Source organism: Neofelis nebulosa, chromosome 18 (assembly GCF_028018385.1).
Source record: "Neofelis nebulosa isolate mNeoNeb1 chromosome 18, mNeoNeb1.pri, whole genome shotgun sequence".
In the NCBI taxonomy this organism is placed as follows: Eukaryota; Metazoa; Chordata; class Mammalia; order Carnivora; family Felidae; genus Neofelis; species Neofelis nebulosa.
In genome coordinates, this window is record NC_080799.1 from 17,480,828 (window position 1) to 17,552,172 (window position 71,345).

General features: G+C 46.6%; 3 protein-coding genes across 3 annotated transcripts; 2 read left to right on the forward strand and 1 right to left on the reverse strand.

Annotated features, from left to right (window-relative positions):
* Positions 1 to 10,731: 10,731 nt before the first annotated feature.
* Positions 10,732 to 13,144, forward strand: LOC131501596 (cardiotrophin-2; the record flags this gene model as incomplete). The annotated part of the gene is made up of 2 exons (XM_058711909.1): positions 10,732 to 10,893; positions 12,588 to 13,144. Coding segments are annotated over 2 exons (621 nt in total), but the record flags the coding sequence as incomplete, so codon positions are not given.
* A 592-nt stretch (positions 13,145 to 13,736) lies between these two features.
* On the reverse strand, positions 13,737 to 17,997 carry LOC131500987 (cardiotrophin-1-like). Its single transcript, XM_058710630.1, is given in 4 exon segments — positions 13,737 to 14,835; positions 14,838 to 14,868; positions 16,380 to 16,498; positions 17,897 to 17,997. Coding segments are annotated over 4 exon segments (612 nt in total). The 5' UTR covers positions 17,922 to 17,997; the 3' UTR covers positions 13,737 to 14,398.
* Positions 17,998 to 20,298: 2,301 nt separating this feature from the next.
* On the forward strand, positions 20,299 to 24,462 carry BCL7C (BAF chromatin remodeling complex subunit BCL7C). Its single transcript, XM_058710629.1, has 6 exons — positions 20,299 to 20,633; positions 21,146 to 21,224; positions 21,550 to 21,658; positions 21,759 to 21,920; positions 23,625 to 23,710; positions 24,267 to 24,462. Exons 1-6 carry the CDS (start codon positions 20,542 to 20,544, stop codon positions 24,390 to 24,392), a joined length of 654 nt encoding a protein of 217 aa, XP_058566612.1. The 5' UTR covers positions 20,299 to 20,541; the 3' UTR covers positions 24,393 to 24,462.
* Positions 24,463 to 71,345: the final 46,883 nt, after the last annotated feature.

The following is a 71,345-nucleotide window of genomic DNA, read 5'->3' on the forward strand; positions in this document are numbered from 1 at the left end:
TTCATGGTTTTGCCCTATTTCACGAGAAAGGGATTAGGTTGTAGGTAGAATGGGGGAAATGGGCCTTGGGATATTTTCACACACTCAGTGTTACTGATAAGCACATACACACTCAAATCCTTGCACAGGAGAACCAACTTGGTTTTTCAGTTTGCCATACAAAAGTCCCTTCTGCATGCTAAGGCAACTTGAACTATTTGCAGGAAAGAGGCACCTGGGTGGCTCAGTCAGCTGAGTGTTCGACTCGATTTTGGCTCAGGTCATGATCTCAGGGTCATGGGATTGAGCCCCACATCAGGCTCCACACTGAGCCTGGAGCCTGCTTAGGATTCTCTCTCTCTCTCTCTCTCTCTCTCTCTCTCTCTCTCTCTCTCTCTCTCAAATAAAAAATTGGAAAAAAAAAACTATTTATGGGAAAACCAGCTCAATTGCATATGAAATGTTGAAGATTTAAGAAATTAACAGTCTTACAGTCTGATAGTGTGGAGCCTGCTTAGAACTCTCTCTCCCTCTCTGTGTGTCCCTACTCCATTTGTGCTCTCTTTCTCTCTCAAAATAAATAAATAAACCTAAAAAATACTTTTAAAAAGAAAGCTTTCTCTTAGCCCAAGGTTTTCTTTTATTTTTCCCTTCCAGTTTTAATATGTAATTGACATAGAACACTGTACAAGTTTAAAGTGTATAGCATAATGACTTGACATATATATGTCATATATCTACATATTTTTAAATGATTACCACAATAAGTTTAGTTAACATCCATCACCTCATGCAGTAACACAAAAATGTTCCCCCCGCCACCGTGATGAGAACTTTTAGAATTTACTTTCTTAGCAACTTTCAGATATATCACACAGCACTGTGAACTATAGTCATCATGTTGTACATTACATCTTCAGTACTTATTTATTTTATAACTGGAAGTTTATACCTTTTGACCATCTTCACGTAATTCTCCACCCTCAACCCCCACCTCACAACACAAATCTGATCTCTTTTTCTATGAGTTTGGTTTTTTGAGATTTCACAAATAAATTCGATCATACAGTGTTTATCTTTCTTGGTCTGACTTATTTCACTTAGCATAATGCCCTTAAAGTCCATCCTGAAATATCAGGATTTCCTTCCTGTTTATGGCTAAATAGTATTCCGTTGTACACACACACCACACTTTCTTTTTTTAAGTTTATATATTTATTTTGAGAGAGGAGAGTGGGGGGGAGGGGCAGAGAGAGAGAATCCCAAGCAGGCTCCGCACTGTCAGACTGTCAGCACAGAGCCCGACATAGGGGAACCATGAGATCAGGACCTGAGCTGAAATCAAGAGTTGGAGGCTCAACCAACTGAGCCACCCAGCTCCCCTCAAACCATATTTTCTTTCTCCATTCATCTGTCGTGGATACTTAGGTTGTTGCCTTGTCTTGGCTCTTGCAAATAATGCTCAAACCGAAGACTTAAAAGTATTCTTCTATATTTTTGCTTCATAATTTCAGAGATCTCTTTCACATGTAAGTCTTTATCATTTATTTATTCTTAATGGTGTTAGAAGGGGAAATGCTGTAGGGTCCCCAGAAACAGCCTGAGATGGGGATTCTTGACCAAGTGACATAGGCAACGTTCTCAGAAGAAAAATTAGGTCATAAGGATTAGGGCAGTGAGGAAAACTGAGCAAGAATGTGGTCTTGGCTGCTGACTGACTAGCTTTGGTTTGATGCTAGAGAAAGCTCTGGAGCCCACATTGTACTAACAGGTTAGTGCCACCTGGAGGTAAGGCCTTTCACACATCTGTGCCAGTCGGCCATTGGCTAAGGAGGAGGAGTGCTGGGCAGTTCTCCAGAGATGGGGGCAGCTGGGCGATGGGTGTACTATTGATAAAGGGATCTGGTGGGGCAGCAGCAGCACGCACGACACTTCACCTTTGCACTGCTCAGATCTACTTGCTTTTCCCCTGAAGTTCACTCCATCCAGGTACAGCTTCTCTAGCATTCTGATTGGTCACAATTTCTGGGTAAACTTAGAAGAGGAGAATTAGTTCCTCCCCTGATAGTCATCATCTCCTTCCTCTGCCACGCACTTATTCTAGCTCTCCCCTTCCCTTGTACCCTGGGCTTCAACTAGTCTTTCTGCTAGTCTCAATAGCTTGCTGGTAAGTTGACCTTGGCCATCATCCCAGAAGGGTTGAGTCCCTAGTTATCATGCCCTGTCAGGCCATGGCTATTGTACTTGCCCATTTACAAATAAAACTCAGGACAGGTATCTGGAGATGTCCCAATGGATGGATTGCCTGCGTGCTAAACATGGTCCTCCTGCCCCTATTCCATAGCAGCTGTCCTACCTTCTGGTGATGACCTTTGGCAAGTCCTTTCTTTGCCTCTTGGTCTATTGGCACAAGGAGACAGAAGTGACCAGGCGGCAGGTGTCGCTCAAAATTCACCGGGACTCTTGCCATGTCCCCTTGCAGAAATGTCCCTCTGCACTCTGGGAATTGGGATCTCTAGACCCATAGGACCTAAAGTTAGGGGGCTGGAAGCACAAATTCCCCAAGGAGGTTACTGGGACTAATGGTAAACAGGACCACTCCTGCTTCTAATCCTAGGTTTCCAGACTCATATACCTATGTTCTTGGGCACAGCACCATGAAACAGCCATTGGTTTAAGGCATATGTTGCATTCTAAAAGATAATACTATATGGTCTCCACGCCAGCATCTCAGCTGCACCTTCCAGAGACCGTTCCGTTACCTTAACAGGCCAACAGCTTCTTGATGGTACGGCAAATGGCAGTGTGTCCACCACAGCACTTCCTTTGCTGTAAATGGGTCCCTGGATCAGGGGGAGAAGGAAGCAGCTGTGAGTCACTAGTAGCAGGAGCCACATCAGCCATGAGATAGGTGCACTGCTAGTAAAAGGGATGCACCAGCTGCATGCATTATAGGATCTCATCCAAACGTTCACGTATAATTTTCCACCTGTCCTTTTTTTTTTAATATATGAAATTTATTGTCAAATTGGTTTCCATACAACACCCAGTGCTCATCCTAAAAGATGCTCTCTTCAATGCCCATCACCTACCCTCCCCTCTCTCCCACCCCCCCTCAACCCTCAGTTTGTTCTCAGTTTTCAAGAGTCTCTTATGCTTTGGCTCTCTCCCACTCTAACCTCTTTTTTTTTTTTTTTCTTTCCCCTCTCCCATGGGTTTCTGTTAAGTTTCTCAGGATCCACACAAGAGTGAAAACATATGGTATCTGTCTTTCTCTGTATGGATTATTTCACTTAGCATCACACTTTCCAGTTCCATCCACGTTGCTACAAAGGGCCATATTTCATTCTTTCTCATTGCCACGTAGTACTCCATTGTGTAGATAAACCACAATTTCTTTATCCATTCATCAGTTGATGGACATTTAGGCTCTTTCCACAATTTGGCTATTGTTGAGAGTGCTGCTATAAACATTGGGGTACAAGTGCCCCTATGCATCAGTACTCCTGTATCCCTTGGGTCAATTCCTAGCAGTGCTACTGCTGGGTCATAGGGTAGGTCTATTTTTAATTTTTTGAGGAACCTCCACACTGTTTTCCAGAGTGGCTGTACCCATTTGCATTCCTCCAGCTGTCCTAATGCCTTTTAATAGTTTATTCTTATCCTCCCTCAATTAGCTAATTAATTAGTTTATTTACTTGTTTGTTTGTTTGTTTTTAATGTGTTATTTATTTGAGAGAGAGAGCGCATGCAAATGGGGGCCGAGCAGAGAGAGAAGAGGGCAGAGGATCCGAAGAGGGCTCTGTGCTGACAGCAGTGAGCTTGACGCCGAGCTCGAACTCATGCATCGTGAGATCATGACCTGAGCTGAAGTTGGACCCTCAACCAACTGAGTCACCCAGATGCCCCCTCCCCTATTTTAAATGCCCCTTTTATCATAGCCTAGGTATACATGGGTCTATTCCTGGTCTTTCTATTCTGTTCCATTGACCTACTTGTCCAGTTCCACATCTCTGTCACATAGTGTTTAATATAATAGAGTTTGGGGAAGTTTTTCTTATTTGGGAGAGTCTGCTCCTTTGACCAGACCCTGTTTATGTGTCACTTTGGGAAATTCAGTTCACACAGAGAGGATTCAATATGCAACTGCTGAACAGAGGACAGCCCTTTTGGCTCTCCACTTTCTCCCAGTTTTTAAATCAACACCCTAATCCTAATCCCCAGTCAGACTCTACTAAGACACCACATGTTACACCTCTTCCTCTGGCCCTCCTCCTCAAGCATAGGGCTGTCCAGGAAGCAAAGGCAAAGTTTGGCTGGATTGCAGATGTTGCCAACGACTGGGGTGGGACTGGGTTAGGACATAGAGTTAGGTCACTGATGGATCTGTGTCTCTCACTTGGCCATCATGGTGTCCCACCAGCCTGGGGATGGTTGGTGGTGCAGATATGGTGCAGACAGCAAAGGAGATTCATCTGGGGATGGCAGGGAGTAGCCCAGACACTGGAGCCAGTCCTTGACCTGAGTTCAGGGTCAGACCTTGACCTGAGTTCAAGGTCTCTACAGTTCATTCTCTGTCTGATCCTGGCAAGTCACTGAACCTCTCTAAACCTCATTAGTAACCATAAAACCTATTTCCCAGGGTTGTTACAGGATTAAGTGAGATAATGTCTAGGTATAGAGTGACTGGTAAAAAAAAAAGGGGGGGGGATTCTTTTCTTTCTCACCTTCTAGTGACATTCCTTCCTGGATCTCATCTGCAAAATGGGGATGCCAGCCCTTGTCAGATAACCCTGAAGGGAACCCAGGGCAACAGGGGCTGTGGGAAGGGCTCATGAATTGGAAAGTGTCAAGCCCCAGAGATTATAGGTGATGATAACAATAAAGAGCCCTGGCTCTGGAGCCTGGGTTCAAATACTAGCACTGCTCCCTGCTAGCCATGTGACCCTGCGGTGATCACTTAACCTGGCGGTGCCTCAATCTCCTCATTTGTGAAAGAGGAAGACGGTTCTATAAAGGAAGCATGAGGTAGTGTATACAAGGGCTTCAAACAACACCAGACCCCTAGGAAGCACTGGAGAAATGTTGGAGGCGATGAGGCTGAGCTGCCGGGCTGTGTGCTCCGGGAGGACAGGTGCCCAGCCTCAATGGCTACCAGCTGGGGCTCTGGAACAGTGCAGCAGAGGGCCATGGGGTTTGAATGGAATGGGCTGTGCTCTTCACCCTGATGATCCCTGCACTGGGGGCCTCTCTTCCAAGAGCCCTCAACACCCCTCCATCCTGCCACTCCATTAGGATGAGGCACTGACGTGGGGGCTCCGAGAGATCAGGTGCTCCTCTCAGTAGACCAGCCTCCTTGGAACTGGAACCATTATGTTTGTCTTCCTTCACCTGACACTCACTGAAGTGTTTCCTTTGTACATGGCCTGGTGCTGGGGCTGCAGAGATGACAAGTCCCTGCCTCCTGTTACATTGGGGAGAGACACTGGGAGACCGAGAATCACAACATATGGTGATCAGTAAATGGACAGGGGAAACTCGGGGCCTGTGGAAACCCAGAGGGAGCAGAGGAGACAGGGAAAGCTTCCCAGAGGAGGTAAAACCCAAGTCAAAGGTTAAAATATGAGATTGTATTGGTGAAGAGGGAGCAGGAGAGCTCTCTAGGGAGAATTACATGAGGAAGGCCTGGTGTTGAGCAGGCCTGCAAGTAGGTTGCAGAGCTGAGGGAGAAGGTAGGAAAAAGCAAGAAGTGAGTTGCAAGGCTGCGCAGGGACTAGGGGATTGCAGGCCTCAAAGGGCAGGCTGCAGAGTTTGGACTGTGTCCTGAGGGCACTGAGGAGTCAAGGGAGATGTGGAGATGGCAGGAGAGGGCAAGGTGACTCTTGCTCCTCCCCAACCTGTCATACCTCACCAACCACCAGTCTCTTTGCTCTCTCTGCTGGCCTTGATTGTTCCTGAAAACGGTCATGCCTGCTCCCACGTGAGGGCCTTTGTACTTACTGTTCTCTTTGCCTGAAGAGGTAGGGGTACAAATGGGGTTGGGCTTAATACTGGGGTCAGGGTGAGGATCTGGTTTGAAGTTCACATTTATTTGTTCTGAATAGGTCTCATTATGTGACCTGCTGGGTGACACTAGGGTCATGCTTCAGTGTCCTGGGAAAAGGACAGGACAGATCTCTTGGGAGCATATGTATGGCCTGTGGGGACTGGCCTCCAAACATGGGGTTGTGCAGCATCAAGGCTTTTGCCATTGGTTGGAGGCTTTATGTGCCATTGGGGTAACCGTTAGAGGCCTGGGAGGAGCAGGGGTCAAGGCACTTGGTGGGTGGGGTCAGTGAGAGCCCGGGTGGTGGGAATTATTACCCGGTTTGCAGATGAGGAAACAAACTGAGGCTCAGAGAGGTTGGGGGTTTGGCCCCAACTAGCAATGGACAAAGGCAGGACTCGCACCCACGTCTGCTGGCTCCTAAGTTGGGGGGAATCCCCGGGCAGCAGCTTTTGGTGAGACCAAAACAGAGATGGAGACAGATGGCCTGTGAGGTGGGGCCGGACAGGGTGGCAGAGCTGATGACCTTTGCCAAGACAGACGCCTTGGGACAAAGCCAGGCCTGGGCTGGGGGCCAGTTCCTCCAGCTGCGAAGGGAAACTAGGGGTCCAGAGAGAGAAATCCCCAAGAGAAGCAGGACGTGATAAGGTCGGGTGAGGGTGAGCCTGCCTTCTCGAGTGAGGCCCAGCCCCACGTCCACTGTCCACCTGTGAATAGCACCAGATCGAGTATCTGCCTCCCTCTTCCCCTCCTCCCCTCCTGCCCTCCTCCTCTGCCACCTCCCCCTTCATTACCTGGCCTGGCCTACGCCTCAGTGCACCCACTCAAAGGGCCTAGGCTAATCCCCTGACATCACTGTCTGCCTAGCACAGGCCCCTTCTGGCAGCCCTGGCAGCTCCTGGCCTCAGAGACCCAATTTAGGATCCCCCACCCCAAGCCCCATCTTTCCTTCAACTTCCTCCTTCTTTCAGTTCACAGTTCCGAGGGGACAACCCAGATCTGGTCCCCAGTTGGGGGGCAGGAGTCTAGGATCTGTTCTGGCCTTGCTGTGTGACTCCAGGTAAGTAGCTGTCCCTCTCTGGGCCTCAGGCTCCTTATCTAAATCTCCTCAACCCCACCCACCCCTACCCCCCCACTCCCCAAGCTAATCACATCAACCTATTTTGGCTTCTTCTTAGCACTTTGTTGCTTCAGGAAATTTTGTTTTTTATCAGTTCACATGTTTGTTGTTGTGAACTCTGGGCTGTGCACCCTGTGAGGTGGGGGTGCGGCCCATCTTACGATTCGCCCTGGTGCCAGCACACAGTAGAGGCTCCATCGATATCTGCTGATTGAATGTATACATGGGTGAATGAGTGAACAGATGTATCTCCTGCCTTTGTAAGAAGGGTATGGGCCTTCTTCCTCCACAAGAGGAAAGAAGGTAGAGCAATATTCCATCCCCCAACAGGATAGAAGCAGGGTAGGGGCCTGCCTGAACACTCTGATCCAGAGGGTGGGCAGGTGCTTAGAACTGAACAGTGCTTCCTTATGGAGAGACTGGGAAAGCTCTGAAGAAGGACCAGAACCCAGCACCTGTCTGCCCATACTCCTCTCTGCCACAAGGCTTCCCTAGCTGGAAAAGGCCTTACGTATATGTCTATGTGTCTGGTATGCGCTGTGTCTGGGCAGAGGACGGCCACTGGCCCAAGATCTTCCAGGACAGCAGAGACTAAAACGTGGCTAGATCTCAGGACTCCTGACCTCCAGCCACATGTGTGTCTGTGTGCACACACGTGACCATGGTGTGTGTACACCCCATATATGTACATGTCTGCTCCACGCATGTGCCTCTGGTGGGGCCCCTGGGTGTGGCTATGTGTTCACCTGTCTGCATGCATTCGTGAGGACACGTCCGCACTTGTGTGTCTGATTCTCCCTGTGTAACGTGTAGGCCTGGCAGGGTGTGTGTGATTCAGTATACGTGTAGCCATGTCCACTAGAGTGTCAGCTCTCTGAGGGCAGGGGTTTTGTTGGACTTGTTCCGGTCCTATCCTAGCACCTGGAACAGGGAGGGAGCAGCACAGTTGGTGTGAACACATACTTAAATGAATGAATGTATGCAAGTGTGCTCACACGTCTGGTGTGCACCCATGTGCCGGCCTGTGTGTAGACGTGCACATGTTCCTATGTCTAAGGGTGTACCTGGGTGTTGGCCATGCTGCTCACATGCCACCACTCCCATCCCTTTTCCAAACTCCTGGGGAGAGGGAGCCAGAGCGGGCAGCGCCCGGTCCCCATGGGGCGGGGCAGGAGGCCGCCTCCTCACGAGAAACTGGATCCCAGGACGTGAGGAGCAGCAGGGAGCAGGGCGGCCCCTTTGTCCCCCGATAATCCCCTCCCCGCCTTTGACCCCTCCCTCCCAGCAACCAGGGTTTAAGGTCGAGTTTGGGGGTTGTAGGGGACTAGGGTGTCACCTTAGTGTCCCCTTCCCTGCTGTCCCTTGCTTCTGGGGCTTCTGCACCCCCAACACACACCCACCCCAGGGTGTGACTCCTTCCCTCCCTCTCGGGCGGTCTCAGGGCTCAGCCCAGGTATAAAGCCACCTGAGGGGCAGGAGGATAGGTGCCCCAGAAGAACCCAGAGACTGGAGAGAGGAAGGAACCAAGGAGGGAGCATGAGCTATCTGCTAGGTGAGTGAGGGGGACAGAGTGCCAGGGCCTAGAGACCAGGAGGGAAGGGGTACTCACTGGCCCTCGGCCCATATGACTCATGCACCTGGCTGTCTGCATGCTAGGAACTGCCAGATCCTTACATGCAGAAGGCTTCATTCATCGATCATTCATTCATTCATTCATTCAAGAAATATTTATTGAGCGCCTATTATGTGCTAGGTAGTTTTCTTAGCACTTGGGGATACAGCAGTGAACAAACAGACAAAAATCTATGATCTCATGGAGATTTCATTCTGCAGACAGACAATAATGTCCTAAGTAAGGAAATTATAATGCCTGTGTGATCGAAGATGAGTGCTAAGATCCAAGCTTGTTGAATTAATGGATGAATGAATGGGCCTTCACTATCAGTCTTCCCTTAAGTTCTGAATGTAGAAAGGGAACAAAAGAGGCCATCCTGATTTGCCTCTCCTCTCCATTGCTTCCTGCTGGTGACCTTAGGTAATTCTCCTCCTCTCTCAGCCTCACACTGGGAACAACTGGGCCTGCCCTTTAAGGGGACAATTGGTGGCATTTACTCAAATTTAAAATGAGCACATCCTCCAATCCAGACATTCCCTCTTTGAAAAAGTGCCCAAAGAGCCTGGGATAAGGATGTTCATGGCAGCATTCATTCAACAAATATTTATTAAGCTCTGTGCTAGATGCTGGGGAACCAGCAGCGAATGAACCAGGGGGAGTTTCTCCTTTCCTGGAGCCAACATTCTAGGGGCAGAGACAGCAACAAACAAGTAGACAAATAAATAAAGAGAAATAGCAAATCTCTGAAGACTATAAATCGGGGAGAGGGAAGGGGCTTTTGATATGCAGTCAGGACAGCTCATCTGAATTGAGGCCTGAAGAACAAGAAGGAGCCAGCCTTGGAAAGGTTTGGGGGTGGTCCTGCAGGGCCCAGCAAGGGCAAAGGCCTGAGGAGGAATGCTTAGAGAAGATAGGAGGCCAATACAGAGGGGCTAGCCCTTGTAGACCACTGGGGGCTTTGGCTTACACACTTTCACAGTGTGAGGTGGGAGCAGAGGGAGTGTTCAGGCAGAGGAGGGATTTAGCTGGACTGAGGAGTTGGAAGCGGGGGGGGGGGGGGGGGGGGGGGGGCCGGGGAGCAAGGGTGAAAGCAGAGACCAGGGGTGAGGCTGCGGTAACAGTCCAGGTGAGAAGTGCTGGTGGCCGGGACTCAGGTGGTAGCAATAGGAGGGGGGAAGTAGGTAGATGCTGGATCCATCTTTTCAAGTTTTAAAACTTTTTATTGAAAATAACAAATATAAAAGTGTACAACTCATTAAGCGTACAGCTCAATGAATTTTCACAAAGTGATCATATCCTTGTCATGAGCACTCAGATCAAGAAACACAGACCTGCACTGGCTACCTTTTAAGGACAGAGCCGATAGGATTTACTGTGGGGGTGAATGTGGAGAGCAAGAGAGAATGACGCATCAAAGAGAGGACCCCACATTCTGACCTGAGCAACTGGAAGAACGGAAGTAGCTTTGCCTGAGAGGGGGAAGACCGGGGGAGGAGGGTAGAAGGGGAATCGAGAGTTGAGTATTAGACATTTTGAGTTGAGAATCTTATTAATATCCAAGGGAAAATGTCAAGCAGGAAGTTGAATACACAGGTCTGAAGTTCAGGGGAATGTTCTGGGCTGGAAATAATCTACTTACAGGGTGATTCTGTCCTGACTTGGATACACAAGATTGTTGCAGGCCACAAAGTCTGTGGCCACTTGAAGAGTTGTTACAAAGAGTGAATGAACTGGGGCGCCAGGGTGCCTCAGTTGGTTAAGTGTCTGACTCCTGGTTTCAGCTCAGGTCATGATCTCACGGTTTGTGAGTTCAAGCCCCACATCAGGCTCTGCACTGACAGGGTGGAGCCTGCTTGGGTTCTCACTCCCTCTCTCTCTCTGCCCCTCCTCTGCTCTCTCTCTCTCAAAATAAATAAATAAATAAACATTTTAAAAAAATGAATGAACCAGCAGGCAGGCTCAGGAATTTGATCTGACCTCCGATTTTCTCTGACAGCCCCCCTCTGCCTGCTGACCCTACTGCTGCTACCCCTCAGTCTGGGGGCTCCCATCTCGCCAGCTGAGCCCATCAGTCAAGCCTACAGCCTGGCCCTCTACATGCAGAAGAATACATCAACACTGCTGCAGACTTACGTGAGTGACACTGGGCACAAGCAGGGATGAGGGGAGAGGGAAAGTGCCCTCCTTGCTCAACTCTAAGTAGGAGAAGCAGAGCAAGGCCAGGAGAAGGCTCCCCCATGAGTCTGAGGGCACAGGGGCTCTGTCAACTAGAGACTCACTCAAACGCTGTCACTGATAGCTGGTGACCTTGGGCTGTCATTCCTTCTCTCTCTCTCTCTCTCTCTTTGTGGGTCTCACCTTCCTCATCTGCAAAATGGAATTTGTGATCCTGCTTTTGCTGACCTTTCAGGACTGTTACAAGAGTCAAAGACAGCACATACAGAGAAAGACTTTACAGGGTCATAATTATTTCTACAATCACCTGGCGCTATGTGCTTACTTGAGCCATGTGCCCAGGCTGGGCACTCTGCCCATTATCTTGCTGACTCTTCAAACACTTCTGAGAGATAGAATCATAATCCACTTTACAGATAAGGAAACTGAGTTTTAGAGAGGGTGAATAATTTGCCTAAGGTCACACAGCTAATCATTGGCAGTGCCAATCCTCCCGCACCACCCCCACACTGTCTAGAAGTTCAAACTAGCAGCGGCCCGCTAGCTGAATCTGCCCTACAGATGTTTTCTGTTTGGCCCATGAAATACTTGTTCAAATTTTGAACATGACTGCCTGTCTAAAACAGGCACAGGGACCCTCCTGGCCCCTCCTCACCCCATCTTGGTTCTGCCTTCTTCCTCCAGTTATACAATCCATCTGGCTCCTGGAGGCCCTAGGATTTGTGACTCCTCCCCTGTGCTATATTCCAGGCCCACGTCAAGTTTACTAAACCTAGTTTCTCGTGCCATAGCTGCCATCATTCCCTGGGTGGCTTTGGGCACCGTGAGCCTCAGTTTCTTCACCTAAAATAGTGATGGAGGTCTAGGTGGGCTACCAATTTGGGGATTTATCAGTGCACACTAAGATTTTGTGGGTCTAGGTTTATGGAGGCAAGAACTTTAATGGAGAAGGCACTCGACTAAATTTAATGTTAATAATTATTTATTAATGATTATAATAAAATTAATAAGCATAAACAACTAAATGCTATAAATAAAAAAGATACATATAGGGGCGCCTGGGTGGCTCAGTCGGTTGAGCGTCCGACTTCGGCTCAGGTCACGGTCTCGCGGTCCGTGAGTTCGAGCCCCGCGTCGGGCTCTGGGCTGATGGCTCAGAGCCTGGAGCCTGCTTCCGATTCTGTGTCTCCCTCTCTCTCTGCCCCTCCCCCGTTCATGCTCTGTCTCTCTCTGTCCCAAAAATAAATAAACGTTAAAAAAAAAATTTAAAAAAAAAAGATACATATAGACTATACGTGGTCCATAATATATTTAGACTGAAAATAGTATAATAAATAACACAATCATAGTGTCATGATGTCATGATATTAATGTAATATAGTGGCTTATCATGCCCTTATTGTATGCCAAGTGCTGTGCTAAGTGCTTTATATATACTACTTCTTATCATTTTCACGCATGGGAATTACTGAAGCTGTGAATCAAAGTTGTACAATTTATACATGAACCTGGAACATAACAGAGCCCAGGCTCTGTGCTAGGACATCCCACTAACTCCTCCCCCTGGGAAGATGTCAGTCTTATGGAAGGCAGATGTGAAGTCAGCACCACTTCCGTCCCCGCATTCCTATCTGTCTCTGTTTCTCATGCAGCTCCAGTACCAGGGCAGCCCCTTTAGCGACCCTGGTTTCTCAGCCCCTGAGCTTCAGCTCAGCAGCCTGCCTCCTGCCGCTGTCTCCTTCAAGACCTGGCATGCCCTGGATGATGGGGAGCGGCTGGGCCATGCCCAGGGGGCCTTCCTGGCCTTGACCCAGCACCTCCAGCTCGTAGGGGATGACCAGAGAGACCTGAACCCTGGCAGTCCTATCCTGCTGGCTCAGCTCGGCGCCGCAAGACTCAGGGCCCAAGGCCTGTTGGGCAACATGGCTGCAATCATGACTGCTCTGGGCCTGCCCATCCCCCCGGAAGAGGACACTCTCGGTGTTGTTGCCTTTGGGGCTTCAGCCTTTGAGAGGAAATGTCGAGGCTATGTAGTGACCCGGGAATATGGCCACTGGACAGACCGAGCTGTGAGGGACTTAGCTCTGCTCAAGGCCAAATACCCTGGATAGACGAGGCAGGACTTCCTGCCAGAGGCTGCAACACTTCTTTCCCAATGGACTCTTTCCTGCCTTGCTTCTTCGCTAAAGGAGACACATCTTGTCTAGCAGACAGGGCTTGTTTATTTGGGAATATTTCCTAGGAACCAGGCCTCAAGTCCCTGTTGCCTGGGTCTTTCCTGCCTAGGTCCTATGACCTCCCTTCCAGATCTGGGTGGGACTCTATGGGTATCATTTTGTGGATTCTTTCAATCCAGTGGTCCTGGTTGCCCCCATCTTGGGTGGAAAGAATGCCAGGGCTCTCCCTGAGACCTTCCTTTTCCTGTAATTTTGAGGAGGTCCAGGGGCTGCCTTTTTGTTTCTACCTCATTTTCTGTATGAAGCTATGGGCTTTCTGAGCAGATAGGTCTCCTCTTCTTGCTGGAGTTCATTGCCTCCCCTAGTCTACTTCCCTGACTATGGCCACTGTTCCAACTTTCTTCCCAATCAATGGAAGTCCAAATGAAAAAGTACTCATATAGATGTTTCCAGCTCAGGACACATCTACTTCCTGTTCTAGAGTGATGGACAATATCCCTAGCCTGGGGGCATTTGTTAATCTCCTATTTATACTGTGGCTTTTGGGTATGTCTGGGGGACCAGATTGTGCCCCAAGGATCCTCTTCTCCCCAAAGGTGTCTCCCCATTTTCGGCAACTGTATATACTGGTAACTTTAGTGTTCTTTTTTATTTTTAAACATTTTATTTACAAAAAATTAATTTATTCTCAGGAATAAAACTGTTTTAAGGTGTTGATTTTTTTTCTCTCCATAGATTTGGCTTGGTGGGGGGGGGGGTATGGGGATAGGGCAGAGGAGGTGAAGGAGGGAAAGGACATCAAACGGAGAAGCAAGGAGGGGGAGTGACACACTGTGGGAAGGTGGCTGAAATTTGTCTGGAGTAGCCCTCCCACCAGGGCTGGCAGCCAGGTCCCTGGCCAGGAAAGGACAGAGAGAGGCAGTGAAAGAAACAGAGTTGATGAGGTGTCCCCTCCTTGAGATGAGGCGGAGAGGTACACCTGCTCACATGGGGCCAAAGGGAGACAAGAGATGGAGAAAAGGGAAAACAAAGAGACCCCCCCAGAGACAGGTGAAGGGGGAGACCAAGAGAGACGGAGGCAGGCCCAAGCAATGGAAAAGAGGGGGGAAAGCAAGAAAATGATGGACATGGGACGTCACAGACACAAGGAGGTCCGATAAAGAGACACGGAGCGCTTACAAAGCACAGAGAGGTGGCAGAGACAAGAGAGACGCAGACAGTCCACCCTCATTAGGCACCGACAGAGACGGACTAGGAGGGGGTGACAGCAAGCTGCAGCCCCGCGCTCAGGCCGGGCCACTGGGCACCAGCTGGCCCAGGTCGCCCTCGGTTCGGCTCACCCACTCGCGGTAGAGGCCACACACGCGGAGCCCCAGAACCTTGGCAGGGAAGACGCCTGCGCCGGTGGCGGCGGCAGCGGCAGCGGCGGCGGCGGCGGCGGGCTCGGGCCGGGGCCCGCGAGTCTCGGTGCCCAGCGCGGCCAGCACGGCCTCCACCGCGGCGCCCAGGGCCCGGGCCTGGCGCGCCGCGTCCTCCAGGCGCCGCAGCAAGCGCGGCGCACGCGGGTTCAGCTCCGCCTGGTGGCGCCGCACCACTTCGAGCAGCGGTGGCAGCGCGGTCAGCGCCGCCGCGTCCAGCCGCAGCCGCTCGGGCGCGGGCAGGCCCGCGTGGCCCGGTGCCGGGGCGCTCAGGCCGGCTACTGGCAGCCGCGGGGGCGAGAAGCCGGCAGCCCGAAGGGGTCTCCCTGGTGCTGCACCTGCGGAGACACGGCAGTCAGGGGGGCCCCGCCCTTCCCCGAGAGGCGCCGCGACAGAATTCCTCCACTCTCCACTCCTCCCGCTCTCTGGGGCCTTAGTTTCCCCACCTCGCAAATGACACATTCCTTCCAACACAATTGTTGTGTTTGATACGACAACACGACCCCCCCCCCCAAAAAAAAGTGGGCTTTACACCAGTGCCTTTGTTTCCTCATCTCTAAAATGGATAACAGTATCCACTTCATAGGGTATTTCCGAGCATGGTAAAATGCTTCCAGCAGATCCTGGCCCACTGGAAGGGCACAATAAATGTTAGCTCTTTTATTAATGCCATCTTTCAGACCGGGGCGCAAATCCAGTCTCTGCCACTTGCTAGCAATGCAGTTTCATGCAATACCATTTCCCTTCTCTGAGTCTTACTCTTTTCATCTGTAAAATGCGGGATCAGCTCCCTGTCCTGTCTTTCTACTAAGGATTTCCTGAGAATCACACAGAGACTGCTGAAAACCATCTGTTTCTCTCTCCCTTCATCCTCCGCTATCTCTGCACCTGCAGGGGGCTCATTTGTTCATACAAATGAACAAATGAAAGATAAAAGAGATTTGTAATTTGCAAACATGCTACAACTGTACCATTTATCCTTTGCTGACATCTTGTCTCTGGTTCAGGCACTGTTTGCTGCTTTAAACACACTATTTCCTAATCTTTCCAATAATGGATGTGATGATTATGATGATGCTGATTTTATAAATGAGGATATTGAGGCTGCTGAGGTAAATTGACTTGCCCCAGGTCATCTATCTAGGAAAGGACAGAGCTGGATTTTGAACCAATGTTCACAGAATTACAAAGCTAGTTCTCTCTCTTATTCCACTTTCATAATTGTTACATCATTCTTTTTTCATGTTACCATTACTGTCCAAAGTCACAGCAAGTTAGCAGACCTACAGTCTTTCTGATTCAAAGCTATACCCTCCTTCCACTACACCAGAGTAATTGGTGGAAATACCCTCCTTCCTTGGGTAGCGCCCTATGCCTAACCAAAGATGGTGGCAGATCCCCCTCCTCTGTAAAAGTCCCTTCTTGGACTGGAATTTTTGCCCCATGTTGAAACCCCTTCTTGGTCTCTCTGTATAGCACGGTAGATGAGTTTACAACTCATCTTGTTAAACTGCCTCCTTTAATAGCTGGGGAGACCAAGGCCCATGGTGGTAAGGTGACAAGATCACAGAGAGCCTAGAACCTAGGTTTCCTGACTCACTCAATTCTCTTTACTCTCTCTGCCTCTGTCTTAATGCAGTGTGGGAGGGGAGCCTCCAAGCTGGGGCAGACACAGGGGCATTTGGGGCACAGAGAGGGGCCAGTTCCCCAATTTGCCAGCATGGCAAATTGTGTCCCATTTTTCTGCAGCTGGGAAATGAGGGTGGAAAAATGGGTGGTCAGGAACCTCTGTGATCTGTACTTCCCCACTCCTCAGGCCTCTGGCACCCCCATCCCCATTCCCACTCACATATTCCTGGAGCAGCTGCTCAGCATATTTGGTGAGGAGGCGGGCAAAGCTGTGTGTCTGACGGATCTTGGCCTCCAAGTGGGGAAGGAGTGAGACTGAGGAGTCAGCCTGTGGGTCTTCTGGTGGGAAAAAGGGGGAGGGATGAGGGCAGCCCAAACCCCTACGCCTTGACCACTTCTTGCAGGCTGGCTCTTCCTTCCTGAATCCACAAGCTCTGCTCTGAATTCTCCAACTTTTAAGCCGGGCAGGCTATGTCCCATTCCCACCAATGGTAAATGAGGCAACAGACATTCGCCAGTTGTCCTACCTGAAATGTATTCTCTGATGCCAAATCATTGTTGAAATCCTATTAAAGCCAAATTCAAATATTGCCTCCTCAGTGCAGCCTCTGGATTCACCCCTCCCTTAAATTAACTTTTTCCTGGGGCGCCTGGGTGGCGCAGTCGGTTAAGCGTCCGACTTCAGCCAGGTCACGATCTCGCGGTCCGTGAGTTCGAGCCCCGCGTCAGGCTCTGGGCTGATGGCTCGGAGCCTGGAGCCTGTTTCCGATTCTGTGTCTCCCTCTCTCTCTGCCCCTCCCCCGTTCATGCTCTGTCTCTCTCTGTCCCAAAAATAAATAAAAAATGTTAAAAAAAAAATTAACTTTTTCCTTTTATTTTAGGCCATTTACTCATACTTCCAAGGTAGTTTTTTTAATGGCTCCTTTATTTGTGTTAATCTGCCTCAGTCTGGGAGCCCTTTGAGGATAGGTTTCACATACCTCGGTACCTCAGTGATGGTGAAGTTTAACATCATTGAAGCACAGAATTTCAAGTCGGAATGCTCCTTTAAGCCCATTCTACAGACTGGGAGACTGAAGTCCCATTTCCTCCCCAAAGGACCTTCTGTGCAAAAAGCTAGAAACCCGCGTCATCCACGACTAGCCTTTCCTAGCGTAAACTAGAGGGTGGAGCCCCGGAAGCATGACTACATTTCCCGAGCTGCACAGCGCGCCTACCAAGGCATGCTGGGGAATGTAGTCCTGGCCCGGCAACTACCGCCCCGCCTCCCACCCCAAGTCTGAATTTCCCACCGCCTGTCCCTATCCTTAACAACCTCGACTTTCATCTCCTGTTGTCACTCACTGGTTCCTGTGGTCCAAAGAAACTTCCTTCCCTAACTCTATCTTTCCCTCTGGCCCCCAACTCTGATTCTTTCCCAATACTCAGAGGATCCAGGCGTCCAAACCCAGCTCCCAGTCCTCTCTCCCAGGGTGTACTCGAACCCATGATCTAGAAACCCTGAGCCCAAGTCCCTGTGAAGGCACAGCCCAGGCCTCCGCTAAACTCCGGCTCTTGTCCCTTCCCACAGCTCACTCACAGCTCACCCGCTCGTTACCTGACACCGGGGCCCTGCTCTCCCCAGTTCAGGCCGCTCCCATCCCGGACCCGGGGTGGCTGGGACCCTGACCCCAGCTTCCAGCCCTTCAGACCCCTGCTCCCCACGGACACTCGACTTCCGGCCCTTCAGCCCCTTACCCAGACTTCCCTCCCTCCGGCTCATGCTGGCCCCTGGCTGATCCCGGTTGCCTCCACGCCCCCCTTCCGAAGGGGGGAGAAGGGGAAGGGGTAGGGGCGTGGCCCGGGCTCAGCCAATCAGGGCTCAGACCCCAAACAATCTCCCCCCTCCCCGCCCCTCCCGCCCCAGGCAGGATTCCTTGGCTCTGAGCTCAGCTCCCTACTTGCGCAGCCCAGTCAGGAAAGGGGCCTGAGAAGGGTTGGCAGGTTGTCTGCGTGGTGGGTTTAAGACCTTGAGGCTGGGTGTGCCGGGGCCCGGAGACAGCCCTGGTCCCGCGGGGAGGAGGAGGCTCAGGCTCTGACCTGGTGCAAGACTTAGGGCCGGAGCTTCTTTTCCGAGAAAGCTGATGGGGGGATGGGGGATGGGGGTGGGGGGTGGGGAGGGATAGGAAAGGGTGGAGCTGGCAGGACAGGAATGTGCTGGTCCTACCTCCTGTTTGGGGGAAGGGGGGGGGAAACCGCGATGAGGGCCCTCAGGCTTGGGCCACACCTGCCCAGACAAATACCTTCTGGTCTTAGATATTTTCTCTGTCTCTCTCATTATCTCTCTCTCTCTCTCTCCCCCTCTCTCTCATTATCACACCTACTAGGAGTGTAACAGATACACCGCCTCACTTCACCTTACCAGGCCCAGTAAGAGAACCCCTCCGACTTACACACATCTACTGCATGTAGACCTTCATTCTCACCCAGGAACAAGGTACTGGGGGTCGTACCGACATGTCCACCCCACTCACCTGATGCAGATAAACGATGAAAGGTCTGTACACACTTACACCCATAAATTGTTCCCAAGTACCTACTTGCCCTGGGCTCCGGGACCCAGGAATGATCCATACTTGGTCTCTGGTCCCCTGAGGAGCTCGGTCTGATGTGGGAGACCAGAGCAGGTAATGGGGTTTGTGAGTGAAGGTTTGTGAGTGACTGGGAAGGAGGCCTGTGGGTCTGTGAGGGTATTGCCAGAAGCAGATAATTGCCAGAATAAAAGAAGGCATTAACGGGCAGAGGCCATAGCAGGTACAATTGAAGCCAACTGTTGGTAGGGGCCACAATCACACACTTATTAACAGCGAATATTTATTGGGCATTTCCTATGTGTAGGCATTGTTCCAGGAGCTACATTACATATTAACTTACTCTCGTTATAGTTGAGGGAACAGAGAGATAAGTGAGTTGTCTAAGGTCACTGGACAAGCAGAACTGGGATTTTCCCCAAAGCAGTTTGGCTCCAGAAATTTGGTTATAATCACTCTCTTATACCTTAAACCCTCTGGCCAGAGTCCCACCCTTGCAACACACACACATAGCAACCCATGTCATATCTGCTGGCAAACACAGCTTCAAATAAAATCAACCTAAACACACTCATTTTAAGTAAACTTTTAATTGAAGTATAATATGCATAGGGAAAAGTACATTCATCCTAAAGTGTACAGTTCAGTGAATATTCAGAGTAAATATGTTGGGAGGTGGGGACCAACATCAGATTAAGAAACTGAACATGACCAGTCCAAGAGCTCCCTTTGAGCCCCTCAGCCCTAAAGGTGACCACTATCCTGACTTCTCACACCACAAATCAGTTTTGTCTGTTTTGAACTTCATATAAAAGGAATCATACAGTGTGTGCTGTTGTATTTGATTTCTTTCATGAGACTTGTCCCTATTGTTGGATGTGTAGCAAGACATCACTCTGTGCTGTGTCCACTGTGTGAACAGGCTACAATTCATTTTCCACTTTCCTCTCGATGGGCCGTTTCCAGTTTGAGGACATTATCGACAGTACTATGAACATTCCAGTACACACCTTTTCCTGCTCATACCTGTGTATTTCTGTTGAGTGTTGATGACCTAGGAGTAGAATTGCTGGAACGTGTAAGTTCACCTTCTCTAGAAAACTGCCAGTTTTTCAAAGCGTCTCTACCCGTTTCCACTCCCCCAGAAATGAGAGCTCTGCTTGCTTTACTTCTTTGTCTACACTTGATATGGTCTGTTGTTCTCATTTTAGCCATTCTGGTAGGTGGAGACCTACTCATATTTGCAGCGTCTGGCCGGTAATGGGCAGTCAGTGAAGAGACAGCTGAATGAATGGCTGGAGAAAAACAGTCTGGGAGCGAGAGCCAAGGGAGGCTGGACACATACTCTGCGCACAGCATTCGGGGCCGCCCCCGCGCAGCTCGCCAGGACCGTGACCCCCTCGCGCCCTCTGGCGCCCACGTGGTCTGAACGCACCGCCTCAGCCCAGCTGCGCGCTTCTTGGCGCCGAGCTGTCCCCAACCCTCCCTCTTGGTGGCGGGTAGGGGGCGCTGCGCGTCCGGGCGCCCCGAGGGGGCGGGCCCGGTCGGGGCGGGGCCGGCCGGCTTCCAGGCCTGGGCTCTGGCCGCCCGCGCCGCCCGGCCGCTCCGGGGACGGGCCGGGGCGGGGCGCGGCGCGGCGGCAGGAAGCGGGGCGGGGACTCGCGGAGGCGTTGGGGAGCGAGGGAGGGCGCGGCCAACTCCCGGAGGGACGGCAGGCCGAGAGAGCGGCGCCCGGGTCTGGCGCCGAGCCTGAGCCCGCCGGACGGGAGGCGGCCCAGCCGCGGGCTCGGCCTCGGCCCCAGCCCCGCCAGCATGGCCGGCCGGACCGTGCGGGCCGAGACCCGGAGCCGGGCCAAGGATGACATCAAGAAGGTGATGGCGACCATCGAGAAGGTCCGGAGATGGTGAGCGCTGCCCCGGGGCCAGGGACGGGACCTGGCGGGGCTACTCCTCTCCCAAATGCGTCTACCCTCCCTTCGCCTGCCGTGGCCCCCAGGTGTTAGGTGTACCCCCCAGCTGCGCCCTGGAGCTATAGGGCTCTGTCCCCCTTCTGGCTACACCCTAGGGTCTACAAAGCGTGTTCCCAAGCCGTACCCTCATTTATGCCCCGCCCCCTAAAGCTTTGCCACTCCTCCCTCAAGTATGCCCAGGATCTTCATTGGTGTGGTCCCCGGCTGGGTCATTAGTCTTGCTCTCTTGTATACCCCAGGGGTCTGCAGAGCTATGGCCCCAAGCCACACTCTCTTTCTAGAGGCACCCCCACGTAAGGCCTGGGGTCTGCAGGACTTTCTCCTTCTAACTATGCCCCATTAGCAAAACTGCACCACCCCTACTTCTGCAGGTCTCTCCAGATGTGTTCAGCTCCTGGGGGGCTCTCTCCTCAGAACTCTGACCCAGTCCCCCCACCCTCCCACAGGGAGAAGCGCTGGGTGACTGTGGGCGACACTTCCCTTCGTATCTTCAAGTGGGTGCCAGTGGTGGACCCCCAGGAGGAGGTGAGCAAGCTCTCCCACACCAGGCCCTTCATCTGTGCAACCTCAGGCGAGCCCCTCCCCACCGGGGCCTCCACCTCCAGTCCCGCTCTGAGACCTCAAATGCAGCAGCCAAGACAGATGTTAACAATTATTAGCAACTCCACCCCCTTCTCCTTTTTTCCTGCTTCCGACCCCTGAGTTCAAGACCTAACTCACTGTGCCACACTCTGTCACCTCATGCAGGGTCTTTTGCTTCTCTGTGCCTCAGTTTACTAATTTGTACAGTGGGGGCTTTACAAGCACTAACTGGAAAGCTGCCACTGATCCTCACCCCTTTAACCCCCAGGAGCGGCGGAGGGCAGGTGGTGGGGCAGAGAGATCCCGAGGCCGGGAGCGACGGGGCAGGGGCGCCAGTCCCCGAGGGGGTGGCCCTCTCATCCTGCTGGATCTCAATGGTATGTAGGGATCCTGGAATTTCAGGGGGAGGTGTGGGCTGTAGATGAGGGAGAGAACTGGGGCCCTCAGGCCCAACCCTCTCGGCTTTTGCTCCCACAGATGAGAACAGTAACCAGAGTTTCCATTCGGAAGGCTCCCTGCAAAAGGGCACTGAGCCCAGCCCTGGGGGCACCCCTCAGCCCAGCCGCCCTGTGTCACCTGCTGGACCACCAGAAGGGGTCCCAGAGGATGCTCAGCCCCCACGTCTGGGCCAAGAAAGAGGTAGGACCAGGTGCCTCCCTAGAGCCCTCTCCTCTGACTCTTGTCCTCTGCAAAGTTGAAGTCACCAGCTTACATCTACCAACACCTACTCCTCTCCTGTGTTACCTTCTCCTGGAAGTCTTCCCTGACTCTCACAGAAAGTCACCATCCTACCTCCAGCGACTGTCTGTCTCATTCCTCTGGCTTCTTTGGGTCTTTAGATAACTAATCATCGTCTGAGATTTTCATGTAAATTTTTTTTTACTAATATTTCTCCCCACAACCCCCACTTCATGTCAGCTTCCTGAACCTTGGGTCCACGTTGATCTTGTTCATTACTGAATTCTGAGAACAATGTGGGACACATAGAAGGTGCTCAATAAATATTTGTTGAGGACTAAATAATAGCAATATTCCTGAAGGTGGTTAATAAGTGATAATAACAGCCCATACCTATCGAGCTCTGACTGTGTGCCAGATGCCCTTCTGAATGTGTTGTAGGTCACGTAATCCTCATTATAACCCTATGGGGGCTATCACCCCCTCATGTAGATGAGAAGCTGAAACTCAGAGAAGTACCCCAAGCTCACACAGCCAGTGAGCCCATATCTTGGGCATAATTCCTCCTCACCTCCTCTCTCTTCTGCACAATCCCCTGTCTGGTCTGAACCATGTCCCAAATGTGTCTGCCTTCCTAGAAGAGCTCTTACCCCCACCTGGCTCCAGCCTCCTTATGGGTCTCCTCTCCCCCAGTCACCTCTGCACAGCTGCCAGAGCAACTTTTTCTTTCTTTCTTTCTTTCTTTCTTTCTTTCTTTCTTTCTTTCTTTCTTTCTTTCTTTCTTTCTTTCTTTTTTTTTTTTTTTTTTTAACGTTTATTTATTTTTGGGACAGAGAGAGACAGAGCATGAATGGGGGAGGGGCAGAGAGAGAGGAAGACACAGAATCGGAAGCAGGTTCCAGGCTCTGAGCCATCAGCCCAGAGCCTGACGCGGGGCTCGAACTCACGGACCGCGAGATCGTGACCTGAGCTGAAGTCGGACGCTTAACCGACTGAGACACCCAAGTGCCCCCAGAGCAACTTTTTCTAAAGTACAAGTTTGCCAGGCTCATTTTCCTGCCTCAAAGCCTTCAATGGCTCCCTATACCTTTGACTCCTCCACTTGGCACTCTGGGCCCTTCTTGAACTACCCCTGCTGGTCTCATTATTCCTTTCCAAGAATACCATGACTTAGGCTTATGGGCTATGTTTAGGTTGTGCCATGCACTTGTGCACCTTTACTAACATAAAAATAATAACAGGCATTTATTGAGCACCTACTATGTGCCAGATGCTTTCCTAAGGGCTTTACCTGTATTATCTCACTTAATCCTCACAACTGTCCATGTGGTGATTACTATCATTCTCCCCACTTTACAGATGGGAAACTGAGGCCCAGAGGAATTAAGTCACTTGCCCAAGGTCAGGATTTGAACCCAGGAGTCCAACATCAGAATCTGTATTCACTAAATATATGTCCTGTTTGCCTAAAATGTGCTCCACTCCCCGTTTGTCTACCTGATGAAATCTTACTCACCTGTCAAGATCCCACTTAAATGTCCTTCCTATGTTCTCTTCCTGGCTTGCAGCCAGGTCCCCAGCTCCCTCCCCGGTGTCCCTCAGCCCTGGTGTGTGCTGTGGCATGGAGCAGCTGCTCAGGGAATATCTGTTAACTTGATGTTCCAGATCCTGGGGGCATAACTGCAGGCAGCACGGATGAACCCCCAATGCTGACCAAGGAGGAACCTGTTCCAGAATTGCTGGAGGCTGAGGTGAGAGAAGCCAAAGGGCTGGACTCCTGGGTCTCTAAGGCAATGGGGGCTCTGGGGCAGCCAAAGGCTTGGGGGCCGCACTGCTGAGGTCCAGGCAGGAAATGTAGACCTCAGACACAGCTCAAGTCTCAGAGGCTGGGTTCTTAGGGCTGAAAAGGAAAGGGTGTTTTAAGACAAAGTCCTGTGGGCTGGATCGGGGCTGATTTAAGACCATAAAAAGCCTGGAAAGATCGTGGTGCTCCTCCAAGTATTTTATTTTATTTTAATCTTAAACTATAAAATTAGCTTAAGAGAGTCCCCCGACAGACTTCTGACTTTTTCCACAAGGACTACCTTGATGCATTTTCCAGAAATATCAAGTATCAGCTTCTTTCCCCCCAAACGATGTTGTTGTTGTTTCCGGTGCCCACTTAATCTACTTCCTGGGTCCCTGGCCCTGGGCTAGACTCCTAGGTCCGGGAGGGGAGTGGAGTGGAGGCGCTGGAGAAGGCAGAGGCTAGGAGGCTGTACTCCTGGGTTTGGGTGGAGCTCACGCCTGTCCGCCCTTCCTCTCCAGGCCCCCGAAGCTTACCCCGTCTTTGAGCCAGTGCCACCTGTCCCCGAGGCAGCCCAGGGTGACACAGAGGACTCGGAGGGCGCCCCCCCACTCAAGCGCATCTGCCCAAATGCCCCTGACCCCTGAGAAGCCGGCCTGCCTGTCCTGTCGCCCCAGGGGCCCCTTTGGCTTTTTACAAATAAAGACCCTTTTGTAATTTTGTGTCATGTCATTTCCCCGTCAGGGCTGGGGAGGGTCTTTGGAGACAGTTTTGTCTCATGCTCTGTTTCTCAGATGGAGTCACTGAGGCTCAAAGAGGATCTTCCTATAGTCATACCATGAGTCAGACATGGAATGGGAGCTTGAGCCAGGACGCTTCCTCCCCAAAACTCCCTCCACCCTGCCCTGTCCTCCTTACCTTGGACCCTTCCTGACCTTCAGCCCTCCTCTGGGAATCCCAGGACCCCACTTCTTGTTCAGCTCTCCCTTGGGCCCAGCAATTACCAAAGCCCTGGCCCATGATTCCCATTCATACATAGGAACACAGCCCAGAGGGACTTTGGGGTCTGAAATGACCCAACACATTCCTTGCCCTCAAGAAGCTACAACTTGTACCTCCGGCCTCTGCTTAGCCATTTCTCCACTGGAACCCCTGCCTACACTTCTCATTGAGTCTTGCTTGTCCTCAGCCCAATCACTACCTCCTCCAGGAAGTCTTCCCTGACCCCTGGCTCGGTTTCCCTTCTTTAGGGCTTCCATCACCCACTGTGCCTCCTCCCCTCTGTCTCGGCAGACATTTATCAGGCTGTTTAGGATGGCTGTTTTGTTTGTCTGTTTTGTCCACTAGGTTGTGGGTTCCTGAGTGCAGAACTTGGTCCCCAGTCTTATCTAGCACCATGTTGGGCATAGAGCAGTTATAGCAACTGTTTGATGAGTGACCAAGTAAATGAATGTGCCGTGGTATCTGGGAAGGCTTCTCTGACAGGGCGGTGGCATGTGAGACATGAACCTCAGTGTGGTAGATCTGAAGTCAGTGGTCCTGGTTCAAACCCCGGCTCTGTTACTCACTAGGTGTGTGGCTGCATGCAAGCCATTTCCCCTCTCTGAGCCTTAGTTTGTCTATCTGAGCAATGGGGACAACAATGAGGCCTCATCTGCCCTAGTGATTTGTGGGAACCTTCAAATGATATACGGCACCTTCAGTCTGTGCCTGCAAAAGAGGTAGAGTCAGGTGTATTAGCCCTACTTTTATTTTTAACAAAGGAAGAGACTGAGGTTCAGAGGGACCACACTGGAACTTTTAAAGAACTATTTAAAAACAGAGGGATGCTTCCTGATAGCAGCTGAACTTGTGACAGTTGAGCCAAGGCTGGCCAGGGGAGCCAGGTGTATCGTGATGTGGAATATTTGCTGCTTCTTGCTGCTGCGACAAATTACCACAGATTTACTTCGTGATTTAAAGAAACACACATTTATTATCTTACCATTCTGGAGGCCAGAGGTCCAAAATTAGTCCCACTGGGCTAAGGCCAAGGTACCAGCAGGGCTGGTTCCTTCCAGAGGCTGCAGGGGAGTATCTGTTTCCCAGCCTTTTCCAGCCCCTCCATGCCACCCGTCCTATGATTTGGGGTTCCTCCCTCCGTCCTCAGCATGGCACCTCCTGGTCTCCCTGTCTCTTCCATCTTCACATCTCGGGTCCTGCCTCCCTCTCCTAAGGCCCCGGTGACTACATTGGGCCCACCTGGATGATGCAGGTGACTCTTCCCATCTCAAGACCCTTAAACTTAAATCACACCTGCGAAATCTCGTCGGCCACATAAAGTAACATCCACAGGTTCTGGGGATTAGGTTGTGGGCATCTGCGGAGGGCCATTATTCAGCCTGCTACCTGTGGTAATAATCTCAGCATTTTCTTGGGCATAGAGGTCATCTCATGATTCCCTCTGACCACCCCATGAGGTGATGGGAGTGCTCTGTAAACTGTGAAGTGCCTTGTATGGGTTAGTCGTACAGTGTTAAAGCCCAGAAAATAGGTTCTGGGCTTGAATATCAGCATCTCCATTCGTTTGCTTGTGGCCTTGAGCCAAGTGACTTAACCTGTCTGGGCCTCAGTTTTTTCATCTGTAAACTGGCGATAATACTAATGTCAGCCTGGTGAGAGTGTTGTGAGGATTAGATGAGGAAATAATGGAGAGAGTGTCCTTGGCTTGACACATAATAAGTGCTCAATAAATGACAGCTGTTTTCCCTATTACTCCATTTCGCAGATGAGGATACAAGGGTGTAGGGATAGAGGGCAGAGACTTGCCTGTCTGCGAGACTGGGGAGGAGGAGTCCATATCTGAGCAGCCTTGAAAGGCTAAAGTTTGAGTCTCCCCCATTCTTGTTCCTCACTTGGCCCCAGACCCCAGGCATCTGTCCCCTATTCCAGGCCTGCACCCACCCTCTCTGTGGTCCACTCTGTGACCTGGTTTAAAGTCCACTTCTTCCACAGCCACACCCCCACTCATCACCTTATAATGCCCTCCCTGCTTCCCACCCCCTCAGGATGTCTACACTCTCTTTTTGGAAATTCTTCCACCCCTGACTCTTGGGTTCTGGCCTCTAGTGCTCCCCCATTCTCTTCTGCTCTGTCACTCTCTCCCGATCCCTTAAATATCTCTTGCCCTGGCCTAGCTCTTCTCTTCATGCACACTCCCTGCTGGGTCCACCTACCCTTTTAATCAAGGGCTCCCAAATCTCTGCATCCAGGTTCTGCACCTACCTCTAGACTCAGCCAGATGCCTGCATGACATCTCCACTGGGATGTCCAGACCCTCAGCATCCTTCTCCTCCCACCCTGTTCCTACCATCACCTGTACCCAGAAATGGCCCCTCAATCCCAGACTGGAGCACCCAGAAGTCAGAGTCCCATCAACTATCATGTTTCATTAAGTCTCTGTCCTGAATAACTCTCCCATTTACCCCTTTCTTTAGGGCCCTTCTGTTTGCTAGGTTCCTCCTGGTGGGTTTCCTGATTCACTCTTGCCCACTGCAATCCATTCTCCACCTAGCAGCTGGGCAGTCTCAGAAACTCACATCTGCCCATGATACTGCCTTTGGCGAGAACCCTGCAGTTCCCTTTCCTGGCAGGATGGGGCTACCTCCTGCCGCTTCACCCCACCCCTGCACTGCTTCCCTGAGAACTGCTTGTAATCACTCTGCTGTTTCTGAGTCTAGGGTTTTGCTCATGCTGTTTACGCTGCTAGCAGATCTCTTCTTATCCTCTCTTCATCTGGGAGATGCATTCTTTTTTTTTCTAACCTTGGCTTCCTGGTGACTTCTTTTGTCATGCCCCTTGCCTCCTTCTCTGCCATTTCATGGGACATCAGGTGTTGCCTCGTGATGATCTGTGTTGACTTGGGTCTTTGGCACCAGACTGAGCTCAAGGAGGGAGGAGAATTCCTTTATTCCTAGAAACATGTATTTATTCCACACTTAGTGTTTGATGGGCACTATTCTAGGCCCTGGGGATAAAGCATAAACAAAATGGAAAAAAGTCTTTGCCTTCACAGAGCTTACCTTCAATAAATTGTATCATCTGTAGGAAGTTATAAGCACTCTCTAAAAAAAATAAAGCAAGGGAGATGGGAAAAGGGCGGATTGCAATTTTAAATAGGGAGATCAGAGGAGGCCCTACTGAGGAGACATTTGAAGAAAAGCTTGAAGTAGTGAGGGAGAGAGCCATGCAGATATCCCGGGGGAGAGCATTCCCGGCAGAAGGAATAGCCAGTGCAAAGGCCCTGAGGTGGAGTGTCCCTGGAAATGAGATCAGTGTGACTGGGGCACAGGGAAGTAGGGAAAGAGCAGTGGGAAGTGAGGTCAGCTCTTGTAGGGCCTCATAGGCAGGTCACAATCATAAAATGGCAATCAAAATCAATCCTGCTTGGAGGCCATTGTCAGGACTTTGGCTTTTATTCTGGGCGAGATGAAGAGCTATTGAAGGGGTCTGAGCAGAGAAGTGACATGATCAGACTTAGGGTTTTTTTCCTCCTAATATTTTATTATAAAAAGTTTCTGGGTGCCTGGCTGGCTCAGTCAGAAGAGCAAGTGACTCTTGATCTCTGGGTCATGAATTCAAGTCCGCATGGGGAGTAAAGATTACTTAAGCAAAACAAAAAAACCTTTAAAAGTTTCAAACATGCAGCAAGTTGGAAGAATTGTATATATGTGTATATATACCCGCCACCTAGATTCTGTACCATCTTACTGTATTTGTTTATCACGTATCCATATCCATTCATCCATCTATCAATCTATCTTATTTTCTTGATACATTTCAAAATAAGTTGGAGACACTGGTATGTTTCCCTCTAAGTCCTTAAGCATGCAGGTCATTGACTAGAGTCCAGTATTTCTTTACAGGTTTGTCTTTCTTTGCCCTTGAAACAAAATATCTATATAGTGAAATGCGCAGGTATTAATTGTATGATTCAGTGAGTTTCAATAAATGCACACATCTGCATAATGCAAACTCTTATCAAATACATCATTATCCTCCTGGAAAATTTCCTGTGCCCCTCTCCAACCCTTCCCAAGCCCCCAGAGGCAATCACTGTTCTGGTTTTGTTTTGATTAAGTTAACCTGTTCTAAAACTTCATATGCATGGAATTATACAGTATCTACTTCTTCACATCTGCTTTCTTTCACTCAGCATAATGTTTTTGAGAGTCATCTGTATTGCTGCTTAGATCAATAGTGTGTTCCTTTCTATTGCTAGGTTATAGTCCGTAGACTTGGCTTTGACTAGGCACTCTCTACTGGGTGGAGAACAGCCCTCTCCCTGTTTCTAGCTCCCTGCACAAGCCTGTCAAGCCTTGTGGGCTCAGAGCCCTGGATGAGTGCATTTAGGGAGACAGACAGCTTGTTCCCTAGGACCTTTCTAGGATGTAGTCTATGACATCAGTCCCCCAGAAATCTGGGGAAACATAACTATATCAGGGACAGTATGTAGGGTGACCAAGCAAGCATCCTGGTTTGTCCAGGACTTTCCCAGTTTTACCACTTCAAGTCCTGTTCCTGAGAAACCCTGGGAAAACTGGGATGGTTGATGGCCCTGGCAGGATCCCAACACTGCCCCTAGGGCCCCAGGCCCTTTCTGACCCCTTCCTCCTAAGGATTGATTTTCCGTAAACTAAACTGATCTATTCCTTCCCTGGTCTAAAACTTCCCAGGGCTCCCCATGGCTTTACCTGGCAACCCAAGAGATATACTCAACCTATGTCACTGGTTCTCAATCTTTGCTGCACAATGGAATCGCTCGGGAAATTCTGATGCCTGGCTTCTACCTCGGACATTTTAATTGGTATAGGATGTGACTTGGGCATTAGGAGTTTTAAAAGCTCCACCGGTGACAGTGATATGCTTCCAAGTTTGGGAACCACTGGCCTATGGATATATGATTTGCTTCCCTTATGTGGTGTTGAATATGTTGCCAACATTTCAAATCAAATGATTTCATATAAAAATCTAGACTCCAGGGGCGCCTGGGTGGCGCAGTCGGTTAAGCGTCCGACTTCAGCCAGGTCACGATCTCGCGGTCCGTGAGTTCAAGCCCCGCGTCAGGCTCTGGGCTGATGGCTCGGAGCCTGGAGCCTGTTTCCGATTCTGTGTCTCCCTCTCTCTCTGCCCCTCCCCCGTTCATGCTCTGTCTCTCTCTGTCCCAAAAAAAATAAATAAATAAAAAAACGTTGAAGAAAAAAAAAAATCTAGACTCCCGGCTACCTTTGACAAAGCAGAAGATCTGAGACACTGAGTGCCTCCAAGTATGGTAATCGCCACGGGGTGTGTAGCACCAGCTGCACCTGGAGACAAAACGTGTGCTCTCTGGTTGCCACAATCCTTACAACTCCATAGTTTCTTTCTCTGCTCATTTATGTTCATTTGCACAGCTTACAGGCTAACCTCCCAGCTCTGTAGCGAGGCATTTGAGGCCTTCCAGGTGCTGGCTTCTTCTCATGTCCTCAGCCTCTTCCGTAACTGTTCCAGTACATTCATCTCACTTCCCGCCCTCCAGTCACATGGGCCTCAGGGTACCTTTCATACCCACCTTTGCCTGCACAGTCCTCCCACCAAACTCCTTATCAAAACAGACAAGGCCTTGCTCACTTTGGCCACTTCAGCCTCTGTCTGCCCTCTTTCCCAAGTTCATCTACCACACCAAACTTCTAACACACTGAGGCTTGCCAGGCTAGTTCCTATCCTAGCACTTGCTGCCTCTTCCTGGGAAACTCTTCCCTTCCTCTCTTCTTTCTTTCTTTCTTCCTGGTCAATGCCTACTTATGTTTCAGGCCTTGCCTTAGATCTCATCTCCTTCTTCAGGAAGCTTCCCTGACCCTCAAACTAGGTCAGGTCATTGGTTAGTCACTGCACTTCCTCTTTTGCCTGACATCTCACTTCCCTTGCTAGAATAAGGCCACGTTGTTCATCTCTGTCCCCCTGGGGTCTAGGCAAATCGTGAAGTGCCTGGGAAAGAGTAGGTGTTCATTAATGACAAAAGGAAGCACACGTCCCTTTCTCCACTGGCAAAACTTCTACTCTTCTGGTTGCATTTCTACTGTAATATTCAACTCGGTTCTCCTGGAGATCCCAAATCTCACTGAGCTCGGGTCTATCTCACAATCCAGTGGGTCCCCAAACCCATTTTGCGGTTGTTTCCCCAAGGTCATAATGCGTAATTGGAATAGGTATACTCAGCAATGGACAGAATCCCCACATCAGTTGACTGGGTCTCTGCATGCCTGTGAAGGCAGGGCTGTGCATGGTTGGCGACCCAGGGCCCCATACAGAGCAGGCACAAGGGTAGAGTATAACAACTAACTTTCTATTCCATTTATCTGTTGATTTTCAGCTGGCAATGGCCTTTCTGCCAATCCCTTCCTTTGTTTCTCCTGTCAGCTCTGAGAGGCAGCTGTGGTGTAGCAATGATCAGGATGCAGTCTAGGAATGGAGGTTTTTTAGATTCAACTGATTTGTCTTAACTGTGTAATCTTGGGCAAGTCACTTCCCCACCTAGACTTCAGTTGCCTCATCTGAAACATGGAGCCAATAATCGTTTCCTCGTCTTTGGGGTCTAACATCTTTAAACATGTCAGGAACAGTGTGAACCAAGTGCAGAGTGAGCACCTGAGAAGCTGTATGTAAACCAAATTTTTGTGAAGTGAATACTTATTTCCAACCTTTAATTTTTAGAATCACCGGTAGGATTGCAGGCTCTCTAGGATTTAGGAAATGCAGTGCCAAAGAAAAGTAAAAGCCCGTGGTAATCTGGAACAACCCGAGTTGAGGTTTTAACGTATGTATTTTTAAGATACAGTGAGGGAAGCGGAGAGAGGCGGTCGGGGTAAATGAGAAGCTCTCCAAAAGGGATGCCTGGGCTCTGGTTCAGCTGCTGTGTGACTTAAGTGGCCTCGTCTGTAGAATGGGATCCCCAGGCCCTCTCCCCACACAGCCTTTTGTGACGCTCCGAGGAAACAAAGGAGGGACGCGTGCCTCCGAAACGGCCCGAGCGCGGGGGAGCGCGCCGCGGAACCGCAGGGGTTAAGGGCACCGAGCGCCGCGCTGCCGTCCTAGAGCGGGCGCGGGCGGACTTCCGGCGCGGGGCGCTCGGGGTTCGGGGGCTGGCACACGGGCGCTTCGGGAAGGGAGCTGGGCGGGTGTACGGCGCGCGGGGTTGCGGTTTGTTTCTGGGCAGCGGGCGCCCGGGTGGAGGACTGCCACTCTGAGGCTCGGCCCGCGCTGCGTCGGCGTCCTGGGGTCAGTCACCTAGGCCGGGCCCCTGGCCGACGTGACCCCTCCCCCAAATTCCGGACTAGCAGTGTTCCACGGTGGGCCGCGTTTGAGCCCCTCTGGCCTTGGGTTCCCCTGCTGTAGTGCGGGTGTGGGGATCCCGGGACTGGCCGAGGACAATAGGTTTCTTTAAATTACTTGCACCCTGGAATGCACTGTATCCCCATTGTTCAGTCCAGGAAACTGAGACTCAGGAAGGCCAAGTTACTTTGGAATAGCAAAGGCATGCTTTCCCACTCGCTTGTCTAGTCGGGGCAGAAGCCTACTTACAGGCCATATCCCTTGATTCTTGCGCTGGCGGGTGCTGCAGGGGGAGGGGGAGGACATCTGTGTGTGTCAGGAGCCATACCCAGGTATCTCCTCTCATCCTTATTACAACCTGCAGAGGCAGGTGCTGTTATCCACATTTAAAAGTAAGAAAAGAGAGGCTCAGAGCGATTTTCTTCAGGTATGATGCAGGTCAGTGCTGAGTGGCGAGATGTATAAACTCAGGTTTGTCTCACTTGCCTGGCAGATCTGTATTTGAGAATATTAGCTAATATTGAGCGCTTACGACTGAATCCTTTCACAAAGGAGCAAAAGCTGAGAGATGATGGGGGCAATGTCACAGACCTGGCTAAGTTAAATAATAGTGGTCTTGGGTCAAGTGTCTTTGTGTCCTTTCATTTTCCTCAAGGTGAAAGAATCAGATTTAGCACCTCTCTCTAGTAACAGTTTTATTAAGATAAGATTCAGGGGCAACTGTGTGGCACAGTGGGTTAAGCGGCTCTTGATCTCAGCTCAGGTCTTGATCTCATGGTCCTGACTCCAAGCCCCACATTGGGCTCTGTGCTGGGTATGAGGCCTACTTAAAAAAGAAGAATAAGGTTCAGATATTGTGCAATTTACCCATTTAAAATGCACAGTTCAGTGGTTCTTAGTATATTCATAGAGTTGTACAACTATCACTACAGTGAACTCTAGAACATTTTTATCACCCTCCTGCTGCCCCCTAGCTCTAAACTACCACTAATCTACTTTGTCTCTGTCGGTTTGCCTATTATGGGCATTTCCTATAAGGCCATACATGGCCTTTTGTGACTGAGATAATCTTTTTATTTTTTAACTTTTTAAAAAATATTTATTTTGAGAGAGAGCAAGCATGTGTAGGCTTGAGTGGGGGAGGGGCAGAGAGAGAGGGAAAGAGAGAATCCCAAGCAGGCTCCACACTGTCAGTGCAGAGCCTGACGTGGGGCTCGAACCTACTAACTGTGAAATCATGACTTGAGCCTAAGTCAGAAGCTTAACTGATTGAGCCACCCAGGCTCCCCAAGATAAACTCCTTTTTAAAACAAAAGTCCAGGCTTTGACCTCAGAGCTTTGGCCTGAAGCCATAGCCAGCTAGAATTGAACAGCATTGTTTTGATTTTGTTGTATTTATTTTTACCACTCTAGAGCAAATGATAGGTATTTCCTGTTTGTGGTAGTGACATAAAATTTTCTTTTTTGAATAAATTTGTTTCCATAAAAAAACTGAGTTGATACTTCTAAAGGACAAGATTAAGTAAATAGTAGCAGAGATGGCACATAAGTATGTCTCAAAGTTGGGAAGATAGGACATGAATGAAGTTTGGAAACCACTAGACTGTCTGATTTGAGGTTCTCCAGAATGTGGCTTGAAAACCACCCTCCTATTCCATTTCACTCTCTTCACAACTGTGAGGAAGCACATCATCTTACTGATGAAGAAACAGGTGCAAAAAAATTAAGTATGGTAACCTAAGGTCACACAGCTCGTGACAGAACCTAGACTTAACCTATGTCTGTCCAATTCCAAAGACCACCTACTTACCAAGTCTGGACATAAAATTGAAGGTGAGGAATGGGCTAGCAGGCTTGAGGGAGGATTCTAGCCACTATAGCAAAACGTGGGGACCAGGCTGGTTACATTGCTTTCGGTACCCCTTCAAACAAATATGCAGATATTTTTATAAATAATTTGTGACTTTAAATAGAGATCTCATTTCAGTCATCATTGGGGCTTTCTTCCTGTCTTAAGGGCACACCGGAATCCAGGAGGTGTTGCCTGGACAGCCAGGATGTATGTGTGTGTGTGTGTGTGTGTGTGTGTGTGTGTGTGTGTGTGTGTGTGCAAGCACATGTGTGTGTTGGTGCTGGGGAGACTAATCTCTGGTTCATCTTGACTGATGTTGGTATCCCTGTCTACGCCCACAGTGTTCCCTTCAAGTTCGTGACTTCTGCGCTATATCACAGGTGGGGCACCAGAATCTCTGGGTTGGCCAAGACTCCCTGTAGGTAGGGTCCCGTGTTTCCTGAAACATCAGGCAGCCACCTGCTCTCAAGATTGGCTACTTTCAGGAGCATGGCTATGGGGCATGTACCAGGACTCTCTCTCCCCTTTTCCAGGCCAGGGACCTTCACTAGGAGCCTCTGCCTCCCTTACAAAACCTTCTTACTCCACTTCTTATTTTTTCACTCTGGGCTTCAATAGCACGTTAAACTCAGAGCCCATTTCCAAAAAAAACTAGTTTCCTTTTCCTCAAAGGCAGAGAGAGAGAGCTTAAATTTTAAACCTTAAGCAAAAAGTAGCAAGGGGAAGACAGAACAACTAAATCTTGCCACACTGTTGTCATCACCTTCGTAACTCAGTCCTCTCATCTCATAGATGTGCAATTCAACTTGGACCCAAACTTGAAGTTAACTATACCTGTCCTCCTTCAAAGGCAATTGGGGTCCATCTGTTGTTACTCAGCTTGAGTGAGTCTCAGCCCTAACTCCACACAACTTAGATCTGAGAGTAATTTTGACCATATAAAACAAAATAACTAACGTTGATCCACGTAATATTCTAAGAGCTCTACATGCTATTATTGTGTCCATTTTACAGATGGGAAAACCGAGCCATAGAGAAGTTGAGTTTCTTGTCAAGGCCACACAGTTAGTAAATAACAAAGGCAGATTTCATTTTTTTAATACAAAATTTATTGTCAAATTGGTTTCCATACAACACCCAGTGCTCATCCCAACAGAGGTAAAGGCAGATTTCAATCCACATAGTCTGCCTTCAGAGTATGTGCTCTCAAACACAGAGCACACACTCTGAAGTCAGACTATTTCCTCCATTTACAGTAATATTTCTGTGTCCCATATATTGTGGAAAGTAGTCTGTAGCTACCTGGGAAGCAGGATTGAGGATTCTCCTTCCCAAAGAGGAGTCTGAGCACTCTCAGACCTGGATGTCTCAGGACACATTTCTCCCTCCCCAGCTCCTGCTTCTCTGGACATGAGTTAACTAATAGCTGTTCCCCTTACCCCAAAACTGCCACCCCAAGTTACTGTTAACGTGTCCGGTGTCCATGCGGGGCTAGGTACATGTATAATTTCTCTGTTTTTTGCTACAGCCCAGCAAGGAATCATCCCCATTTTACAGACAAGCAAATAGGTTTAGCAAGGCCAAGTGACTTGCCCAGGATCACACAGCTAGTGAATGGAGCAACAGGATTGCAACCTGGATGCCCATCTCTGAGTCTCATGCTCTGTTAACACTTTAGTGACCTTACAGACCTGAGGGCCACATCAGTGAGTTCCTGGGAGGCGATGACTGGCTGTGGTGCCCTAGCGAGTGTCTCACACTCTGGCTCCGTTTCCTTATTTGCAAAATCTCTCCTTTTACCCTCTTCCTATTCCCAACTTCCTAATGAAATTTTGGGAAAAGTTTTCGTTTTGTTTTCAGTTTCAAAATTAGACTCAAAGACCACTGTAAAGAGGGTGTTCTCGGGGCGCCTGGGTGGCTCGGTCGGTTAAGCGTCCGACTTCGGCTCAGGTAATGATCTCAGAGTCCATGAGTTTGAGCCCCCCATCGGGCTCTGTGCTGACAGCTCAGAGCCTGGAGCCTGCTTTGGATTCTGTGTCTCCCTCTCTGCCCCTCCCCTGCTCATGCTCTGTCTCTCTCTGTCTCAAAAATAAATAAAAACATTTTAAAAAAAGGTTTTTTTTTTAAATAAAAAAAGAGGGTGTTCTCATAAAGAAAGGAGTTTCACTTCTTTGGGGGGGTCATACTGTCTGCTCTAAGGAGACCTTTTCTGCCTAGGGTTATAGAACAGCAACTGGGCTGGGGGGCTTGGAGTTTGGGGAAAAGATGGGGACACTTGAGCCTGTGTGGGGAGCAAGGACATGATGGTAACAATGGCTCCTATTTACTGGGTCTTCATAATGTGCCAGACCCTGGGCTAAGCACTCCTTTGCTCGCTCTCTCTCTCTCTCTGTCTCTACACACACACACACACACACACACACACACACACACACATATGCTAGAGGTCACGTTTTTATTCTATCCACCGCCTGACTTCTCTGGATTTTTGGATGGGAGTTTTGTTGAGATCACCTCATCCTACCTCCTACTTTAGAGGTGAAGAATCATTTCACTCCTTTAACAGTCACGGAGCTTCTATTCTCTGCTAGGCCCCGGGCCAAGCTCTAAGAAAAGATAGAAAAGACCAATTCCAGGTGTTAGCAATAAGGATGGTATGAATATAGTGTTACTCTTATTTTTGCTTATCTGTATTTCCTAACTTTCTACAATGCGTATATAATGCTTTTATAATACAAGATCAATTTTCTTCCCTCATAGAATGCCTCTACTTGTTATAGTATTTTTTCTTCAATTTAAATGATTACATACCTGGGTGGCTCAGTCCGTTAAGCGACCAACTCTTTTTTTTTTTTTTTTTTGGGACAGAGAGAGACAGAGCATGAACGGGGGAGGGGCAGAGAGAGAGGGAGACACAGAATCGGAAACAGGCTCCAGGCTCCGAGCCATCAGCCCAGAGCCTGACGCGGGGCTCGAACTCACGGACCGCGAGATCGTGACCTGGCTGAAGTCGGACGCTTAACCGACTGCGCCACCCAGGCGCCCCGCGACCAACTCTTGATTTCGGCCCAGGTCATGATTTCAAGGTTCGTGAGTTAGAGCCCCGCATCGGGCTCTCTGCTGTCAGGTTGGAGCTTGCTTCAGATCCCCTGTCTCCCTCTCTCTCTGCCCCTCCCCTGCTCGTTCTCTCTGTCCCCCCCCCCTCTCAAAAATGATTACATGCCTCTGAAAGTTCTGAAGTTCCAGTTAAAGAAGTCAAGCAAGAACTTGTATTAGAGAGGTGTCCCCTTAATTCAAGTGACAGCCACATCTGCATTTCCTTCTTGAGTAAAGGAATTAAATGTCGTGACACCCCACCTTTGTCTCAAATCCACGCTAGGCCCAGGGATGGGCATCTGAACCCAACTTTCCATAGCAGGGATTCTTAACGGGGTGGTCCCTGGGCATGAGCATCAGGAGAGTTACGAGGGCAGACTCGGTTGTTATAATTTCTCCGGACGCTACAGGCATGCAGGGAGCCAGGCCAAGGGATGCTGATCGATCATCTTGTAACTCACTAGGCAGCCCACACAATAAACATCCTGTCCAGAATGACACTGGACTCCTATGGGTGGCCTGATGACCTGGTGAAGTGTTTGAGCCTAGAAATACTGCTTAATTGCATTGTGCCTACCCAGCTGATTGGCTGATCTCTTGGGAACTTTGAAAAGCAGACCCAGAAAAAGTGGACTGAAACAGGGAACCATGAGAGTCCATATCAGAAGTCTAGTGGGGTCACCATTCTGTCAATGAATGTGTCACTTCTAATTTGGTTCTAGGGACCCCATAACTTCCGTGTGCCTCAGAGGGCATGGTCAATGTCCCAGGTGTCTGTAAGACTCTACCATGAGCATTCAGCAGCTAGATGGTGTTTAGACCTATGAAAACTCCTGTAAATGTTTTTTTCTTTTATTGAAAGTCAGTGAAGAGGCAATAAGTGACATTTTAAATAATGTAAAATTATTTTGTCTATTAATGCGTATTCTGCATACCCTTCCTTATTTTCTTGAAATATTTTAGGATTCATTCTTTCCACAGGTTACTTTGGGACAGGTAACATGCCCTCTTTTTTTATTTTTATTTTATTTTTTTAATGTTTATTTATTTTTGAGACAGAGACAGAGCATGAATGGGGGAGGGGCAGAGAGCGAGGGAGACAGAATCTGAAGCAGGCTCCAGGCTCTGAGCTGACAGCACAGAGCCTGACGTGGGGCTCAAACCCACAAACCATGAGATCACAACCTGAGCCGAAGTTGGACACTTAACCGACTGGGCCACCCAGGCGCCCCTATTTTGTATACATTAAAAAAATTTTTTTTAATCTTATTTATTTTTGAGAGAGAGACAGCGTGTGAGCAGGGGAGGAGCAGAGAGGGAGGGAGACACAGAATCAGAATCAGAAGTAGGCTCCAGGCTCCAAGCTGTCAGCACAGAGTCCATCGCGGGGCTCGAACCCATGGACTGTGAGATCACGACCTGAGCTTAAGTCAGACGCTCAACCGACTGAGCCACCCAGGCGCCCCTTTAAGTTTATTTATTTATTTTGGTAATCTCTACACCTAACATGGGGCTCAAACTCACAATCCTGAGATCAAGAGTTGTATACTCTTTTGACTGAGCCATCCAGGCACCTCTTTTCCTGTCTTTTTAATTTTACCGCTTCAAGTCCCCAGGTCATGACAAAGAATGACTTGAGATTTGTATATACTGGGTCTGAAATTCTCACAGTTGCCTAAAAGTAAACCCACATATTTAAGAAATTTGTGTAAGTAGACTTCGTGAATGGGGAAGGATTATACTCCTGAGCAATGCCTAGCTAACTATATATAGGAGCTAAATATTTTATTAAATATATAATTATAATCACAAATTCAATTAAAATAATTAAAGTTATAGGCTCAGAGACGGAAAGCAGTAGGCTGAGTCACACAGCAAGTTAGTGCAAAGACAGAGCTACAAGTCTGGTCTCTTAATCTTCAGCTCGATGCCTTTCTACTTGTTCTCTCCCCATGACTGCTGCCCCCCAAAGCTATGGCTATGAAAAAACTATAGATTAATTTAAAAGTGATACTGAGAAGAAAAGGAAGGTGAAACAGAAGTCACAACAGGAAGGAAAATTCTTAAAATCTTTTTTTTGGGGGGCGCCTGGGTGGCTCAGTCGGTTAAGCGGCCGACTTCGGCTCAGGTCATGATCTCACGGTCCGTGAGTTCAAGCCCCGCGTCGGGCTCTGTGCTGACAGCTCAGAGCCTGGAGCCCGTTTCAGATTCTGTGTCTGCCTCTCTCTCTGACTCTCCCCTGCTCATGCTCTCTCTCTGTCTCAAAAATAAATAAACGTTAAAAAAAAAATTTAAAAAAAAATCTTTTTTGTGTGTGTGTGTGGTATTAGTATTTTATTATGGTAACAAATTACCACAACTTTGTGCCTTAAAACAACACAGATTTATTATCTCACAATTCTATAGGTCACAAGTCCAACATGGGTCTCACTGGGCTAAAATCAAGATGTGGGCAGGACTGTGTTCCTTCTGAAGATCTAGGGGAGAATCCACTCTCTTGCCTTTTCCAGCTTCCAAAAGCCACCCACAGTCCTTGGCTCATGATCCTCTACCCCCATCTTCAGAGCAGCAATGTCACTTCCCTGTGACCCTTCTTCCACTGTCACACCTCCCCCTGTCCACGGCCAGAAAAGGTTCTCTGATTTTAAGGACCCATGCGATTACACTGGACCACCTGGATAATCCAGGATAATCTCCCCATCTCAAGGTCTTTAACTTAATCACCTCTGCAAAGTCCCTTCTGCCATGTAAAGTAACACATTCACCGGTTCTGGGGGTTGGGGCATGGGCATTTTAGGAATTAGAGCAAGGGCCATTATTCTGCCTATCCCAGTAATGAAATATCATGCAAATGCATAAACATTCATAGAAAAATAGTTTAACATAATATTATTAAAATACCCTAACCACCATCACCCAAAGCAAGAAATAAACACTGCAAGAATCTCAGCAAACCCCCCACTTAATCATATTTTTTGTTTGCATTTGCCTGAAATTTTTTTGTCCATCTATTTATTTGAAACATTTTGTCATTTTATGTGTGTTTCTTATAAATTGATTATAGCAGATTAAAAGTTTGTTGTTGTTGTTGTTGTTGTTGTTGTTGTTGTTAATTTTTCTCTTGCTGGGTGCCTGGGTGGCTCAGTCATTAAGCATCTAGACTTCAGCTCAGGTCATGGTCTCACAATTCATGAGTTCAAGACCCACATTGGGTAAGCACAAGCCCCACTTAGAGTGAATACAAGCCCCGCTTTGGGTGAAAAAACACAAGCCCTGCTTCTCTTTCTCTCTCTCTCTCCCTCTCTGTCTCTCTCTCTCTCTCTCTCTCTCTCTCTCTCTCTGACCCTCCTGGGATTCTATCTCTGCCCCTTGCTCACTTGTGCCCTCTATAAAAATGAATACATAAATAAAATTTCTTTTGCTTATAGCAGATCTTAAAAGTAGCTTAGTCTGACAGGTTCTGTCTTATAATGTTTATTCAATCCGTTCATATTTATTGTGTTAATCCATACACTTTTTTTCTTTCCACCTTATTTTACATGTAGTATTTATTTTTTCATTAATATTCTCCTGTTTGCTTTTTTTTTTTTTTCCTAACTTTTGTGGGTTTGGTCTGGTTTCTATTTATTACCTTTCCCCCTCTTTGTAAACTTGCTAGTGTTTATCTTCTTTTTCCTAACAATCACAATTTTTCTTAAATTGTTGTATTTGTGCATGGTCATAATCCTACTCCTTCATCAAATATTTTACTTGCCCACTTCTTCACAAACCCCCAAAAGATGATAGCTCTAGAATGCTCCTTCCTCACTCTCCCTACTCCTAGAGTTTTACTATGATAGCTTAGTTTTTTTAATTTAATCTATTACTAGGTTTTTCATTAAAGTTAATCACTTATGCAAAGGAATCCTTATTTAACACTTAAAGCCCAAGTTCCCAGTCTACTGCTATCATTTAAACTGAACTCTCTCTCTATAAATACGGATTGCAAGAGTCATTGCTCACTTTGCTACGTCACCTCTTCATCTGTCATTATCTTGGCTCTCCACCACTACTGAATTTCTTGAGCACTTCCCTCAGAAAGGGCATGTGATATATGCACTGGATCTTGTATGCCAGATGTCCTCCTTTTGCCCTGGCTGGAAAGTGACACGATTGCTGCTTTTGACTCTCGGGTTACATTCTTTTCTCCTGGAGTCTGTATTCTACTGTCTCCTAAATTATAGTATTGCAAATGCGTGGCTTGAAACTGGTCTGATTCTCATTCCTTTATAAATAACCTAGTCCAGAAGCTTTTTTTTTGTGGGTTTTTAGGGTTTTTTTGTGTTGTTGTTGTTGTTGTTGTTGTTGTTGTTGTTGTTTTTCCTATTTCATAAGTTCAGGAATTTCATCAGGCTATGTCTAGATACTTATCTTTCTTCATGTCAGTCCTTTTAATCTTCAGGCTCAGATTTCCCTTTCCATCTGTCACTTTTCTCTTCTTTTGGGACTCCTATTATTTGCATGTTAGGTCTTCTGGACCTGTCCTTAAAATTTACATTTAATGGCATGATTTCCTCTCGCTTATATGTTTGATGTCTTGTAAGGTTTCTTCCAGTATTTTTGAGTCTCTCATTAGTGTCTGTGCCAATTACCAAGTGTATCTATTCTAACTATAAATTCAGGCATTGAGGAAATAACCACAGGATGGGTCCAAGAGCCATCTGGGCCCATTGAATTGGCCTGGACTAAAGACTCCATCTGTCACCTGATTGTTGTAAGCCCCTACTTGGAATGGTGGACCGCAGTGGCATTTTAGGTCCCCAGGAATAAATCCATTTACAGCCAATGTCTAATAATCCCAGAAAGGTCTGGGTATGTCCTTTTATCCAGTGCACAGATACCCTACTAAATGGCTATAGGTCCCTTTGGAGAAGGCTTGCAGGAAGATTTATGATGAGTATTTGCAGCAATGATGGAGGTTCCTTCCTCTAGAAGACTCAGCATCACCTTCAATCAAGGGGCTCAGGGTCTACGGGTCTATATTGTGTATGGGAAGTGATAAGAGTCTGTGACTGTCCACTTTTTTTGGCTTCCAGAGCTAGGATCTGTACTATTGTGTAGATCAAGAAGGAGAGAAACACTTCCAGAATAGTAAAGACTTCCAAAAATCCACTCCTCCATAAAAGCGACAAGAACTTCTGGCAAAACATTGTCCAAATAAGTTTTTTCAGAACTCTGGAAACTAACAAAAGGTTAGTTACAATCCAAGGAATGTTTATTTTAAGAAAAAATAGCTGTATCCTACTGAGAGCAGTAAATTTTGTGGAATTTTAACTTGCTACAGTCCCATTCTCCTCTCCCCAGGTCCGCAGAAACCTTGAAAACTAAAAGCCTAATAACTAAGGAAGCTGTGAAAACCAGTGCCCTAGTAGCCACCAGAGGGGGCAGAACAGGTTTGAAGTTCTACAACTTCTCCATCCCCAAAGAAGTGTCACTATTTGACCCATTAGCTCTCTGAAAAGCCTATTCTTAGAGTTTGTCTTTATTTGACCTAAGTCAGAACTGTCACTGTGCTAAAAGCCAAAACCCTAGGGCATGTGTTGAAAACAATCAGTGGCAATTGTTTAACACTGCAGCTACCGGAGGTGACAATATCAGTTGGTGGTAACAAGAGGCTGATAAAAAAACTTAAAAGGAAAAACTAGGGACTGAGATATTCTTAGGACTTTGAAAACTTTTGACATATTTGGGGAATTCCTAGATGTTCACAAGCATATTTAGGGTTGTGTGCATACCCAGGAAAAATCTGAGGAGATCCTAAGTTCTCACCTCTAGCTGACCTTGAAGTTCTGTACAAGCAAGAAGTAAAGATCAAAGCAGTATTGCACACACAGATAGGGCCCACAGGAGACTTATTGTTTGAAGGCATTTAAGGAAATATCTCCAACCATTAGCTGATCACTAAGCTAATTGAGTAGAGACTTCAATGGCCACACAGTAAAGAATATAATTTTTAGAGAATTAGTCTAGGAGAGTCACTAAACAAACAAACAGTAACAACAACGAAGTCTGGGGAGAGGTGGAATCTGATTTGCATAGTTGCCACATTACACTATTTAAGATGTCACTTTCAAAAAAATTATGACATACAAAAAAACAGGAAAGTATGGCCCATGCAAAGGGAGAAAGCGGTAAAAAGAAACTGTCCCTGAGAAAGTCTAGACATTGAAATTACTAGAAAAAGTCCTTAAGTCAGCTATTATAAATATATTCAAATAATTAAACGAAAATGTGTGAAAATCATGAGTATAAGAATGTCTTGGTGGGGGGGGGGGGGGGCGCCTGCGTGGCTCAGCTGGTTAAGCATCTGACTTCAGCTCAGGTCATGATCTCACAGTTCGTGGGTTCGAGCCCCATGTCGGGCTCTGCAGCTGACAGTGTGCAGCCTACTTGGGATTCTCTATATCTCTCTGCCCTTGTCCCCCTCTCAAAATAAATAAACTTAAAAAGAATAAAAATAAAATAAAAAATAAAAATTATGGACTTAAAAAGTACAATAACTGAAATGAAAGATTCATTAAAGAGGCTCCATATCAGATTTAACCTAGAAGAAGACAGAATCAGCAAACTTGAAGACAAATCAGTTGAGATTATTCAGTCTGAGAAACGGAAAGAAAAAAGAATGAATAAAAATGAATAGCACCCCACAGACTGGTGGGACAACATCAAGTGTACTAATATACATATAATGAGAGTCCTAGAGGAAAGGAGAGAATGAGATAGAAAGAATACTGAAAGAAATAATAGACAAAAAACCTTCCAACTTTGATTTTTTATTAGAGAGAGGGCACAAGTGAATAAGGGTGGAGAGAGACTGGGATAGAGAATCCTACAAGGGGCAGGGAGAGATAGAGAGAGAGAGAGAAATGAGGCTCACTGGAAGCGGGGCTCGTGTTCACCCAAAGTGGGGCATGAGCTCAAGCAAAGTGGGGCATGAGCTTACCTGAAGTGGGGCTCAAACTCACCTGATGCAGGACTCAAACTCAGGAACCGTGAGATCATGACCTGAGCCAAAGTCAGATCCTCAACCAACTGAGCCACCCAGGCACCCCCAACTTTGATTTTAAAAAAAAATTAATCTACATATCCAAGAAGCTCAAAATAGGATAAACTGAAAGAGATTCACATCTAGACACATCATAGTCAAACTCTGAAAGACAAAGAATATTGAAATCAGAATACTGGAATCAGCAAGAGGAAAAAGTAATTCATGCACAAGGGAGCCTCAATAAGATTAGCATCTGACTTCTTATCAGAAACTATGGAGGCCAGAAGTGGGATCACATATTCAAATTGCTAAAAGAATAAACCCATCAACCAAGAAATGTATATCCAGCAAAACCATCCTTCAAAATTAAAGAATTAGGGGCACTTAGGTGGCTCAGTAAGTTGAGTGTCTGACTTTTGATTTTGGCTCAGGTCATGATCTTATGGTCATAAGATCAGGCCCTGTGTTGGGCTCCACACTAGGCATGGAGCCTGCTTAGGATTCTCTCTCTCCCTCTCCTTCTGCCCCTCCCCTGCTCTCACATGTGAGCTCTCTCCCTCTCTCAAGAAAAAAAAAAAAAAAAGAATCAATTAAGACATTCTAAGATAAACAAAAACAGAGAATTTGTTCCTAGCAGACCTATCCTACAAGAAATATAGAGTCCTTCAGGCTGAAATAAAAGGACTAGGCAGTAATTCAAATCCACATGAAGAGGGGCACCTGAATGGCTCAGTCGGTTAAGCCTCCAACTTTGGCTAAGATCATGATCTCACGGTTTGTGAGTTGGAGCTCCACTTTGGGCTCTGTGCTGACAGCTCAGAGCCTGGAGCCTGCTTCAGATTCTGTGTCTCCCTCTCTCTACCCCTTCCCCACTCGTGCTATGTCTCTCTCTCTCTCTCTCCCTCTCTCTCTCTCTCTCTCTCTCCCTCTCAAAAATAAATAAACATTGGGGTGCCTGGGTGGCTCAGATGGTTAACCATCTGACTTCAGCTCAGGTCATGATCTCACGGTTTGTGGGTTCAAGCCCCACATCGGGCTCTGTGCTGACAGCTCTGCCCCTTCCCTGCTCATGCTCTGGCTCTCTCTCTCTCTCTCTCAAAAATAAATAAGCATTAAAAAAAATTTTTTTTTAAAGAAAATAAACATTAAAAAAATAATAAACATTAAAAAAAATCCACATTAAGAAATAAAGAACATTAAGAAACTATATATATATTAGAAAAGACAGTATAAATATTTTGCTTATAATTTTTTTCTTTTGCATGTTCAAAGACAACTGCAAAATGCAATAATTGTAAAACTGTTTATGGAGTTATATAATGTTAACTTATATGGCAATAATAGCATAAAGGAGTGAAGGAACAGAGATATATAGGAGCAAAATTGTTATATACTATTGAAATTAAGTTGGCATTAACATAAACTAGATTGTTTTAAGACATTAATTGTAATACCCAGGGAAACCACTGAGAAGGTAATTCAAAAGAACAAAGTAAAAGAAACAGGGAATTAAAATGGAATATTAGAAAATATTTCATACCAAAGAAAGCAAGAATGGAGGAATATAGGGGAAAAAGTGATGACACTTAGATAAATAGCAAAATGATAGGCATGAATCCTATCCTATTAGTAATTACATTAAATGTAAATGGACTAAAAATTTCAGTCAAAAGTCAGGAATTAGCATAATGTATTTTTTAAAAACCAATATATCCAACTATATGCTCTTTATAATTGCAGACACAAATAGGTTGAAAGTAAAAGGATAGAACAAGAACCATAAGAGATGCAGAGTAGCTATACTAAAATCAGACAAGACAATCTAAGACAAAAGTCGTTACTAGAGACAAAAGAAATTTTATAATGATAAAAATGTCAGTCCATTAAGAAGACATAATAATTCTAAACCTATATGTACCTAACAAAAAAGCCCCCAAATACATGAAACAAAAGCTGACAGAACTGAAAAGATAAATAGATAATTCAACAATAATAGTAGGAGACTTCAGTACCTGACTTTAAATAGTGGATAAACTAACCAGACAGAAGATCAACAAGGAAATAGATCAAGCAATACTAGAGTAGGTTGCCTAACTATTTCATTCCTAGGGACACTGTGATCAGTTTCCCATTACCTGGGCACCTGGCTGGCTCAACTGGCAGAATGTGTGACTCTTGATCTCAGGGTTTTGACTTCAAGCCTCACATTAGGTGTAGAGATTACTAAAATAAAAATATTAAAAATTACCCATTATTGGGGTGCCTGGGTGGCTCAGTCAGTTGAGTGTCCAACTTTGGCTCGGGTTGTGATCTCACAGTTAGTGAGTTCAGCCCCGCGTTCGGCTCTGTGTTGGCAGCTCAGAGCCTGGAGCCTGCTTTGGGTTCTGTGTCTCCCTCTCTCTCTGCCCCTCCCCTGTGTGTGCTCACTCTCGCTCTCTCTCTCTCAAAAGTAAAATAAACATTAAAATTTTTTTTTAATTACCCATTATCAAAGACCTCTGCAAGCCAAGAAATCAGATTGCCTGATAGTCCTTGCTGCCCTTTACAGTTGATGTGTTCACCTTGTCAGATCTCATCATATCCACTGAGATCAGGGAGTCTATCTCAATGTGGGTATTCATTAGTTGTTAATAATATGTCTACAGCCATTCCTGGCCTACAAAGGAGAATAACCATAGAACTTTTCAAGGATGGAGATCCTCCCTTCAATGCCTTAGCAAAGGAAGTATCTTCTGGATCCTCCCACAGAATACAGTTGACAGGTTGTACATGATAAACCAAGTCTATTACCCTAAGCCTTCAGATTCCTTCTTCCATGCAATGCCAGGAAAATTCTGGGGTTTCAACTTCGCTTACAGTAGGCCACCCTCAAATCCAAATTTCTTTCTTCTTCTTCTTCTGTTTTTTTTTTTTTAAGATTTTTGTTTTTAAGTGATCTCTGCACCCAGCATGGGACTCAAACTCATGACCCCAAGATCAAGAGTTGCATGCTCTACCAAATGAGCCAGCCAGATACCCCAGACCCAAATTTCAATCAATGAATCACGTAACTTTTTAGAACCAACTTCAGGTACAGGAGCTAGCCCGTTAAGTCTGGATTCCCTAGTAAATGCACCCATTTCTATGAATTTAGCCCTTTAGTGTCATAGTCTACTCTCATTAATTTAGCACCCTTAGAGTCCATTCTCACACACTCCCTAGGTTTCTGCCAACATATTAGCAACATATTGCAATTCTTTTTGATATATAAACTGTTTCCTCCTGGCCCATAGTGTGTACCTGTACACACTGTACCTGGAACATGCTGAGATTTAATCCTAGTTAAAGGCCTAATGGCAGGGCACCTGGTGGTTCAGTGGGTTGAGCGTACAACTCTCAATTTCGACTAAGGTCATGATCCCAGGGTTGTGGGATTGGGCTGCACACCAGGCTCCATGCTGAGCTTAATATTCTCTCTCTCTCTCTCTCTCTCTCTCTCTCTCTCTCTCTCTCTCTCTCCCCCCCTACTTGCACATGTGCACTCTCTCTCTCTCTCTCTCTCTCTCTCTCTCTAAAAAAAAAAAAAAAGGTCTACTGGCAACAGGGAACTTGTGGTGTATTTTAAGGGGAATGAATGCCCTTTTTCAAGGCATTTGCCCTAAGTGAGGTTATCACAGTTTTCAAACAGGAAAGCTAGTCTCTTCAGACAGGAGGGTAAGCTACTTCCACTGGCAAGGGATAATGCAAAATAGCAGGGAAGTTCAATACTGTCCACTTCAAATGGGTCCAACCAGATGCATCATTCCCAATTTCTAGATCCTATTCCTTCCTGATCAATGCCCTAGTTATCTCATGACAAATTTGATAATACTGAATCAACTGCTATTATAATTTAGCAACCTACACAATCATATTTTGTGTTTGACTTTTAGCAGTATTAGCTCTGGGTCTAGGTAAGTAAGATATTGTTTTAGGTCTGTCATGTAAACACCCTGGTTCTTAGACTGACTTGTGTTGGGCATTTGTAGACCTGAGCTTGTCATTTTCTCTGTAATCACTCAAATGCACTGAAAAGAATCCATGCTACACCACAGTCATTAGTCATTACTATTGCCAAAAGCAGTCAAGGGCAGCCGTCATTTGGGTTCCCAAGGCATGTGCTGCATCACAATGAACCACAGGTGACAGCTTTAACTGTGATGCTATTGCATACTGTGGGTTACTAGCATACCATTTCCCATTGGCAAAGAACTCAGCACTGCTGAAGTATGATCAAATCAATTGCAAAACCCGATCTTTGTGCGTTTGTTCCTAGGTCCACTCCCAGCACCAATTATTAGATCAGTTAAGCTCCAGTCAGGAGACAGAAGCCACAATGGGAAAGTTTAACATAAAGAATTATTAACAGGGGCTTGGAATATTAGGGAATAGGCTAATGAGAGCTAAAGAGAATTCTAAAGAATATCGAAGTAGCAGACATAAACAACAGCTACTATCCCTAGGGCTGAGAAAAAACACCCAAGGAAAAGTCCTTTTCTACCAGGTCTAAGATCCAGGCTCCATCTGAAAGGGTATGGTAGAGGGGCACCTGGCTGGCTCAGTTGGAAGAGCCTTGGACTCTTGATCTAGGGGTTGTAAGTCTGAGCCCCACGTTGGGTGTAGAGATTACTTAAGGGGGAAAAAAAAACTTAGAAAGGAAGGAAAGAAGGAAGGAAGAAAGGGCATGGCAGAAAATTCAGCCGTGTGCCTCAACAATGCAGCTTCTTGGAAAGCTGCCCTGGGAGTGTCAGGTGAAGTTGCTAATTACTGAGCACGGCTGGAACTAAGACTATAGGAAGTATATACTCTGCAGGAGCCCAGTGCTGGAGAGAGCTTCACCAGTGCAGGAATCAAGTACTGTAGAGAGTCAAACAGAAAGCGCACTTGGTAAAGCACAGTGCTGGAGAAAACCAGACCACTGTAGAAGTCAAGTGCTAGAGGAAGCTTGCTTTTGCAGAAGTCCAATGCTAGAGAAAGCTGCATGAGGGTGAAGACTGGTAGGTGAGTGTGCAAAAGGAGTCCAAGTGTAAGGAATCCACTTACCACAAAGGCAGCATGTGGTCTGTGGTTTGTGGTGTTGGAGTCCAGGTACAGGAGGTGCAGCAAGGTGGTTGCAAGCTGGGATCTAATGAGCTCCCACCAAAGAACTCCTCACCCTGGTCACACACCTAAGGCAGAAGCCCACTGGATGTGCCCACATACAGTAGCCCTGCAAAACTGCGGCAAGAGCAAGAAAAATGAAATCTCAACTGGACTAGAACCAGGAAGGGCATCTCCTTGCTCTTTAAATGGCCCTCCAGCGCCCTCTGCTGACAAAGCTTAACATCATGCTCCGTACACCTAGAAACCCGTAAGTAGCCCAGCCCGTTATCTCAGAGCAGATACTGGAGGGTGAATTTGGAGCTAAGAAACAATACCTTGAAAACTGATGTAGTAGCAGAATCCCCACATAGGCTCTCTCACCCATACCCTGGAGGCCAATGTGGTAGGAAGGACGAAGTGAAAGCCTCTGGAAAGTCCTTTCCCTAGAAAGACAACAACCCAGTAAAAATACATCCCTAGGAAAAGCAGAGATTCATGCCATGGTCAAAGAGTTGAAAGAAGCAGTTGCAGTGAGACCTATCACATACCTACTTAACTCACAGTCTGGCCTGTGCAGAAGTCAGATGGATCTTGGAGAATGGCTGTGGATGGTTATGAACTTAAATCAGGTGATGATTCCAATTGTAGCTGCCGTCCCAGATTTGGTATCTTTCCCAGGGCAAGTCAGTACAGCCCATGGAATTTGGCATACAGCTATTGACCTGGCTTTCTCTCCGGGACAGTGTGCAGCGTCCACTAGAGCAGTCTCCTTTTAGCTGGCAAGGCCATCATGTATCTTCAGGTTGCTTCAGTGCTGTATCAGTTCTGCTCTGACATAATATAATCTGCAGAGATCTTGGTCATCTTAACATTCCACAAAACATCACTCTGGTCCATTATATTGACAGTATTATTAGATCTAATGAGCAGGAAGTAACAAATACTTTGCTTGCCTTAGTAAGACATTCACAATTAGAAAGTGGAAGATAAACCCCACAAAAAATTCAGAGGCCTGCCACCTCAGTGAAGTTTCTGGAAATTCAATGGTCTGAAGTATATAAGGATGTCTCTTTCAAGGTGAAAGACAGATTGCACCTCATACAACCTACTCACCCCCAAGGAGGCACATTGGTTGTAGGTCCATGGATTTTGGAGGTAACATAACTCCTCAACAGAGTCACGTGTGGGGGCCAGTTTTGAGTAGGGACCAGAGCAAGAATAGACTCTGCTGCCAGTTCAGGCCGCAGTGCCCTACCACTTGGTGCTGATGATCTAGCAGAGCCAGTGATACCCAAAGTGTCCATGGCAAACAGGGATGCCATATGGATCCTCTAGCGGGAACGAGTATTCACTAATAGCAGAATTAAAGCACAGATTCATGGGATATTTGATAAATGTAGGCCATTTTCTACAGACAACTATACTACTTTTGAGAAACAGTTTCTGGTTTGCTGTTGGGACTTGGCAGGGACTGAACAGCTACCTAGGTGACCTCAGGTGACCATGCCACCTGAGATTCTCATCATGAATGGGGTGTTGTCTGACCAACCTAACCATAAGGTTGGGCATGAACAGCAGTAGTGTATTATCAAGTGAAAATGGCATATAAGAGACCAGGCTTGGAAATATCCAGAAGGTATGACCCATGTACATGAGCAGATGGTTCCTGTTGCATTGTCTTCTCTCCCTCAATCAACCAATGCCTATGACATCCTGAGGTGTCCCTTATTCCCAGCCGACTGAGGAAGAAAAAACTCAAGCCTGTATAGATGCATCTGTCTGATATGTAGTTATGGCCTGACAGGGACAGCTGTTAGCCCCACGACCCCACTAGGGTGAACCTGAAGGACGGGGGTGAAGAAAAGTCCTTGCAGTGGACAGATCTTCAAGCAGTACAGTTGTTCACTCTGTCTGACATCAGCAAGGGCCAGAAGTACACAACTATACTAATTCATGGGCAGTTGCTAATGGTTTGGCTGGATGGTGTGGGACTTGGAAGGAGCAGGATTAGAAGACTGGTAACAAGGAAGTTTGAGCTCTTCAACCTTTTTTTTAAAAACAGCCCTTTTCAGGGGTGCCTGGGTGGCTCAGTTGGTTAAGTGTCTGACTCAGGTTATGATCTTGTGGTTCGCGAGTTCCAGCCCCACGTCAGGCTCTGAGCTGTCAGCTGTCAGCTGTCAGTTGGAGACTTCTTTGGATTCTGTGTGTCCCCCTCTCTCTCTCTCTCTGCCCCTCCCCTGCTCATTCTCTCTCTCTCTCTCTCTCTCTCTCTCTCAAACATAAATAAACTTAAAAAAAAATAGTCTTCTTCAATCAATTTTACTTCAGTTAGAGCCATTTCATTCAGGGGCCCAGCTTGGTTTCTGAGTTCCCTTAGATGGACTGTTAGCTTTTCTTTAACTGTCCATAATTTTATTTACTCTTAGCAGTAAGAACAGGATACTAGGCTCTTGCAAACAGGCAAATGATATAGGGAAACATTTTCCTCTTAGTGGGCCACTGTATTAATTTGCAAGGGCCGCCATAACAAAGTGCCACAGACTGGTGGCTGTGGGAAATTTATTTTCTCACAGTTCTAAAGGCTGGAAGTCCAAAATCAAGGTGTCGGCAGGGTTGGTTTCTTCTGAGACCTCTCTTCTTGGCTTGTAGATGGCTGTCTTCTACCTGTGTCTGCATATTATCTTCCCTCTGTGTGTCTGTGTCTTAATCTCACCTTATTAAGGACACCAGTCATATTGGCTTAGGGCCCACCCTAATGACTTTATTTTTAACTTAATTTCATCTTTAAACACCTGATCTCCAAATACAGTCACATTTGGAGGTACTAGGGGTTAGGACTTCAGCATATAACTTTTTTGGTGGGGGGAGAACACAATTTGGCCCATAAGAACTGATACTGAACAAATTTGAAGGCCATTATCTGACTGCTAAGACACTAAGAGGAAGCTTCACCTATAGGGTTCAAGTACAGGCAGTAATCAAGCAGTCAAGTGTAAGCAGTTTACGCATATAACTCCCTCCCAGGTCTGCAAAAGTGAGCAGATTAGATAGGTTCTTCCAGGGTTGCACATCAGGGGAGGGGGAGGGATGCCATATTTTTACCCTAGTTCTTGCATTCTGAGCCATGTTATTAAATCCCAGAATTAATTATTTATCTATTCATGGTCACTGGCAGCAATGGACCATGACCACCTTCCCCTTGTAAAACATGGAACATGGAGGAGTAGAGCAGAACCCAAGTTTTAGCCAACAAATCACTCTCAAGGGGAAAGCAGAGGAAGGAACTGGTATGTGGATACATTTCTCCTTCCTAAGTAAGTCAGGAGATGGAGAAAGGCAGGAGTATAGACCCGTAGTCCTCCCTTTACATAAAAGGAAATATTAGGGGTGGGAAAATGTGACCTCCCCACCAATGTTATGCAAGAGGGATACTATAGCCTTTTCCTGAAGGGGTTCCCAGGTTCTTACCAGCTGAGCTCTTTCATGACACCAAGCATATTACAGTAATTTTATCTTGCTCCACACCAAATGACCACAAATTTAGCAGCTTAAAACAACACCCCTTCACTATCTCATAGCTCTGTAGGTCAGGTCCTAGGGACTTTGCTGGGTTCTCAGCTCAGGGTCTTGGCTTGGCTAGGTTCTCAGCTTAGAGTCTCTTAAGGTCAAAGTCAAGGTGTTGGCTGGGCTGGGGTCTTACCTAGAATCTGGGGGAAGATTCTACTTCCAAACAAATTCAGGTTGTTGGCCATATTCAGTTCCTTGCTGTGTAGGGTTGTGTTCGAAGTTTCCTTGCTGGCTCTCAGCTCTTTAGAGGCCACCATGTTCCTCATCACGTGGCTCCTTTCATCTTCAAGCCACCAATAGCTCAGAATCCTCCTCTTGCTTCAAGTCTCTGATTTCTTTTTCTGCTACCAGCTGGAGAAAACTCTGCTTTTATTTTTTATTTTTTAAAGTTTATTTATTTTGTGTGTGAGGGAGAGAGAACAGGGGAGGAGGAGAGAGAGATAATCCCAAGCAGGCTCCTCACTGTCAGCACGGAGACTGACACAGGGCTGGAACTCACGAACCATGAGATCATGACCTGAGCTGAAAACAAGAGTCAGAGGTTTAACCGACTGCACCACCCAGGCACCCCAAAAACTCTGTTTTTAAGTGGCTACCGGATTGAGTGATAATCTCTGTATCTTAACATCAACTGACTTGGAACTTTAATTACATCTTTAGTTATATCTGCAGAATCCCTTAGTGTTTGAAAAACCACGGGGCAGGAGTTTTAGGGGGTTATCTTTCAAATTCTGTCTACCACACAAGAAATCCGCATCTTTGCCCCAGACCTTGAGAGAAGGCAGTTCCAGCCTGCTCCAGGTTTCTTAGATCCTTGCCTGGCACAAAAAACAAGAAAGTGTGTTACATGCTCTCTCCTCTGGAGAGACCACAATCAACTCTTCAAATGGTTCGCAAATTCCTAGCAAGATCGTGTGAATTTTAAAAAGGTGCCCCTTTCTTAAAACAACTTACCGCCATCTGTTGGAAATTTGTTGTAATAACTACGGATCGCTGTTTCCCAGGAAGGGTAAGGGCACAGCTGTGAGCGATGGCCCCAATCCCAGTGGGATCAGATACACCCTCTGCATTCCAACCCCTTGCCTGCACTGTTGTCTCTGGAGACATGTTTTCCCAGAACCTTCTTTCTGACATTCTTCATCTATTTTTATCTGCTGATGATTTGGGGGCAAATGTGAACTGGAATAGCCATCAATTGGCCTGAACAGGGTGATAAACTAATACTAAGAAAAAATAAACGTTTCTTTGCCAGTGAAATCTAACCTGTTTGGTTATATCCATAAACAAATACCCAAGATCTTCCAAGGAGCAAATCCTGAAGTAACAACAATGTTAAGGTAATAGTAGCAGCCACTAATGTTCCTCAGTGGCTATGTCTCTATCTACGTGTAGACATAGATGAGCTGTATATGTAATACACACACTCATACGCTCACATATATACGCAATCTCATTTAATCCTCAGAGGAACCCTGTCTAGTAGGGATTATTATTCCGACTAGGTAGACAAAACAAAAACAAAAAAAACAGGCCTAGTGATGTTATATCACTTGCCCAGGGTCAAGGATAAAAGAGGCTGAGCCACCTAGCCAAAAAACAAAACTAAAACAAAAAACCCAGCTGAGTCAGGACTCAAACCTATATCCAAAGCCCAGGCTTCTAACCAGTTAGGTGGAAATTAGCTAAGTGCCTGTGCCCTGAATGGAGACCTTTACTCTCTGCCTCTTGAACAGAAGCCAGGGCTGCTTCTCGGTGGCCTGGAATGTCTTAGCTGTATTCACGGGAATGGCCTGAAGGGAGAAGTGTGGCAGGACTTTGTTTCCTCAAGATAAGAATGGCCAGTGGGACTTAGAAGGAGGAAAAATGGTAGGGCCTGTCCTTTTGACCATAATATCTCCAGCGCTTGGGACCTTCTTGGTGCACAGTTAGCAGTTGCTGAATGACCGAATAGCTACCCGATGAACCAGACAAACGACATGCCTGTGTGAGCCCCTCTCTGTGGCTCTGCCTGTCTGATGTCTGCTCTTGCCACCACCCCTTCCCTTTCCAGTGAATTAGCTCATCTGCACTGGCTTTGAGATCGTCCTATGCTGCAGACCCTGTGCCAAATGCTGTACCTGTATCTGCTTGTTTAAGGTGAAGTAAGAACCCAGAGTAGGTGATTTCATATTTAAGAGGCTTCTGGGCGGGAGAAAAATATTGAATACCTTCTGTGTTCTGTTTAATGCTCAAATTATTAGATTCTATATAACAAAAAAGAAAAAATTGAAAACCATTTTTTTCAAAAGGGCCTTAGGCTTTGGTTACAAATTTGATCAATTAAATTATGTTCAATAATTTAACTGTAAATACAAAGTCAATATGGAGGATCCTTTTGACTACTCATATGCTTTAAGTATATACAAATAGAGTAATTACAGAATTTACTAAAATCCCACCATCAAAACTGGTTATAAAAGTGCTAAAACCATGGGTTTAACCTTCTCTTGTCCTTATTCCAACACCTTGTCCTTATTCCAACCTTCCTGAGGTTCTAATTTTTCTACTTTTCTAGGGTTCCAGTAATTCTACCAGTTATTATTTTTATACCTTCTTAGAGTTTTTGTAATCCTACTAGACCCAGAAGAAAAAGGAAACTGTCTCAGAATAAGCTTAGGTTACAGGTCTGGCCAGAGACATGGGATCAGGTTGCACAGTTCTAAGGACTGAAAACTGAGCTGCTGATCATTAGCCCCTGGGCCTGTTTGTATAAAATTTTCTTGTTACCTTGTGTGGCTTTTAAGTTTCTTTCTTTCTGTTTCTTACCCTTCCTTCCTTCCTTCCTTCTCTATTTCTTTTTCATGCTTTAGAGAAAAACATATTATGGAAAATTACAAACAAATACAAAAGTAAATATAGTATATGTAATCTCCACGAACCCCCTACTCAACTTGAACAATATCAACTCATGGCTACTGACTCTCTTCCCTTGTTATTTTGAAGCAAATCTCATACATAATAGAATGTCATCTGAATTATTTCTGTATGATTCCCTAAAAGACTAAGGGTTTTATTATTATTTTTTTAAGATTTTAGTTTTAAGTAATCTCTACACCCAACATGGGGCTCAAACTTACAACCCCAATATCAAGAATCACATGCTTTACTGAGTCAGCCAGGCGCACCCAAGATTAAGGATTTTAAGCCACAGTATCATTATTATAATTAATTTTTAAAAATTGTTTAAATGTTTATTTATTTTTGAGAGAGAGCGAGAGAAAGTGTGCAAGAGAGAGCAGGAGAGGGGCAGAGAGAGAGGGAGACACAGAATCCACAGAGCCCAACGCTGGGCTTGAACTTGTGAACCACAAGATCATGACCTGAGCCAAAGTCAGACGCATAACCAACTGAGCCATCCAGGTGCCCCTACAACTAAATTTTTTCAATGTTTATTTATTTTTGAGAGGGGGTCCAGAGAGAGAGGGGGACAGAGGATCCCAAGCAGGCTCTGTGCTGACAGCAGAGCCTGATGTGGGGCTCAGACCCACAAATCATGAGATAATGACCTGAGCTGAAGTTGATGCCTAATCTACTGAGCCACCCAGGTGCCCCTACAACTAAAATTTTCTTTAAATGCTTATTTATTTATTTTTGAGAGAGAGAAAGAGAGAAGGAAGATGAGCGGGGGAAAGGCAGAGATAGGGAGATAGAGAATCACAAGCAGGCTCCTGGCTGTCAGTACAGAGCCTGACATGGGGCTCTAATGCACGAACCACAAGAGCTGAAATCAAGAGTTGGATGCTTAACTGACTGAGCCACCCAGGCATCCCACAACTACAATTTTTTATAATCATTCCTTAATATTGACTATCCAGTATATTCCAATTTTTCAGTTTGAAAATGTCCCATAAATGCCAACTAAAATTTTTCCAGTTTGAATCAGAATCCAAATAAGATCTGATACATGTAACTGATTTTTATACAGATATGAATTTTTGAACCTTGATGTCTTTCTCAGAGATGGTACATTCAATTTTGGTATGGCCATTAATACCTGAGCTATTGTCCTTTCATTATGATGTATTGACCTGGTCTGTTGGCACTAATAAAATCCGTTATTAACTTATAATTGGTAAGATGGCCAAAGTTTCACAAATACCCGTCTGTGCCCTTCCCCTGACAGAGGATCTCAAACCTGACTACACATTAGAATTTGGGAATCTTTTTTTTTTTTTTTTTTTTTTTGGTTGTGATAAAATACACATAACATAAAGTTTATCATTTAACCATTTGTAAGTGGACAGTTCTGTAGCATTAAGTACATTCACCTTGTTGTGAAACCATCACCACTATCCATCTCCAGAACTCTTTTCATCCTGCAAAACTGAAACTCTGTATACATTAAACAATAGCTCCTCTCTCCCCTTTACCCCCAGCCCTCCTGGCCACCACCACTGCACTTTCTGACTCTGAATTTGACTACTCTAGGTACCTCCTATAAGTGGAATCATACAGAACTTGTTGTTTTGTGACTGGCTTATTTCATGTAATATAATATATTCATGGTCCATCCATGTTGTAGCATGTGTTGAATTTCCTTCCTTTTTTTTTCAACGTTTTTTTTTTTTTATTTATTTTTGGGACAGAGAGAGACAGAGCATGAACGGGGGAGGGGCAGAGAGAGAGGGAGACACAGAATCGGAAACAGGCTCCAGGCTCTGAGCCATCAGCCCAGAGCCTGACGCGGGGCTCGAACTCACGGACCGCGAGATCGTGACCTGGCTGAAGTCGGACGCTTAACCGACTGCGCCACCCAGGCGCCCCGAATTTCCTTCCTTTTTAAGTCTGGGTACCATTGTATATAATATCCCATGTTTATTTATCCATTCATCCATCCATTGATACTGGGTTGCTTCCATCCCTTGACTATTGCAAATAATGCTACTATGAACACAGGTGTTCAAACATTTCTTTAAGATTGTGTTTTTGGGCTGCCTGGGGGGCTCAGTCAGTTAAACATCCGACTCTTGATTTCGGCTCAGGTCATGATCTCATACTTCATGAGACTGAGCTGTTAGCGAAGAGCCCAGTGAGGGGCTCCATCTCATGCACCGTGAGATCATGACCTGAGCCGAAATCAAGAGTTGGACACTTGGCCAGCTGAGCCACTTAGGTGTCCCTGCTGCATCTTTTTCGAGGGCCTGCCATACTGTTTTCCACAGTGGCACCATTTTACTTTTACACCAACAGCATACGAGGGTTTCAAAATCTTCATATGTTCACCAACATTTGTCATTTTCTGTATTGTTGTTTTTTTATAGTACCCATCCAAACAAGTGTGATTTTTGTGGTTTTGTGGCTTTCTCACTGTGGTTCTGGTTTGCATTTCTCTAATAGTGATGGTGAGCATATCTTCATGTGCTTATTAGCCATTTTTGGTATTCTTTGGAGAAATGTCTGTTCAAGTCCTTTGCCCATTTTCAATTGATTTGTTACTTTTATTGTTGTTAATTTGTGAGAGTTCTTTGTTCTGAATATTAATCCCTTATTTATTATAGAATCTGGGGATCTTTTGTGATGGGACCTATAGCTTGATATTTTTTAGAGCTCCTCAGGTTGAGAACTATTTCCTTAGGAGATGAGGTAACAAATAAATTTAAGTTATTTCTCATCAACAAATGGGTACATCATCATCTCAGAACAGTGCTGACATCTCCTTCTACCTGGCTACTACATGTATTTATCAGTGCTGTTCAGTCATGGTAATCCTGCTTTTCCCAGGGTCACTGGGCTCACAGTTCCCTGGATCTATCCTTCCCTCCTTGCACAGATAGAAATGAGTTCATATTTATGCCTTATAAATAGGAGTAGAGGAATAGGGGTACCTGGGTAGCTCACTCAGTTAAGCATCCAACTCTTGATTTCAGCTCAAGTCATGATCTCATTGTCACGAGATCAAGCCCCACATCGGGTTCTGCACTGGGCGTGGAGCCTGCTGAAGATTCTTTCTCTCTCCTCCTCCCCTACCCAATGTGCTCGCTCTCTCTAAAAAGAGAGAGAGTGAGAGAGAAAAGAAAAGAAGTAGAGGAATAATGCAAGTAACAAAATACTACATTCACACTCTCCTATTTATAACAATCATCAAAATTCTACATCTCTATTCTCACACCTTTGTTGTACAACTACCTATAGTATAGTATACTTATAGTACAACTAACTACCTTTTTGAAGATTTTATGTTAACTTAATACTTTTGAGTAGTTTAGGGACTCACAGCCTTTCTCAGACATTTCCCTGAAGCATAATGATTGTTATATATTTTAGGTGCTCAAACACTTACAGTTTTTTTTTTTTTTTTAATTTTTTTTTTCAACGTTTTTTATTTATTTTTGGGACAGAGAGAGACATAGCATGAACGGGGGAGGGGCAGAGAGAGAGGGAGACACAGAATCGGAAACAGGCTCCAGGCTCCGAGCCATCAGCCCAGAGCCTGACGCGGGGCTCGAACTCACGGACCGCGAGATCGTGACCTGGCTGAAGTCGGACGCTTAACCGACTGCGCCACCCAGGCGCCCCAAACACTTACAGTTTTGACAATAGTAGTCCATTCACTAAAAGCATATTTGTCTTTGTAACACTACCCCTGACATCCTTGAAAATATCCTTGTTATCTGGCATCAACAGGATGCTGGGAGACCCATTCTGATTTTTCTTGTCTAAGAAATGGAATCAGCTACCCCCAAGGACTCCGGTTATTTTAATGGTAAATAATATAAGGCACCAATATCTGGGCATTAGGGATATCCACGATAGTTAGTGGGCGGGGGGGGGTGGGGGGCTGGTGACAGAGTTGGAAACATTTTTGTTTAAGGCACAAGTTTACATCTGATCAATGATTTAACATATCACTGCTGTGCCCTGCCATCCTGATGGTCTGCAGACCCCCTGATCACACTGACAGTCCTTTGAGGCTGCCTTTACCACTATCCCCACCTTACAGCAGAACAAACAGACACAAGACGTTATGACACTTACCTAAAATCACACCACAACTAATTGTAGAGCTGCCCAGCTCTGTCAGATTTCACCCGCCCAGTTCTCACAAGGCCCTGCCTCAACCTCCACCTGCCGTCAGAAACACACAACTTTGTCATTTGCAAAGATTTTCCACCAGGTTGCCCCGTTTAAGATTCCAAGCCAGGGTTTTCCTAGTCTTGGGTAGAGGGAGGAGAAAACACTACCCAGATTCTTGTTTTCCCCCTGCAGGATTCGGGAGTGAGAATGACCAGAAGAGCCCTCCACGAGAAAGGTCTGAAGACCGAGCCCCTCAGGAGGCTCCTTCCCAGGAGAGGCCTCCGGACAAACGCCAGGCCCAGTTCCACGGTGCTGCCGCCGGACACCAGAGCTCCCGGGGGAGGAAGCAAGGCCCCGAGGGCACCCAGGACTATCCCCCAGGGGAAGGGGAGGTGAGCCGGCTCCGCAGGCAAGGCGAGGCCTTTGGGTCTCTCTTGGCCGCCCCGTGCCCCGGGGGTGGAAGGAGCCTCCCGGCCCTACAGCCAACGCGGGACCTTCGGCGGCGAGCCGCCCTAGCCTGCCCCAAACCTAAGGTCACAGCACCCATCTTGCTCGCCAATGACCCTCGCACAGTGAGCGAGCCCACCGGCACCGCAAGTGTCAAGCGGGCTTGGGCACAACTCAGACCACACCCAGCACCTGAGGACACTTCGCCGCCAGAGGCCCAGGCTGCGCTGGGGTGCGGGGTGGGCGCAGTGCCCACCTCCTCTGGCACCAGCGCCTCCACCCTGTGTCCGCCGGCCTCCGGCCTCCCGCGACGCCCGGCCAGGCCCCGCGAGGCCCACGCTGGTGCGGAGACCCTAAAACCCCCTCCGCCGGCCACCGTACCCCCATCTACCCCAAGGCCTATTCCCACCCCTACCCCAAACCCCACCTCCCCCACCTTCACTCCACCTCCCCACCTCCCCAGCCCGGTCCACCGGCAGGCCCACGGATGCCAAACCTGCGGCAAGGTTACCTCAAGCGCCAGAGGACATGCCTCAAGAGCTCCTAGCCAGTGCCAACCTCACCAGTCTCCTGGGAACCCACATGGGACAGAGGCCTTTCTGCCCTGGTGCCTGCCTTACAGCCTGCGGAAAGGCGTCCAGGGCCAGGGGGGTGGGCCCAGAGCCCTGGAAAATCCCCACCTGGAGAAGGCCCTGAGCACATGGGCCCTGTGAGTGGTTCCAAGGGCTTTCACCAAGCTCTTCTCTCCCAACTCCACTGCTGGGCCTGTCATATTAGGGAATAATGTCTCGCGTTTATTGAGAGCTTACTCTGTGCCAGGCATTGTGATTTACAGCGATTATCACATTTAATCCTCACAATATCCCAGTGACACTGGTGTTCTCATTATCAGCATTTTACAGATGGAGAAACTAAGTCTCAGAGAGGTTAAGGGACCTGCCCAAAGTCACACAGCCAGTATGTGGCAGGACCAGCATACAGACCCAGGTCTGCCCGCCTGCTTCCACAGGCGGCCTTGCTGCACCACTTCTGCTGGCACAAGAGTTAAGGGTGCAGGTTTGACAGGGCATTCATTTATGGAGCATCCATTTTTTTCTCATGGTAATTAAATAAAACACTTTTTATGCTAAAATGAGCAGATACTCTCTGGAATGAAATTAACATTTACACCAATGATTGAGATGAAACTTGAGACTCCAGATTTTTCACACTAAGGCCAATGCTTCAGGCTCTGCCCATGGATCCTGAAGTAACCTCTTCTAAGACCTCTGCCTTTAGAGGGATGTTGGCCAAGGAAGCTCTACTCCAGGACCTGCTCCTGGGCAGAGCCTTCCTGGAAGCCAAAAGATGGCCACTCCATAGTTTGCCATCCCACTGAACTGCTTGGGAAGTTCATGCAGTTCCCCTGGGCTAAGATTTCCGATTTCCCAACAGATATTAATCTTCAGGATTTGGAAGTGAAAAATTGGAATTCTTGGAAATTCCTGAAATCATGTTATTCTGTATTTTCATAACTTTGCATATGTTTTTAATAAGAGTAGTTACAAAAAACTGTAGGCTACAGCAAATATTCAAAAACCAGAAAATACCAACTACCCAACACAACTGGGTAGTATTTGAATAACAAATGTTTAAATCTTCAGCAAGATAACTGTATTACACAGAAGCAGGTGTTGAAATTGCCAATTTGAGGACTTGTTTCCAAAACTTGCTTCTTGGAACATCATTCCTAGGATTTGCATGAGATACATGATGCATGTAAACAGATTAATATTCTATTTGTGAGAATGACTGTTTACAGCAGACGGGGCCACAGATACACTTGTAATGTGTCAACGGCTATGAAAAAGAATGATCAGAACCACTTTTCTCCTATTTAGTGCTTCTAACCCAAGTTCCCAACATGTCTCCCTTAACCTGGGATGCCGTTTATCAGCATTTCCTTCTCTTGCTTTCTACTTCATGTCAGTGGATTTCCTCAAACCAGGAATGCCTCTGTATTTATTGTTAAGCACGAATTCTCACAAGAGAGTTATAACACTTTTTCCTGTTTTCCCAATCTCTTGACTGATTTTTGTTGGGATTCGGAAAAACGTAAATTTCCCGGAAAACACCAGGAAGGACTTGCTGCCCAGATATACTATTCTGGGCTGAACAGGATTGGCAAGGCAAGTCTGTTACAGAAATAATTACTGAGGATATCATCAGACCCAGTCACTGATACTTCCTGCTTTCAGGGGCCTCAGAGCCAGAAGATCCAATTGTGGATCTCAGCTCTCCCAGTTCCTGGCTGTGAGACTTTGGGCAAGTCACTTTAACTCTCTGAGTTTCAATTTAATGAGTAGAATGGTGCCTGGAAATAATAATGCGTGTTTTGTGAGGCAGTATTGTAGAAAGGTTAAAAGTGTGGCTTTAGAGTCAGATGGGCTGAGGTTTAAATTCATTTACTTACTACCTCTTTGATTTGAGGCAAGTGCTAACCACTCAGAACCCCATTTTTCTCCTCTGTAAAATGGAAAAACAGAGCCCACTTCACAGGATTTGGGTGAGTTTAAATGAGAGCACATACGTAAATGCTTCACACAGTGTAAATGCTGGATAAACGTGGGCCAGTATAGTTATTATCTGCTGTATCTACCTCACAGGGCCATTGTGAGGATGAAAGGGAGGTCGTGTTGTGGAGTTGCTTTCCAAGCTGTGAAGTGGTGTCCACATGTTTGTCTTTCCTTCAGAGATAGGATGGTCAGAAGCTCCTTGGCAGACATTAGAGCTATCTCCAAGTAAGGGGCCTGGGAATACTTACTGATCCCCACAGAAGGTAGCAGTGTTGAGGAAAAGGTGTCACCATGGTTACCTGGAAAACAGGGTTTAGCTGCAATCAAGTAGGCGAACTCTGGCATCGTCTGACTTGGGGCACACTTGGGGGACAGTGGAAAAGATGATTTTCAAAAGATGCTTGGAGAAAGGACTGTGTTAGATGGAGCCTGCACACTATAGGTTTGTTTAATAGGGATTGAATCAGGGGCAGGGGGCATGGTGGAATAGGGAGTGGTGAGGGGGCTCTTTGACTATTGTCTGAAGCCCTGTTATTGCCTAAACCTAGAAAACAATCCTATTAACTGGAACCGGTGCATCCTGCTCCTGCTGTGCGTGCACCTATGCTGTTCATTCCTCCCTAGACTATAGACCAAACACGATCAAAGGGCTTTCCAGAGATGAGCTCAGGTAATCCTGACAGCAGCCCCGTAAAGTAAATACTAGCAGTACTCCCATTTTGCAGACAGGGGCTTGGAGTCTGGGAAAGTTAAGACCATTGCCCAAGGTCATACAGCCTATTTGTTGTTGAGTCAAGATTCAGACAAGAGTCCAAGCCCTTAGCGCCCACCAGGCCACCTCAACTCACGAGCTGCCAGATGCCGAGCTTGAACAAGGAAAAAGGAAACACAAATATATGGAGTTGAGCACCTAACTGGCCTCCTCTCTTGCCTTCTGTGACCTCTCTCTCTCTCTCTCTCTCTTTCTCTCCCAATATTATTCCTATTTAACATAAGTCTCCTCCTGAGTCTCCCTTCCTCCTTACCATGGCCTCTTAGTTTCAAGTACTGGTGTAGCAATCGAGAAGCCAAGAAGCCTTCCTAGACAAAGCCTCATGAATCCATTCCTGGAGCTAGAGGCGGACCGTAGAGTGTGTTCTGTGAGAGCTGCCAACAATTTGGGAGTAAACTTGGAGGGTGGAATTTAATCAACTGGCTCCTAAGTGCCCAGCAGTGTGCCAAGTCCAGTAGCAGGGGTGGAGGATACATTCAGGGGTGAAACAGGCAGGATCCCTGGCTTTAGGGAGCTTTCGGGCTACTAGAGAAGATGGGCATTAGGAATCCTCCCAAAATATGAATTCTTGCAAACTGTGATAAGTATCATGAAGGAAAAGTTCAGGGAGCTATGAAAGAATATAATGCCTAATGGTTGGAGTGGGTGGTCAAAGGCCATTTTGAGAAATGATAATTATTGTACCCCTGAGAACTGAGTTGAGGGAAGAAAATTCCATATTGAGGCAATAGTAAGTGCAGGCACGAAGACCCAGAGGTGGGCAGGAACTTGGTATGTTGGGGAAACTGAAAGGCAGCCATGTTGATGGAGCGGAGTATGCTGGCCATGATAAGAGTGGTCAAGTTAAGACTAGACAGGCTGGCTAGGGGTGATGACAGGTGCCTTGTAGGCCATGGTAAGGACACTGGGTTTTTTGGTTCAACTTTTTATTTGGAAATAATTTCAAAGTTACAGAAAAGTGAATAGTACAGTGGAGATCTGTCTGTCCTTTATCCTAATTTCATCTGTTAAAATTACTTGTTCTTTCTATATGTGGAATGTTACATGTGACTTTTATTCTGAACTATTTGAGAATAAGTTTTACACATCAAACACACACCCTTTACCCCCAGACAGTTACAATGTGTACAAATACAGTAATCCACTAAATTTAACATTAATGCAATACAGTATCTCATTTACCACCCATTTTGTCAATGATCTCAATAATGTCCTTTACATAGCATTTTCCCTCTAGTCCAGGGTCCAGTCTAGAAATGAAGTAATGCATTCGGTTGTCATTTCTCTTTAGTCTCCTTTAATCTGGAATAGTTAGCCTTTGTCTCTTATAACACTGACATTATGGAAAATTCAGTTTTCCCCTTCCTCATTTTGGGGTTTGTCTGCTGTTTCTTCATTACACATTCCTGCTAGAAGACGACATAAATGTTATTGTGTCTTTGTGGTATGACAACAAAAGGCACACACTGTCTCCTCCTCCTTGGTGATTGAAATTTTTGCCTGGTTAATTTACTGTTTGTCCCTCGTAACTGATATGTGATCAGGGAGATAGTTAAAACCCTGCAGATATCCTATTCCAGAGATTACTGAATAGATAAAATGTAACATCCACTGAGGCTTTTTGCCTGAAGCACATCAGTCTGTGTCCGGAGGGTTACAAAATGACTTCAGCTCTCTCTCCCCTTGACATTCTTCTGCCCATGTATTTCCGTATTTATTGTTAGCAAGGACTTTGGGGTTTCTACTATTTTCCGATAATTTTAGTTATTAACCTTAATTCTTTTGGTGCTCAAATTGTCCCAGATTTGGCCAGTGGGAGCCCCTTAAAACTAGAAGGCTGGGGACTTCTGGGTGGTTCAGTCGACCAAGCTTCCGACTCTTGATTTCTGCTCAGGTCATGATCTCACAGTTGGTGAGACCCAGTCCTGTGTCCAGTTCCGTGCTGATAGCTAAGAGCCTGCTTGGTATTCTCTCTCTCTCCCTCTCTCTGCCACTCCCCTGCTCTCTCTCACTCTCCCTCTCTCTCAAAATAAATGAATAAACATTAAAAAAAAAACAAACTAGAAGGCTAGGTTTTATCCCAGCGTCAGTGGAGTGACATTGTTCAATTTGCGTATTAGGCCCTGACTGTGTGTGAGAATGAATTCTAGGGGCACAAAGGAGGAAGAAAGGACACCTGGCAGGTGGCTCTTGTGTAGTCCAGGTAGGAGATGTGGCTTAGACCAGGGAACTAAGTTGGATGTTCAAGAAACTTTGGTGATAGAATTGGCAGGAACTAGCAGTGGAGGGCATGTGTAAGGAGTCATAGAGTTAATGACCGGAGCAGCTGGGTGGATGACAGAGATATTTACTGATATGGGGAGGACAAGCAGAGTAAGGGCGTCAGTTGGGGTATTTTATTTATTTTTTTACTTTTTTAAGAGAGAGAGAGCTGGAGTGAGGAAGAGGGACAGAGAGAGAAAGAGAGAGAGAAAGAGTGAGAATCCCAAGTAGGTTCCACACTCAGCAGGGAGCCTGAACCAGGGCTCAGTCCCATGACCCTAGGATCATGACCTGAGCCAAAACCAAGAGTCGGGCACTCAACTGACTGAGCCACCCAGGCTGCGCGGGATGGGTATTTTAGACAGCAGCTGAGTCTGAGATGTCTTTGACATCCAGGGCAAGATGTCAAGAAGTAATTGGATATATTGCTCTGGAGAGAAATCCAGACCAGAAGAAAATTCAGGAGTTGCCACATATGAATGATTTTGAAATCCATGGTCCTGGATGAAATGCTATAAGGGGAGAATATGTAGTGAGGAAAGAGAGGGGCCAGACTGGGAATCCTAAGAGAGTTCACTGTTTGGAGGCATGGGGTCGTGGTGGGGGGTGGGGGCGCATCACACGGAGCCTACAATGTCAAGCCAAATCCTGAGGCTATGGGGAACCATTAAGGGTTCTGAGTATGGGAATGAGTGACAGGGTATGATCTGAGTTTTAGGAAGATGGTTCTGACAGCCAAGTAAAGATGATTTGGAGGGCCATGGCAGTGGCTAATGTTATGGTTCTTCCTAAATACTTTTTAAGGTTTATTCATTTTTCAGAGACAGAGAGAGGCAAAGCGTGACTGGGGGAGGGGCAGAGAAAGAGGGAGACACAGAATCCAAAGCAGGCTCCAGGCTCCAGGCTCCAAGCCATCAGCACAGAGCCTGACACGGGGCTCGAACTCAGGAGCCGTGAGATCATGACCTGAGCTGAAGTCGGATGCTTAACTGACTGAGCCACCCAGGCACCACTATGGTTCTTCCTAAAATAAATCTGCCATCCTCTGGCCACTGAAGACTGCTCAGATGGATCCCTGTGTCTGAAATGCCCTCTCCTTGCTCACCTGGGCACAAAAAAGATGATCAGCCATCTGCCTCAGCTGCACTTCTCAGCCTCTAGTAATATGACTGCAGCCCCATCTCCCTGCTTCATTTTAGCTGGAGCTGCACAGATGGTTTCCGGGACCTTTTCTCAGCCAGCCACATCGTAGGTGGGAGTACACAGGAGCTGGTCTCTGAGGTTTGCGGGAATCTGGCCACTGTGATCCTCTGCCCTGGCATGCTTTGAGTTCAGGGTGGTCTCTGTCAACCATGCAACCTCCCAAAGTATGTTGTCCCCTCCACACCCCTACCCGTGCTGAGGAAGACAAGTTTGAGTCTGGATGAACATCCTAGCGCATCCTTCACCTCCCAGGGGTGGTGCCGTACGATCCTGTCTAGAGGATGTCAACAGCCCACTGGAGACACAAATAAGCAAGGCAGAATTTTAAGAGACAAGAGGGAGGGACAGATGTTCCGGAAGTCCAGGAAAGCAAGATTGTTTCTGGTTGGAGAAATTAGGGAAGGTTCTCTGGAGAAGGTGGCATTTGAACTGGGCCTTGAGGACAGCGAGGACTATTTTCCATTTCACGAAGGAAATATTTGATTATTCAAGCAGGAAAGAAAAAAAAATCAAAGCCCCCACTTCCTCATATTTTATTGACATTGTGCACACAATCGTTAATGGTTATGTAAATACCCCATTAGGCAGCTACTTTATAGTTAGTCCTCTTACTGTTGGAATAATTCATTTCCGGGCCTCAAGACATTGGCCTGGGGTCTGTGGCTGGGCAGTGGGGACAGAAGCAACTAGGGACCAAATGCAACTCAGGAATCAGTGCTTGAGCCCATCCACTCATTGTTTCATTCAGCAAACGTTTATTAACGACTCGCTAGTCCCAGGCCCTGAAGATACAAAGATGATCAGGACACAGTTCCTGTTCTAAAGACCTCAAGTCTAACAGAACAGGAGTCACAAGTGGAGGGAATTTATCGTAGAGCACGTGAAGATGCCACACTAAACATTGTGTACAAGATGTGGTGCTGACACAGGCAAAGGAGCTGGGGTAACGGAAGCCTCGGCTATAGATGAGCATACCAGGCAGACCATGTGCAGTGAGAAGGGGGAAGCTTGAGGACGGGTCAGAGGACCAAGTTCACTTGGAGCATGGCTGCATACTTCTGTGTCCACAGGCTGGAAGGCACGTCTCTCCTACTCTTAGGCTTCTGGGTGTTTGGTTTTTTTTGTTTTCTATCTCAAATATTTCCTTTCCCCAATTTTTTTTTTTGGGGGGGGGAGTACCTAGTTTTATGCTCTTTTCCAAAATCTCAACTTGTGTGCTGAATTCATTCATTTTATTTCTCTCCTCTTGACACTAAAAGCACTTAATGCTGTTAATTTTACCTCTGCGGATAGCTTGGACTGTATCCTGTTTTTAAAATTATTTTCTAAATAGTTTGTTTTTTACTCTTGATTTACTCCTTGTCCTAAGGGTGATTTGATATGCTATTGATGTTTTTCCATTTCTAAGTGGTGTGTTTTATATTATTGTTAGTTGTATTGCATTTTGATCAGAGACTGACTTTTAGAATTTCCACTTTTCAAAATTTACCAAAATATTCTCTGTAGCTTACTATTTATTGAATTTTGTCACTGTCCACGGAACTTGAATAGAAGGTATACTATTTGTTTTCAGGTTAAAACAATTTATATGTTCATATCCTCCATATCCTTATTTATTTTTGGATTACTTGTTCAGAAAATGTGTTAGCATATTTCCAATAAAACTGTTTCTCATGTTTCTCCTAGTATTATTCAATATTTTATTTCATGGATCTTTGTTGTTTAACACATGAGAAATTAAATTCTTTTATTGTTAATTGAATCTTTTAGAAAGTGAGGTTAAGAGCTCACATTCTGGAGTCAAGACATCCTGGATTTAAATCCCAGCTCCACCATTTATTAGCTTGGATTCCTTATCCAGAAAATGAAGATAACAATGGTAACTCCCTTATATAATTGTTGGATTAAAGGAGATGAACGTAAAGGATGGCACATGGTAAGTGTTGAGTAAAGCTAGAATTCGCTATTATGATCAGTGTTATTACCTCCTGGCTGACCGTTGCTGGCATTCGAAGCCTCTGCTGTGGAAGGAGAAAAGGTCTTGGAGAACCTCTTTCTTTTTCTCTAGTACACATTTGGTAAACAGAATGCCTTGTGTAGGACATTAGAAGTCATAATGAAAAACAGGAAGGGGAAAAAGCCAACAGCTAGCTTTGCAGCATGCAAACACGAAGTGACACCCTTTACCTTTGATGGCGGGATCCCTGGGTCAGCCCGAGTATCAGCATGTGAGTGTTAGTGGCATGCTCCAGCTTCACATGGGGGGAGACGAGGAAGAGAGAGAGGCCCACGCTTTCCCCAGATGTCATTTCAAACACCGTGTCCTCCACCTCAGATCCTCAGATCCCTTTCACCAGCACCGTGTGCCGGGATGCTCTATGTCTCTCTGCCGATGGCTTACACCTGCAACGTTCAGAGGTTTGCCCTTGGACACTGGAGGCATATATCCCTGGGAACTTTTATGTCTTCACACCCTCCCTGCTTTAGGGGGGCTTGCAGTCAGTGGTCGGTGTGTTAGTGCCAAAGCCCAGCTCCTTTGGCTGCAGCAGGACAAAGTCCACGGTGCTGTTTATACTTGAGAGCTGCTCACATACTTGCTAGTCTTCGTCACATGCCTACCTTGCTGACCTGCCCGCTTCACTCCCTTAATGGTTTCTCCCAGGAACGCTTCTTTAACAAATCACTTGCCCTTTAATCCTTGGCCTGGGTTAAGCTTCTGGGAGAATCCGACCTAAGACAAACTGCTTCATTCCTTCATGACAGGAGGAATTCTGATATGGGTTGAGCATAGTGGTGAACTTATGTCACTTTTTTCTTTTTCCTTTTTTTTTTTTTTTTTGAGTTTCTGTCCCTTTGGTTGCAAGAGACATAACTCCAGAAGGTACTGGCTTAGACAAGAAGAGGGGGCAGGTTAGAAGGATGCTGGAGTACCCCAAGTCATCACAACAAGGAAAAGAGTACACCTGGGCCACAGAGGCATCTGGAACCAGGGCATTCTCTACCCCCAAATCTCTTGATGCTTTACTCAGGTTTGTTTTATTCCCTAAGAGCTGCATTTCCAATAGCTGGTAGTAAGGCTGCAAACAGTGTCCTAACTCACTTTCTTCAGCTCTGCCCTGCTTTGTTCAGCTTGGGATCAAAGGGCCACAATCAAGGCAAAAGAGATATTTAGCACAGTTGGGGTGATTCCTGACTATAGATTCTCTTCTATTATTGGTGAAGGAGGGGCTGTGGCAGAAGGGAGGGATGCTAGACAGAAAAAAAGGCTGGTGCTCACCACATAGTTCCTTGGATGAAAAGAACAGTGGACATAAAAAGGCATGGCTTACCTGTGCACCCATGTTCACAGCAACACCATTCACAAGAGCCAAAGGTGGAAACTCAAATGTCCATCAACAAATTGGTAAAAGGTGATATATACACACACAATGGAATGTTGTTCAGCCTTTAAAAGGAAAGAAATTGTAATATACGCTACAATGTGGATGAACATGGAGGAAGGACATTATGCTAGGTGAAATAAGCCAGTCACAAAAAAGACAAATACTGTATAATTCCACTTATGTGAGGTACCTAGAATAAGCAAATTCACAGAGACAGAAAATAGACAAGGGATTATGGCAATGGGAATAGGGAATCGTTTAATGGGTACAGAATTTCTGTTTAAAATTTTTTAATGTTTATTTTTGAGAGAGAGAGAGAGACAGAGCATGAACGAGGGAGGGGCAGAGAGAGAGGGAGACACAGAACCTGAAGCAGGCTCTGAGCTCTCAACACAGAGCCCTGTGCGGGGCTGGAACACATGAACTATGAAATCAGGACCTGAGCCGAAATCGGATGCTTAACCGACTGAGCCACCAGGCTACCCAAAGTGGTAAGTCTTCGTGACTTTGAATTTGGCAACGAAATTTTATGTATGATACTAAAGTCATGAACAACAAAAGAAAAAAATAGACAAATTGGACTTAATGTAGGCATTTACATCTGTAAATTTCCCTGTATGCACTGCTTAAGCTGCATCTTATATATTTTGGTATGTAATGTTTTTATTTTCGTTCATCTCAAAATGTTTTCTAATTTTCATTGTAAGTTCTTCTTTGATCCATTGACTAAGAGTATAGTTCTCAAATTTCCTGTTATTGATTTCTTTTTTTTTTTTAACGTTTATTTATTTTTGAGACAGAGAGGCAGAGCATGAACAGGGGAGGGGCAGAGAGAGAGGGAGACACAGAATCCGAAACAGGCTCCAGGCTCCGAGCTGTCAGCACAGAGCCCGACGCGGGGCTTGAACTCACGGACTGTGAGATCATGACCTGA

Coding starts and splice junctions, on each gene's coding strand:
- BCL7C (XM_058710629.1), top strand. CDS start 20,542: ATGGCCGGCCGGACCGTGCGGGCCGAGACCCGGAGCCGGGCCAAGGAT. Junction 21,225..21,549: donor TGGTGGACCCCCAGGAGGAG/GTGAGCAAGCTC, acceptor TTTAACCCCCAG/GAGCGGCGGAGGGCAGGTGG. Junction 23,711..24,266: donor CAGAATTGCTGGAGGCTGAG/GTGAGAGAAGCC, acceptor CTTCCTCTCCAG/GCCCCCGAAGCTTACCCCGT.